This window comes from Ananas comosus, linkage group 2 (assembly GCF_001540865.1).
Source record: "Ananas comosus cultivar F153 linkage group 2, ASM154086v1, whole genome shotgun sequence".
In the NCBI taxonomy this organism is placed as follows: domain Eukaryota; kingdom Viridiplantae; phylum Streptophyta; class Magnoliopsida; order Poales; family Bromeliaceae; genus Ananas; species Ananas comosus.
The window spans coordinates 4,606,247-4,678,335 of NC_033622.1; the positions used below are offsets into that span (position 1 = coordinate 4,606,247).

General features: G+C 39.9%; 2 protein-coding genes and 1 long non-coding RNA gene across 30 annotated transcripts; 2 read left to right on the forward strand and 1 right to left on the reverse strand.

Annotated features, from left to right (window-relative positions):
• LOC109704321 lies at window positions 5,802-27,428 on the reverse strand. 23 transcript variants are annotated; one of them, XR_002214299.1, is made up of 17 exons: window positions 27,346-27,425; window positions 26,902-27,190; window positions 25,830-25,917; window positions 25,120-25,210; window positions 24,836-24,974; window positions 23,036-23,186; window positions 20,173-20,291; window positions 19,944-20,045; window positions 12,676-12,829; window positions 11,357-11,589; window positions 11,046-11,246; window positions 10,877-10,965; window positions 10,682-10,789; window positions 10,074-10,500; window positions 7,756-7,799; window positions 6,678-6,729; window positions 5,802-6,047 (listed from the first exon to the last, which is right to left on the reverse strand). XR_002214299.1 is itself a non-coding variant. In XM_020225074.1 (12 exons), coding segments are annotated over exons 2-8 (750 nt in total). In that variant the 5' UTR covers window positions 20,198-20,291; window positions 20,771-21,004; the 3' UTR covers window positions 5,802-6,047; window positions 6,678-6,729; window positions 7,756-7,799; window positions 10,074-10,500; window positions 10,682-10,788. The 23 variants fall into 23 exon arrangements, 1 of the variants encoding a protein (XP_020080663.1); XR_002214290.1 differs by having other exon boundaries at window positions 25,120-25,391; XR_002214306.1 differs by having other exon boundaries at window positions 24,836-25,391; window positions 26,902-27,187.
• LOC109704390 lies at window positions 34,379-37,937 on the forward strand. Of its 5 annotated transcripts, XR_002214357.1 has the most exons (5): window positions 34,379-34,669; window positions 35,357-35,542; window positions 35,962-36,966; window positions 37,064-37,144; window positions 37,590-37,937. It is a non-coding gene; the product is annotated as an uncharacterized LOC109704390 (long non-coding RNA). The 5 variants fall into 5 exon arrangements; XR_002214362.1 differs by lacking the exon at window positions 37,064-37,144 and having other exon boundaries at window positions 35,296-35,542; window positions 35,962-36,984; XR_002214350.1 differs by lacking the exon at window positions 37,064-37,144 and having other exon boundaries at window positions 35,962-36,984.
• LOC109705041 (ATP-dependent zinc metalloprotease FTSH 8, mitochondrial-like) lies at window positions 65,793-71,527 on the forward strand. Of its 2 annotated transcripts, none has more exons than XM_020225804.1 (8): window positions 65,793-66,026; window positions 66,111-66,321; window positions 66,438-66,512; window positions 67,361-67,491; window positions 68,328-68,813; window positions 69,373-70,140; window positions 70,279-70,506; window positions 70,827-71,527. In XM_020225804.1, the coding sequence occupies exons 1-8, from the start codon at window positions 65,967-65,969 to the stop codon at window positions 71,301-71,303; spliced, it is 2,436 nt and encodes an 811-aa protein (XP_020081393.1). In that variant the 5' UTR covers window positions 65,793-65,966; the 3' UTR covers window positions 71,304-71,527. The 2 variants fall into 2 exon arrangements, with proteins under 2 accessions (XP_020081393.1, XP_020081399.1); XM_020225810.1 differs by having other exon boundaries at window positions 67,367-67,491.

A 72,089-nucleotide genomic window follows, 5' to 3' on the forward strand; every position in this document is an offset into this window, starting at 1 on the left:
AAGCATACCAGCCCACTCCAATATATTATTGAAGATGATTAAACTTTTCTATGTAGATGTAACAAATCGTGGTTGAATTAAGGACCTTTTTGAAGAGATTTTTTTGGATTATGCAAATCATATAACTATTATAGGTTGCTTGAACCGACGCCTTACGTGGATAGAGGAAACTCTGTGATGAAAAGTGGATCTGTTGTGTGCCTGATTAAGCTTCCATATCAAGACACGACATAGTAGCCTGCCAATTTTAGCCTGCCAATTTGGATGTTGAGCAGCTTCAGGCGCCAGGTTGGTTTCATGGCGGTGGGAGAAAGGAGCTTTATCGTAGCATAGAGCTGGTTAGGCTAGAATAAATTATTGTGAGATCTTGTGGTCGTTGGACATATGCGTTCAGGGGCTAAGCAATGGGCCGTGTCGATGATGTTTTGTTGTTTAGAGCAGGATAATTGGCAATGGGTTGTTTGGGTGCAATTGTGTTTGATGATATATCTGCTCTTGGGCATTGAGGCAGAGAGCACGAGATACTTATAATGTGTGGTGTTCATGTGAAGTGGGTATATATAAGAGACTAGACTGATGATAGGACCCTTTACTAGCTAAAATTTGAGAAAGTGAAGCAGGACAGATAAGTTTTGCATGCAAAGACTTAGGCTCCGCCAGCCTTAACTACGGAAGCTGTAGTAGATGCATGGTCGGCCAAGATTATCTTGATTAGGTACAAATCATGTAGAAGTGTTAGATGGAACACAAAAGGATGAGGAGGCCTGAGGTAATGATGACTCATCAAAGATGATATGTCAAGAAATATAGATCTTATTAATGCTAGGATCAAAAAACCAATAAGCACATTGAGTAGGTGAATAACCAAGGGAAATGCAAGTTTTTGAACATTTCAAGCTTATGTTTGGTATACTGTTTTAAACATGGATAGGATAGACAATGAAAAAAATTAGTTTCGTGTAATTTAGAGAGTTGTTAAAAAGAGCTTCATAAGGAGATTTAAAACGAAGTATTTGATAGCTAAAGTGGTTACTTAGTATGTAGCGGTTGGAACGATCAAAGACATAGGACCAAACAGAAGCTGAGATGCTTGATGAAGTAATGTTAATCCTATTTCTACATTAAGTCCATGACGTCTTTCTGTGGACCCTTTATAGTCGGTGTATAGAATGGACTTATTGGGTGATCGAGTGATGCCATGAGATAATGCAAACTTCCTTTTTTTAAGCTAAATTTTTTTTAAAAAAAAAATTATATAAGTATCCACTTTTGCACTTTTCCTTCCCAAACTAGCAAAAACCTATATTTTTTCCCCTTAAAATTTCATAAATGATTTCAGGAAGGTACAACATTTATAGAGAGGGTAAAATGATCAAATTATCCTTACTTCTTCTATAAGAAAAAAACAAATTTTTTAATATATTTCTGTCATTATAAAGGACATTTTCGGCATAAATTATAAGAAATTGATGGAATAGCGATGGAACTCTGACGGAGCGGGAGCTAAATATAACAACTTACAAAGTTGAGAGAGTAAAATATAGATTTTTGAAAGATAGGGAGGAAAAGTGAAAAACAGGTATTTATAAGGGGGTTTTTCCGTAATTTAGCCTTTTTTAGCCCCTTTTTTTTTTATATTCATCACCCCTATCTAAATAAATTGGAACAATAGGCAAGTCAAAAATAATTTTCAACTAATTTTTTTAGGAAATTAAAAAATATATCAAATCTAATCTTTACGCAATAAAGCCAAACATATTTTTGTAAAATGGTCAACAAAAAATAACATAATAGCTAAACCAATCAATTGATCGCGTAGAAACTGGACTCCAAACATCAGTATAGAGAAGATCGAGAGGTCAACGACCAGACAATCTTGAGGTTCCAAATGGTAGTTAATTTATGACTTCGTCATTACAATGACACGAGTTGGATAGTAAGTTGAAGTAGACTTACAAAGAGTAGGAAGAGAACCAGTTTTCAGAATATGTTGAAGAATTTGAGAAGAGGGGTGACCAAGTGGCTCTGACGCCAATCAGTTTTAGGGACGCAAACACCTACCATGGTTCCCAGTTTATTATGAGACGCGCGCCAACAGAGAAAGGTATCTGGTAAACATCATTTTTATTCTGGCGTCGAGTTAGAATCACCCCCATGCTCAGGTCCTTCGCCAAAGAAATAATTAAGGAATAACTTAACTGATGTTTTATTAGACGTCTTACAAAATTTAGAAACAAAAGTTTTTGTTAGAATGAATGGAAACCATGCATAAAGCTTCGAATAAAGAGTAAGAAGTTGTAGGTGAGGAAAGTTTGGTGGAATTAATATGTTCTGTCTAAAAATCTGATTCATCGGCCGCATAGTTTAACTGAATAGTTGGATTCTGCAAGTCATCCATCACATGATGAGATGCAGCAGAATCCATGAACCACCCTCGTTCAGATGGACGAGAGGAAAGGGTATAGTTTCCAGCTGGTCACCATAACATTGCTTTGCTAAATGACCAACTTTTTCACAGATTTGTACACGACCATTGGTTTTCGATAGTATATCTGGCACTACAGCAAAATAACTAGCTCGAGAAGGATGGCCCCTATATGAGGCCTGTGTATGTTGGATTATTAAGGTGTGTTTAGTTCAGATTATCCTGTTAGAATTACAAACAATCCTATCAGAATTACTGCGTTTGATTCATCCAGTCTGTAATATAATCGGTAATACAGTATTACAAATAGTGCAGGATTACTACTAAAATATTATCCAGTGGAGCGGTGAATATCTCATATTACCGATAACGGATTATCTTGCATGTTATATAAAATTACAAGTTTACCCCAGCCAAACCATCAAACTCTTTCAATATGTCATTTTAAAAAAATTATTTTAAATTTTTAATTTTTAAATTTTAAATTTAGATTTTAAATTCAAAATTTTAAATTGTAAAGTTTTAAAGTTTAAAAATTTCACATTTATATTTTAAATTAAAATATTAAATTTTATATTTTTGTTCACATTTTAAATTTTAATTTTAAATTCAAAATTTAAATTATTTTAAAATAAAATTTAGTAAAAACCTTACATGTAAATAATAAAACATTTTGCCAAATATGAAAGGGCAACTTTATTGTCAGGATTACAGAATTTTATAAAATAAACCAAATATAGTTATACACTATAATTCAGAATTATTTTACTGTATTAAACTAACAACGATAATGCAATATTAACAGTAATCTAATTCAAAAATTTTAGATATCTGAACATGTCAAAATAACTTGTAATGCTATATAACGTGAACCAAACGTGCCCTAAGTTTTGCTAATCTTGTTGAGATGGTTGGTAGAGCGATATTAATGCGACTGCCAGTTTCATTTATCTTCAAGGACAGCTCAAAACTCAAAGAGTTTGCCATGTAATTCATCAAAGTTTTTGGACATCTCAAGAGCGCGGATTGCAGTGGATAATTCCTTGAATTTCGATACTATACCATTGAGCATGTGGAGGATTAACTCGTCCTCATCAATTGAAATACTACAAGAGCAAGTTCGTCAGCAATACCCTTCAGCATTTGGAGGTATTGGGCCATCGAACTACTGAATGTGCTTTACGATAGAGAGACACTCCTTGAGACTTGTAACTCACCAATATCTATGATCTCCTTTTCTGTTTGGAAAGAGAGATGGGTGATAGAATTTCTAGACATGTAAAATACGAAGCAAGTTAAATACATACCAAAATTCAGGATCAAAATAAAATAAAATAACTCACAGAGCGCCATAGAGAAGAAATTCTTGATCAATCTACGGAAGCAAGAAGTTCGGCTATGATCTGGAAATCACGAACCGAACTTGGGTAATTTGGTTTCTCCTTCTATCTTAGACACTTTGCCGTATGGTGTGGAACCGACGGTAATTCCTCACCAGAATGCGTATGAGAATGTGGCAGGACCAATACCCCTTTATATAGAGTGCAGATCGACTTCCCATCAAAGTCTGATTAGAATTCTATTTAAAATAGATAAAATAGGGATAAAATAAACCATATCATGTAGTTCAATATCTATTTAGATTGACCTTTATCTATAGTAAATCCTAATTTAAATATGATTAATTGGACCACAATTTATGAAAATCCTAACAATCTCCCACTTAGCTCACATTAGTCATATTCCATGAACGGATTTTCTATATTCCAACCTTTATTGTACATTATTGGAAACTTTATGGTCAAATACCTTAAAACTCACTTGATCTTTAGCTCAAACTAAAAAACTACAATGATAGAAACTATGACGGTCCACCGCTACATATTAAAATTTTTCTTCCATAATTACCATATCATCTTCAACTTATAATCGAGTACTTTATATGGCACAACTTTATGAATGAACTTAAAACTATATGTCCATTCGATAACAGACAAAACTTTATGCCTATTAAATGGTCCAACACAACTGCATTAAACTTTAACTTTGTTGAAAGAAAATAAGTATTACAATTTTATACATCGAAAGAACTAATCAAACCCATATTTTTAACATGATCTGTATATGACCCAGGTGCCAGCCCCTTGGTCATTAGGTCTGCAATCATATACTTGGTACTGATGTATTCAATTATAACATAACATTCATCTATCTTCTCTCTCACAACAAGATATTTGGTGTCCAAGTGTTTACACCCTGCTATAATCTTGCTATTATTGGCAAAGGAAACCGCAGTTGAACTATCACAGAAAACCTTTATTGGACGACTAACAGAGTCCACAATTCTTAAGTCTGTGATAAAATTCCTAAGTCAAATAGCCTGTGATGTGGTCTCGTAACATACAATGTACTCTGCAGCCATGGTCGAAGAAGCAGTAACACTTTGTTTGTTGTTCTTCCATGATATCGCTCCACCAGCAAGCAGAAAAATATATCCAGTCGTAGACTTTCTGGTATCTGGACATCCAGCAAAATCGAAGTCCGAGTACCTGATCAGCTCAAGTGATCTGATCTTCTGTATATCAATATATGATCCAAAGTTCCCTTCAAATACCTCATAACCTTCTTAGCAGCCTTCCAATGCTCCATACCTAGATTACTTTGATACCTACCAAGTAATCCAACGGCAAAAGCAATATCCGGACGTGTGCATGTCTCACTATTACAGGTACAAGATTTAGTGGCGACAAATGTCGCTACCATAGGCAAAATTGTCGCCTCGAAAAACATTTTGGCGGCGACAATTCATCGCCGTATGCTACCGCCTAAAACCCGTCGATAAAACTATTTGGTGACGACAAAATATCGCCGCTAAAAGTTAGATAATTAGCGGCGACATGCTGTCGCCACCAAAAATTAGAGAATTAGTAGCGACATGACGTCGCCGCGAAAAGTTAGATAATTTATGGCGACATTCTGTCGCCACGAAATAATTGGTGGCGACAATTTGTCGCCACTAAAAGTTAGATAATTAGCGGTACCAGTTATATGGTGGCACTATTGTCGCCACTATTCTGATCTAAAATTATTTATCTAAAATTATTTAAAAATAAAATAATTGGTAGTAATAGATATTATTGATTTAGTATAAATTGCTAAAAAATAACCTATAATTATAAAAATTTCTCATTCTTAAATTTTAATCTTTAATTTCAATTTAATCCTCTCAAAATAAAATTAAACCCAAACACTATGTCTCAAACACCTTAGAACCAATATAGATTAAATCTAATTGAATCAATATAAGTATTTAATCATAAAATTAATCCACACAAATAAGTAAGACTGAATCAAACTTCAAATGTTAAGAAGAGTATAAATAATCATATAAGGCAAATAAGTAACTTAAATTGTCTCACAAAAACCATGTTAGAGTATCATTGCATTGTCACCTAATACAATCACCCAACACAACCAAAAAACAAAACACAATAATAATGTTTTTGTCATTTCCACATGCTATCAAATATAAAGTTTTCAAAATATGTCTAAATTCTTAAACTTGATTCAATACATCGCCAAAATACGACCAAAATTTTTCTCGTCACCACATCTTATAAATCTGAAAATAAAAATAAAAAAAATTAGCTTTTCAATATTTGTTGATCCCTAAATTGATAACGGAAATAATATAAGAATAAAGAGGCCAAGTACGTAGATAATAATATTGGCTATGAACTATATAACAGACAGAAATCGATATTAATTCAGTTCATGTAACCAAATATTGAGCATTAAGAATAACAAAAAAACTGAGTAACTTTGAGACTTCATTTTCCCTAATAAGTATATGAAACTCTCACTAGATGTCGAGAAATCACACATCCTTAAGTCCATACATGTTTGTGTCGTGCATGAAAATACAAGCCGATTTTTCACAAACAGATTCAGCTTGTATAGGACTTGGTTACTTCACATGGTATAAAAGCAGCTGGACCACTCCACTTTTTAGTTTTGAAACCCCACCCTTCCATTCCTGATTCCACTACATAGGCATTTTATAAGTTGCGAGACCAGACCTAACAGGGACAATTATTACAATTAAAAATACATGGTCCTTCCATCTGCTAACAGTTTAAGCATTTAGAGTTAATTGTTTCAAACAATATGTGAATTTGCACACAAACACACACATTTTGCGTCGTACATTTGCATACAAACATGAATGGAATGAGAAATAAGCAATGCAAACCTAATGTTAGTTTCTGTATTTGAAATATTAGCAAGTCCTCCAACAATTAAACCTGCAACAGAAAAGTGACAATCTTATCATCTTTTCCACTATAAGCAACATTCAAGATTAAAGAAGAACCCTGGTTACTTGACAACAGTATTGCACAAATACAAAAAATGGAAAGCTACCTCAAGCAGGGTATCCTAAAAATCCTAAATTATGAAACTTAATCCAAATAATAACTATCTAAAAATCTAAATATGTACAAAAAAAAAAGTGCACGAAATGTAAAACTGGTACTCTCGGAGGGAAGTTAAATTAATGTCCAATCAAGTACAGCTTTTAGCTGCACTTCTTTTGACACGGAAATGCTTCGGTAAATATCAAGTATGCAGCCACTTCGGCTACCATATAATAATAAGAATAATAAAGAACAAGGCATACAAAGGGTCTGTCCCAGCTTCTTGTTTTTCGAAGTTCACAAAGTGGAATATAAGTAAAGAGCTGATTCATAAGTGGAGATGCCAATTTAGACCCCAAACTTTGAAAAATCATAGCAAAAGGGTTTATTATTTAGCTGAAAATTAAGGATAAATTTGGTATGTTTTCAACAAATTTGTTGATTTGATACCTCGACGAAATGCAGAAAAATTAACTAATCAGTTAATTTCTCAAAAAAAAATCAATAACAATTCGCCTGTCGCATTACTCATAGACAGATTGTCTTGAGAGATGCTAATCGGTTTCACCATTTTTAGGGCGGAATTTGCTCCTGTCGCGATTTTTGGTAGAGCATTTCATGAACCAAATTGGCCTACTAAGCAAGTAATATAACCTTTATTCGCGCAAACTAACTTCCACTGCGAGGTATGGCCTAATTCCTAACATACTAAGTGTTTAGTAGATACTAGTTTGTTGTTTCTTTCTCAAACTTTTGATGAGTCAAAGTTTCAGAATCAGAAAATTAGATGCTAAACAAATACTGATGTGGATCTATGCATTCCAGAAGGCAAATCAAATATGAACGAAACAAAACCAAAACAAGCATATCCTGGATCTATGCATTCCAGAAGGCAACAACAAGAAATAAGCTTACCAGGATGTAGACAATAAGCTTACCAGGATGTAGACATCTCGACCCTACATGAGAAACAAAAGAACAATTCTAATTAGTTGTTGCTTTTGTAAAAGTAAGCTTAGGGTTACATGCAAGTTAATGACAAATCAGCTACCATCTAAACGTGCGAACGATTATGTCAAGATCGCCACTATGTTAGTATGTTAACTTTTATCAAAATTGTAGCTCTAAGGGTGAAAATGAAGTCAGGGTTAAACTTTTTGTGACGAACTTGAATTCAAACTTTGTAGTGCAATTAACCCCGGTGTATAAGTACATCTCATACATCGCACTGTCAAAATCGTCAGATAGAGGCCTTAAAATCAGAATAGAGAATCCAAAATTTGCATTGCCAACTGTTCTGAAGTTCAGTGCTTCAAACTGTAACTCACAAATGAACTTGCTTAAATTAAACTTAGCTGAATGTTCAATGACAAACAGTGCAACAAACAGGCTCTCCTACAATACATTTCAGATTTGCAGCTTTTTTTGATCTGTTTGATAAATCCAAGATGAAATAGTTTTAGGGTCCCTAACACGGTAATAAAATAGTGATGAGTGATGAGAGTGGCGATTCCCACCCACCACCATTTTAAGGAGAGTTTCAAAGCAGTTTTGAACCTCTCAAATTCATCAAAGCATAAACATGGAAGCCCTTGAACACCAAACATCCAAACTAGGCCTTGTTCCTTGGTCACTTTGGAACAGTTCTACTCAAGAATAGATGCTCCGCAAGCAAACGAGTCTAAAGCTTTTACTACAACACGCAGCTATTTTTTAAAACTATAAAAACAAGTTTTAAATTAAATCTTTTATTTTTACTGCAGTAAAAAAAATGCTGTCCATGTTGTAGTGAAAAGCTACTACTTTAAAAGTCCAAACAGCTCTCATCAAATAACATTGACAAGCTTACTAAAGCAACGCAAAACCAAGTATCACAAGATGCCGCAGGTATGAAGCATCAAAATATCGGGACAATTCCAACTTGACAAAGTGGAGAAACCTAAAGAACTATTCTGTGGATATTCTCGATTGTTATCATTTTCTGCACACTGCTTAAATAATAGAGCTATGGGTGCTCTTTGACAAATTTTTCACACACATACCCATGCAAAAGAAAAAGGAAGTGTTTCACTTTTGTCCTTTCCGTTACTTACGGCTTGAGTAAAAGTCATTGCATGCAACTGCTGTGCATTACATACATATATGCACCACGATTCACTAGTCTAATTCCATATATCTCATGTTTTCAATTAAACCTTCAAATTTCTAAATTAAAAAAGTGCTGCAACCACAATGAACAATAGTAAGTGAAATATGAGATGAGTCGAGGGTTCAAAGATGTGCAGTGCAGGGTTTATATATGTGCAGTGCAGCATTTGAAAACCAAGAATACAATGAAACAACTTCAAAGATGTGCAGTGCAGGGTTTACCCAAAAATAATCTCTCTGAATGTCTCGTGCAAAAGCTAACATCCATCATAATGAAATAAGTCTAAGAAAAGTGTAAACAGTCATGCTTGAAACCATGAAGGTAATATAACAAAAGAATAAGAAAAAAAACACATTCCCCTGCAGCAGACACCACCTATGATCTTTGTTTAATCAGTATGTGGGTTAACATTCATAGTGAGCATAAGAGTAAAAAAAACTTGAACTGGTAAAGAGAACAACATAATGCAGCAGGAAACTGGTAATGTTTTGGAGCTGTGCAGTGTCACAAGATCATGAGCACACAATCAGGCAAAAAAAGATGACAGGTGTACTGCTCAGGAGAGATAAAAAGTTCATTTACTACGAAAAAAGTACAAGAGAAATCACCATGGGAGGAAGATTGAAGAGAAGTACACTTCAATTATTCAACAACAAGAAGGTTCTCAGATGCACCAAAGTGTTGAGCTTGTTTAGTTTGTTCAAAGCTGAATGGACACAGGTCCGACGAGAATGGCAGAGCACTAGAAAACAAATGAGATAGGAGTAGCACTTCAACTAGATGGATTACATCGCAAACAGGAATAGCTATTACCAATGCCTGAGTTACCAAAACAAAATCTAGCTACCAAACATTCAGTTTGAGGGCCACAAATGCATTTAATAACTTAACTGAAGTAGAAACTAAATAGCCAACCAAAATTACCGCATTAAACATATAAATGTAATCTAGGCATGCACTTCTTGCACAAGAGCAAACAACTGACTTGCATATCAAAAGATAATTGTCAACGCACCTGGAGTTTTACTTTGAAGCGCAAAAATATAAAAAGTAAAAGATAACATGAGATAGAATATATAGTTACCTTCAATTAAGAAATTCCACTAATGATTTTGAGTGGAAGGAGGGAATGATGTGGTCGGTGCTCCATATAATTGAACAATTATCTTTAATTGTTCATTAAATTCAGCTTTAAAGTGGGCCTTAATCTCCTCAATTTCTTTTTTAAACCTCTCCTCTCTCTCATCTTTTTCTCTTTGTAGGCTTGCTTCTCGCTCTTCATTCTCCTCTCTTGATTGCTTCAGCTCATTCTTCAATTCTTCTATTTGTCACTCAATAGCCTCTTTTGATGCTTTAGCTTCCAAATTCTTACTACTTGGTGGCTTAGGTCCACATCCTAAACCACGAAAATATCCCGAGCGTGCACCAAAAGCCTTTGTTAAATGTTCTTCCGTTGATAATGGAGGATCACCTAACTCTTCTTGTGATTTTCTTACATGCTCAAATTGTTTCTGCATTCAATGAGATACAAAAGTAATATGAAACATATTTGTATTTAGAGAAAAATGCTCGTCTTCACAAGTCTAATACATGTATAATTAAAACTGAATTTCTATTTAAGATTTCACAAGTCTAATACATGTATATATAGAAAATGTAGTAAAGTTGTGCTACAAAAAAATGTTGCTATACCATAGCATTTTGAGCCTTCTCAGAACACCAAGAATTATCAGTTCTTCGCTGGTGTGTAGCCTTCCAATATTCAGTTAAATCAGGATCAACCTCCGTTTCTGGATCCCTCTATCAATTTAAAATTAAAACCTTGATGTCATAAAATTAATATAATATAAAAAGATATCCATAAATTGAATTAATTGACAAAATCACCATATCATATAGGACAGTAGCAAATGATTTTCTTCCACAGATTGAGATGATTGTTTTGCTCGATTTGCTTTATTATGCGCCGACATTCTCTACAAAAAATTATGTAGGGTCATATTTGCATGAAAAAATAACTCTTGCAAGCTAATAACATGTATAATAAATTAATAACCTTAAATGGTACAGAACCAAAGTATTCAACTAAAGATGCCCAATCTGATTCTATAATATCATCTGGACAATTTTGAAGCCTTTCTTCATCTGTCAGAAATTGATTATAATGTAGATGCTTGCGATGTCTCCAATCTCTATACATATGATTGAAATTATACATCACTTCATCTCTAAAACCAGCAAGCCCATCATATTTTTCCTAAGAAACAGTAAATATATACAACTAATCAAAGCATTCATATAATATGATTAAACGAGCCAACAAAAAGTATATTTAATGGTTAAAAAAATTTAAAATGAATATCATACCATTAAATCATCCCACATCTTATCCTTATAAGGCATAGGTCCTTCAGCCCATTTGTAAACATTAAGTGGTGCATATTGTCGCCATACGACTCCCATTTCTGTAATAAATTCTGCCAGCTGAAGACCGCCCACAGCTCGACCCAAGCGTTTTGAAAATTCCACTTTGCCTTTCTTTTCCTCTTTTCTCTTTTTCGTATTTGGATTTGTAGTAGGTCCCCTTCCTTTCTTCTTGGCTGCAACATAATGTAGAGCAAGTTGAATAGAAGATAATAGAAGATATTGACATCTTCTGCATCACTTTCACTACTTGATTCATCTGACAATTCACCATGATGATGCCATTTAGTATAACTTTGAATAATCCCATTACAAAATAAATCATACTTCACTTCCGTTCGGCTTTTGAGTCTAACATTATAACATTTAGCACATGGACAACGAATTCTTTTCACATTTCCCAATCTTTTAAATGCAAAATCTAAGAATATGTCTATGCCCTTTTCATACTCATTACATGCTCGGTTCCTAAGACTCATCCAGCTTTTATCAATTCCCATCCTCCTACATTGAAATGATTAAACATAATATAAGATAATATGGTCAAACTAAAATTATTAAAATTGAACTATCCATTTCAAAATGCACTATAGTTCATATAAACTACTTTTCTACTTGATTCATAGCAAATAGACTTTAGAATATAGGGCTATGCAAAAAACCTATAGAATACCAAATATAGATGATGTAATCAAATACTAAAGTATTGACAAATTACTAATTCTTATTAATCGAAAGGTTGGTAATAAAACATTGGACATACAGGATGCTTGTTCTTCATTTAGCTTTTTGACAAACTACTAGTACATGTTAATTCCATATAAATAAATGTGTATCTTTTGATTGAAGTAAGCTATGACATTTCACAGTTCTTGACTCTGTGCAATGAACTTCTTTTTGAAATTATCACGAGATCATAGTGTAAGTTGCTTTGCTTCATAGACATTTCTAAAAATCAAATAAAGTACATAAGAAATGTCTTTTGAGATTTTTCAATTTTGTTTTATATTCAACTATTTTTTATTGAAGTTTAGTTGTATTTTTTAATACAAGATCTCATGACTAATTTTTTATACATCATTGAGTCTAAAAAAGAAATCGGCAAGTCACAATCATAGAGTACACCAAATTTGAGAAAAAATTACTAAGTACAGCTATGAAGTAGTTTCACATGCAAATAGACTTACAAAGCAAAAAGAAATTTGAGTAATAATATTTACTTAACATTGACATATGATTTTAAAATGGGAGTGAGCATTGACCTCGATAAACTCTCAGCAACTAAAACACTAAATACTTCGATTCCCCAGAAGAAATTTACCCCTTGATGCAGGCCTTGAGAAGCGATTAGCATCAATTTGGATCCATTAGTGAGTTGCTGCACGCTTAGACTCGAATTGTCGGCGAGAACTTTTCCTGCGGTGGAGATTAGGGTTTATCTTAACAATGAAGATAAAAAAATAAAGAAAAGTTTAACAAATTAAGTATGTGATAATGTTTTGCTATGATCTCTAGTGTACAAATAATAATAATAATAATAATCACTTAGGTGTGGAAATTAAATAAACTAGTGGCTCAGCCAAGACTCATCTCACACTTCCGGCTGGTGAACTGGCTCTGCCTCTGATACCAAATGTAACGACCCGACCCGTTAACAATAATAACTCGTTGGGCTCAAACCACCGGTCCAAAATGCTTAAGTCCAATTATTATTACTAAGATGGAGTTCTCTTATAAACCCAATGACAATCCTATTTCCATCCGACGTGGGACTATTAGGATGTCACAGGATTTGACCATTTCATTCGTGGCATGAAAATTGGAATCCAATTCCTATAAAACAAATAAACAACTATCGAAATTAATGAATCTAATTCCGATTCCATGGTCTAAAATAGGTAAACCAAACAAGCCCTCAGAATTTTGAAAGAGAATTTTTGTTAAGAGAGAGGTGTGATGAATGGAGAGGACAGGGAGATGTTTGTGAGAGAGAGCTTTGAGTTGTTTATTTTGGAATGGGTTAATCCCAGATTAAAAAACAAACTGGGTCGCAAGGGTATGTTTGGTTTAAAATACTTAAATGAGAATGAGAATAAGTCATTCTAATTGTTAGTGTTTGGATTGAGAGATTGACATTGTAACACACTGGATTTTTGAAAATTGCGAGGTTTGAGTGTTTGATCTGTGTTCTGAGTTTTTTTAGGTATTCTGGAGGGTCGTTGACTGTGTTCTGACCCATGACTCGCATCCCGAAGAGCGAGGGTGAAAACTTAGCACCAAAGTCTCCAAATTGTAGATTTTGGGCTGCTCTCGAGTTGAATTCTGCAGGGCAGAGTACCAGTACTGCATTGGTCCCGTACCGGTACTGGACCTGGTACCGGTACTGCATCGGGTTGGTACCGGTACCCAGTGCGTTTTCTCGCAAACCCGCCGGGTTTGCGGGTTTGCGCAGACTGCTGCTTGGTACCGGTACTCTTCCCCGTGTCACCGGTACGCAGTGCAGGTGCAGACTACACGTTGTTGGAGGATTTTTTGAGATTGTTACCTCTCTATATAACCCCCCACAGCTCTTAGATGGCTCCTTTGAGCCCTAATTCGTGGAGAACACAGGTGAGGACCCTCTCCCTTAGTTTTTCTCACATTTTTCTTGGTTTTAGCTTGTTTTGATCTCTCTTTTCCTCTCATCCTTACTTTATGTTGGGTTTCCACCATTGGAGAAGCATTGGAGCTTTGTTTAGAGCTTGTTGGAGGGGAGAACTTCAAATCTACCACCTTCCTAGCTAGGTTTGGGACTTCAAGAGAGTAAGCTTGATCTTCTCTTTAGTTCATGTTTTCGGATGATTTTTGTATATAAGCCTAGAAATGAGAAATCTAGAGTTTATTTGGAAATTTTTAATTTGTAGCTTTTGGAACTTAATTGATAGGTGTAGAACCTTCATTTGGGTTGGAATAGAAGTGTTCTAGCTTCCATTTGGGATTTAGGAGGGTTTTCTATCATTTAAGGTGAGTTTTGACCCTTCTCTTGGGTTGGTTAAAGATGAACACTTTGGGTGCTCGTTCGATGAACACTTTGGGTGCTCGTTCGTTTCGTCTAACCCTCTTAGAATTTTCTTTAGGGAGTTAGGAGACTAGAGGACACCTTCGTTCGCGCAAACGAAAAGGTCGCAAGGAGTTCTTGGTGGGTTTGACCTCACCGAAATTGGTGAACTCCCCCTATGCTATTTTACTTGTTGTAAAAATAAAAATTCATGCATATTCATGCTAGATAGAGCATATGTGAATTTTAGAATGCTTAAAATACATGTACTATGTTTCATGAAAAATCACCTCTATGTAGTAGAGATAGATTTGTGTATTGTACTCATGCATGTTAATAGCATTTTTTTATACGAGTTGGAATCATGTTTCATGAAATGAAAATGACTAGAATAATATGCTCTTGGACATAAAATTCATGTTTGACATAGTGGACAAAAATGCCATAAAGAAGCATTCAACCTAGTGAATGGTTAAACTTCTACATGATGACACAGTGATAAGCCTTTGGGTCACTAGCTTTTATACCATGTTTTAGACATGATGACATTGGACTTGAGACGGATGATTACGCTTGCTTGTCGTTGTGCCCATTCGCACATGCTTGTGAGGGTCGCTCCCCACAAGCCGGCACTCCGGAGATAGCCATCGCGACATATGCTCACCCTTGCGGGATTGGGCGCCGAAATGTGATGCCGTGGGGGAGGCTCATTCCTAGGATAGGAATGTTGGCTACCACGGGGCCATTAGGCACGGCGCAAGCTGGACTACCTTGTGTAGGTCCTATATGATTGGAACAATGTTAAACTAAAATGCAAAATGGACATTAGACTATTTGTAAATGTTGACATTCTACTAGTTGCATTGTGGACATCATGCTACTTATATATGTGTATGCTCATTCATGTTAGAATAACAATTATACTTGTGCAAATTCATGTGTCACGCCCCGAGACCGGCAGAGGCCCTCCCGGTAGCGTGCCCAGACCCGCCATATGTCTACACATATAAGGCGTCTACAAGAAAAGCGGAAGTAAAAGCAAGAGATGGAACAATTAAGAGAAATGAAATAACAAGCAATTAATGATATCAGAGCGAGTAAAGTTCTAAACATCTATACTCAAGGTAACAGAACATAACTAATACATAAAAGTAAACATAAGTTATACAGTATCAGCCTCTAATACAAAAATGGTGGTCTCTAGTACACTGGTAAAACTCTCAACCTCTCACAAAAAGAAAACACGAGAGGTAGACCACCTATCGAACGATCCCTCGGTAAGCGCGCTAGCCCGAGGCGATACCCTTTCCGCGATCCCTGGCCTCACCCGGAGTGGAAGGCTCTGAAAAACATCGAGAAAAAGAGGGCGTGAGAACTATAATTTATAGTCCCCAGTGGGCAATTACTGACCTCAGCTCCTGCTCCACTAGGCCCCAAAAATAAGGGTAAGCAACGATAATAATAGTAAGCGATAAAAAGGAGCATGTAATAAACTGCTGAAAGAGAGAGCATAAGTAAAATGCTATACTACTATATCCCTCATAAGCACAATGTCAAACTGTTGTACATCTACTCTCTCGTAAGGAAAAGCAACCAATGGCAATAGTTTACTGTTACAACCCTTTATTCATACATGATGTATAAGCTCTATCATGGCAACCAAGCATACTGTGATGAAATAGGTAACTGTCAAGTATACTACATGCCTAAACACTATGCTAAAAGCATATAAATGTAACTCAACTACTAAACCTATCTAGTAGTGATCATCCATTCTCAACACCGTATCGATTTTCATTTCCAATTAAGGACCTACCAAAGGTAGTCCAGCTTGTGCCGCCTAAGTGCCTGTGGTAGCCCGACATCCCTACTCTTGGAATGTGTCTGTCCTACTCGACCCCGTAGGCTTCTCAATATCGCACGAGCGAATAAAAATCGCATAGGCCAACTCCGGAGTGCCGGCTTGTGGGGAGCGACCCTCACAAGCATGTGCGAATGAGCACAAATGGCAAACAAGCAAGGTCACGGTCTCAAGTACCCAATCCTCATGTCTCTAACATGGTATAGTCACTAGTATCCCAAAGATCTAGTTCAAGTCATAATGTGAAGTCCGAACACACACTTGCTTGGTGCCTCTTTATGACACTTAAGCTCCACAACTAATCATGTTCCAATTAAGACATTAACATTAATGCTCACTATACCCCGGGCCCCAATGCCTCTTCATGACATTGGCCCAATCTCACATATCATCTAAGTCCCTAAGCCTCTCTAGGCTTTCAAAAATCCCTAATGTCACATCTGGTATATGGTTTGAATGCATGAAAGCAAGGTTCGTTTTCATAATAGGGATTACAATTTCAAATCGCAACTAGAATGCTAGGCCACACATGCATGCTCTCTACTATATAGAGGTCCCAAAATTTACTACACATAACCTATGCATGTTAAGCATTCTAAAATTCATAATAAATACATATAACAAGAATATGCATGCTTTTTCATTTAACGGCACAAAGTTGAGCACAAATGAGAATTTCTCATTGTGTGGCTAGGTCAAACCCACCGAACCGTCGCGTAGGGTCTCGATTCGCCGAACAAAGTTGTCCACGAGCCTCAAGATAACCTAAAAGTGATCAGCGAAGAGATACGAGGGCATTACGACCAACCATAAGAACAAACATCAATCTAGAAACAAATAGGGCCAAAACTAACCTCAAGAGTAGAAATCTCTCCCAAAGCTCCAAAAGAGAGCTAGAACCCTTCCAATCCTAGCCCAAGGAAGGTTCTAAACCAATCAATTTAACCCCAAAAGCCCTAGATCAAGAAGCCCCAAAAATCAACCCTAAATCTCATTTCTAGGGTTCCAACTACAAAAACCATCAAAACAAGGTCTAGAGGAGGGAAATGGGCAACAAACCTCCTTAGAAGCTCCAATCCTAGCTCCAAGGGTGAAGATCTCCTCCTATGCAAGCTCCAAGTCCAAGCCTTCAAGCACCAAGGAAGATGAGAGGGTGAGGAGGATGCTCCAAGTCCACTAGTAGCACCAAACTTCTTCTCCTCCCCTCCTTCTTCTCCTTCTCCTTCTTCTTCTTCTTCTCTATCAAGGGTGTAGAGAGGGTTGAGAGAGGAGAAATGAGGAGTAGAGAGGGTGGAGGGGTCATATAGACCCTCTAAAGTAACAAAATCCCAAAAGGCCCCTCAAAAATCCAATATTACATCAGCCCGAACTGGGCAGTTTTCGCCCAGAGGGACCGGTCTCTCCCCAGCAGGGACCGGTCTCTCGCTGCGAACCCGAAAAACCAGCGTTCGGGAACCGGTCTCTCCCTGCGCGGGACCGGTCTCTCACTGCGAAGACGCGTTCGGGAACCGGTCTCGCCTGCCAGGGACCGGTTGCCTCAGGCTGCCTCAACACTGCTCACTGGGGGAACCGGTCTCTCCTTCCAGGGACCGGTCCCCGAGAGTAAAAACTCTCAGGACTTGTCCAAAGTTCCAGATTTCGAACTTTTCGGGTCGGGAAACATTTTACAACCCTCCACCAAGTGTGGAAAAGCTCGAAATACATCCAAACACTCGAACCTCGCAATTTGCAAAGGTCCAGTGTGTTACATCATGCTAAGTAGTGGCATAGTAGTTTAGCAAGTTTTATTCATGCTTATTATACATGTTGTTCATTTCTTTTAAATGTTAGAACTTACTACTCATACCTCCATCGCCTTGTGGTGTATTTCGCTAAGGTCGGCGGCTTGCCCACTGGGAACTATTGATTAATAGTTCTCACGCCCTCTGTTTTGTTGTTTTTATTTCAGAGCCATCCGCACCAGGAGAGGCTCGGGATCCCGGAAAGGGGATCGCATCTAGCTAGATAGCGAGGAGATTTTACGCTAGTTGGTCATCTCTTTATTTTCGTATTTATGGTAGAGACTGAGAGTTTTTATACCTATGTGTAGAGGCCACCATTTGTGTATATCTAGCACCTTGTATTTGGAACTTGATGTATTTACTTTTTGGATTATGTTAGTTGTTTAGTTCTTCTACTTATCCACTTGTTATTAGAATATAGTTGTATTCATGCTCTGATATCCCTAATTGCTTGTTTATTATTGCTTTAATTATCCCATTGTTGTAGACGCCTTATATGTTGTAGGCATATGGCGGGTCTGAACACGCACCGGGCGGGCTTCCGCTGGGTCCCGGGACGTGACAGACATTTTAATTATTATTCCGGAGGATTTGAATTTCTCAAAAATGGCACCCACCTCCATGCCGAGAATCAACTTTGATTCTGGAATAATTGAGGAAAAAAAATTTTCCACTAATAATTATTTGAATTCAAATATAAATTATATAAATTCATTATTAGATTACATCATAATTTTGAATTTGAAATTGAAATATGAACTTAAAATTTAAATTTTAAGTTATAGTTTTAAATTTAAATTCTGACTTTGACCTTAAATTTGAATTATAAATTCAAATGTTAAGTACAAATTGTAAATTCAAATTTTCATTAAAAATTTAGATAACAAATTTAAATTATAATAAAAAATTAATTTTTTTGTATTTCAATTTTGACATAATTTTGACTCCGATTTCGATTCCTCTTATGAACCAAATAAATTATTATTTCTATCATTCCCTTTTTTATTCCTATCCATTTCCGTTCCTATTCCGATTTCGATTCCTTTTAAGGCAAACATGCCCTATATAGATTGGGTCCTTCCGATTTCAGAGTGGAATGAAAATTAAAATCTGATTCATGTAAAACAAACGACGACTATTGAAATCAACAAATCTCATTTCGATTTCAGTCTAAAATAAGTGAACCACATACCCTGAAAGCAAAATCAAAAGTATACAATAGTAATTTAGTTTCTTTGTATTATAGCTCTAATCACACGCATGTGACGAAGGAGAGCTACAGTTTGAGTTGACTGATTCTGGAGAGTGACGGTCGGTTATAAGCAAGAACTGAGGGGAAGGACGTAGAGCAAAACGAACTAGTACATTAGGGGTATTTGGGTCCAGCAAATTGAGAAATGGTTCGGTGGTGCAAAACCAAAAAAGGTAGCCACAACTGTAAAATATGAAAAAGGTAAAATTTTAGTACGAACATCTTTATTACAAGGGTTAGGTTACGGAGGTAAGTATTTGAGTAGTTTAATGACCATTATTATGTGTGCAAAACAATTCAAGAAAACAAGAAATTGATCTTCAACCAACTACTAGTTATCTACTAGACAGGATGCAACGAACGATGCTAAAATAGTGCTGAAGGGCCGGGGGTCCCGTTCAAAGCATTGGGGATTTTTTTTTTTTTTTAATTCCTATTTTGGTTCTACTGTGTAGGTGAAGTTGTACGGACACTGCTTCAACCAACTGTAAAGCCCACTACGAAGTAAAGAATTGAAGAGCTTTAGTTTCTACAACTACAGAATTAACAAAATTGTGAAAATGTTCTTATTTGTTGGATGACAGAAAAGAAAGGATTACCTCTTCCTAGTACAGCTTGCCACCAAAGAGTACGAGAGAATTAACCTTCATATAATCTCCAATGGCATGCCTATATATGCTTTCCTCTACAGAGCAGACCGCCTTTAAGAGAAATCCGCGTTTACATTTTTTTTTATTTGACATCGTATTTCAGACAATGTTAAGACGCTTAATAAGCCAATATGCACTTTGGGGATTAAGTAAATCATGAAGGACAAGAAAATGATACCGATTATTGAGAAGATTCTACGCATGGATTGACAGAATTAAATAAAATCTTCAGGTCGTAGATATCCTTCAAAACTCCTCCATATTTTAGTTTCCCATGCTCTAACTCGGCCTCTAAAACTGCATTCACAGTGAAAATTCATGAGTGCGGAAGATGAAACAAAAGCAAGGTTTATCAAAGTGATAAAACATAGCAGTAAAAGGGCCAACTTTAACGACATAATTTACAACAACATAAGGATCATACTTAAAACAAATTAGCCCAAATAAGTTGATAGAAGCTATTTCTTTTCCACAGAGAGACAGAAATTTTGCATATTTGATGAGTCACTACATCAGATTATTCTTTTTTCCTTAAGACATGTTCATCTTAAACATTTTCACACATGATGATGCTACCTTTTGTTTCCTCGGGCAATATAGCGGAGACTAGAAACACTTGGACTAAGACATCATAAGACAGCCAACTGTTCGAACTAAAGCTTAATAAAGCAGCCTAGAGAAATTAGATCAAATGCAAACAAAAAGAAAAAATGGACTACGATGCAAAATGCTAAATGAAAGTTTGATGCCACAAGATGCTTGAGTGGGGCCACAACCTGTGATTGTAGAAAACAACAGATTGGTCAACAAGTCCTTAAGGACTGATTGACCAGGGTTTGTGTGACAAATTTGTTGCAGTTTTTAAGCTGTAGCATTCAGTCATATGACAACAGACTGGCTAACAGGTCCTGCCAATTGGTTGACCACCTGTGCTCAACAAGGAATTGATTGCCTGATTCCAGAATCACAGTCCTTGCAAACTCAACTTGGCTCTGAAACTTCCTAGTCGAGAGAAACTACATGTGAACATAATAACGCAAGGCTACATTAAGTTTCTTAAACTATATTTGAAAAATAATTAAAACTATTTTCTTTCCTTTTCGAAATAATCGTAATTCTCTCTATCAAAAAAAGGGGAGAGAGAGAGAGAGAGAGAGAGAGAGATTAACAACTTATATAGGCATAAAAGGAAGTCAAGAAGGGAAAACCGATACAGAGCTGATGGTAAAAAACAAATAAACACACACAGAATATCAAACAAGTAAAGTTTAGAAGTGGAAGAAGTTAAAGTTTAACAAGCTCCTGAAACTACAATTGAAGATAGAGAAGAAATCATGATCGAACTCCCACATCTTTGCAGTCAAAGCTAAGTTTGATTGAAGAGCTGATTGAGAAACCAATCAAGGGCGTTCATCCAAGTTGAGGAAAGCTTGTTGCTAAAGGATGCTTCAAGATCAAATCTGGAGGAATATTAAGTTTCACATGTATTTCAGACACATTTCTTGCAGATTCATACAATGAGATCCATGTTTACCAAAAAATTCAAGGTGAAATAAAGATTGCCTTACGCACTGCCAGACCTACATTAGATTGTTCTAAAATTGGTCCTGAGCATTAATCATCATATCTTTAGACGAATATTGGCGTACAACATTGAGGAAGAGCGTCAAGAGAAATGGCATGATTCCAAGCACGAGTAATTGTCCCAGTGGAAGTAATAGAAATCAGAACTTGTTTGCAAAAGGAAATGACAAATTAATTGGCTGAGCCCTGAGAAACGTCAAGTGGTGCCATGTGACAGGTGTCTTAAACAATCTTGGATATGTGCTGTAGTTGACAGGGAATTGGCCAAGCTGCCTATCGATCTAGTGAACCACCCATGTCTTCAACAGACTAGAACAGCACAATGCATGCTGTGAGAAAGTTTAGATTACATATCCTAGACCCACTAAATTCAACAATTCCAACTCGATAGAATCAATACCCAGTCATGACAAGAGGCTCCATTCAATTTTTTTTATTGATAGACTTAAGAAATATTATAAATATAAAAATAGTGTAGTATACTGGACTTAAGCAAATTAGTAAGGTCCCACTATAAAATGTATCTGACACTATTTAGAAAGTTCTGGAGGTTTTCTATATGAGTTGGTTTAGTTTTGGCACAAAATAGGCACCAACTTCTGCAGAAACTTCAGTTTCTGTGGATTAACGAACACCCGGAAGTTTTGTGATCGCCCGGAAATGATATTGGAGCTCAGACTTGTGGTGTTCCGAGCACCCAGATTGTCCTGTGGACGCCCAAAACATTCAGATGGGGAAAGCAAATGCCTAAAGGTTGTTTCAGACGCTCAACCGAGAGCTCAGGTTACTGTTCTGCTTAAATATTCGAGCATCCAGAATCTCCTACGGGCTCCTAGAAACGAGCAGATGAATCTGCGGGCATCCGGAATCCCTAAGCCTGAGCGTTTGGTTTGACTTTCAGACGCCCAAAAGTGTTCCAGGTGCTCGAAATTTAATGCAGGCTGTGAGTGTGTTTTGGTGCAATTCCTTGGGTTTGGGGGTTTAAATGGAATTGTTACAACTCTATAAATACCCTCTCTATCACGCCTCGAGACCGCCAATTGGGCCCGCTCGGGCACGTGCAATAGATCCGCCCAACAGGTAAGGCTTTCCCTACTCGAACGAAACGGAATCATACGCCAATCTATACAATCTCATACATAATAGAGTACAATAAAACATCAGAGTGTAACACTACTAAATTAAATCATTGCAACTTAAACTTTATGTCACGCCCCAATTCCACAGCAGAAGCCTACTGGGACGTCAAAAGACCCATCGAACAGACAAAATTTCCCCCATCCGAACGAAGCGTCAACAAACCAAAATAGAAGCAAAGCAATTCTAATCTCAGATTCATCCATGAAACCATTTTCAGAGTCTACAACTACATCCATGATGTATCAGAGCACTATAAATAGTAGTAAAACCATATAAATCACTGTATATAAAATCCCAACTCCAGAATATAAATATACATGTGAAAGGCCTGAGCCTTGCAAGTGCTAATGTACAGTATAATCTGAAAGCTATCCAGCTGGGTGCTCCTCTACAACTGGAAGATACAGGTAGCAGTCGCTATCTATGGTGCGATCCCCTTACCTCGTACAACCACCGACTCAGCTGACCCTAAAAAGTAAACCACAAAATGGTGTGAGAACTACTAAACAGTAGTTCCTAGTGGGTACGGTCAGCGACAACCACGGTCCGCCCACTAGGTCTACCCAAGGCAAAGATAGAGATAGAGAAGGAACTGAATAATAAACATAATAGCTGAACGGAATTCGAATCACATCTATCATGCCTCTACACAATACTACCGTCACCATTCAGCTACAGTACCCAATAGAAATGTATAATGTAACCTAATCATATTTGTAACTAACCTTGTCATGCGTCAATTAGAATACTAATAATAAATGCAAGGTATCACCCACTAATACTCATGCAACCTAATCAATACATTATCATACAATTATAAACTAACCAACTCATAAAGTCACATATGTAATAAATAGGAGACAAGGTGACTAAAGTATGCATCAAGGCTAATACTAACAAATAACTGCAGTAATAATGCCTAATCGCAACGATCGAATCATAGGTTCGGTCAAGCCTGCGCCTGCCTACTGCCCGGACCGCACTCCCGCAGGTGTGCCGCTAACACGTAGGCTCTGCCCCCAGCCCGATCACCACTCCCGCAGGTGGGTTGTCATCCCAAGGGCAAATATCTCTACTATAGCTAGCCAGTGTCCGGAGCGGCACTCGAAGGGGAGCGACCTCTAACGAGTATCATAGCATATCTCTATCAAGCTCAATGTGGCTCTACAGACTGTAGTCTATGCAATGATTAAAAAAATCACAAGTAATCGTCTCGGCGCCCTCAGCACAATCATAGAGTATCTACTAACTCATATGTCAACATAGTACAGTCATATGCCTCGTAATGTCTAGAACCTATTTACTACTACCATGCTAATCTCATGGCACCAATTACATTTATTATAGCATGCATAATGCAATAGCCAATGTATGTCAATGACCAATGAACCCTTTTGGCATAACATCATATATGTCGTATATCACCTATAGAATCTTAATATTCTTTAGTAACTAAATCAATTGTCCGATAGCCCTTTAGCCATTTCCATATGTTCCATATCATAACCATGCAGCAATCACAATGCAAGTATCATAAATAACTTATCCACTATACATATAATATCAAACAGCCAGTCCCGACCTAAACTAGTACCTACAGCATAATACACAAGAAGGAATTTAATATGTTTAAGCCACTCGAATCCATTCTTTCTACTCAATTCCATACTATTACTATTCTCCCAACATACATAATTATGTACATATACATATGCATATAATGTCAAACTCATCCACAATACTATAACATAAACCCTATATTCATAATAGAACATCCATAATTATATAAGCATGCCTTCCTACTCTTTCTAGCCCGATCGATAAAATTAAACATAACTCATATGTAAGTAACCAAATGAGTTCAACACCCCATGTACTGGTACTAATTACAATGCTATATCATGTGTAACTTCTTCATACTTTAATTAATTATCCACCTACTGTCCATATATTTCATCATAGAAGCATAATTACATAAATTCTAAATCATTATCCATCTGTACTACTAACATTCAAAGACTATCACATAAGGCAACAAGAATAAATAGATTAATATTTAACCCGCATGCAAGCAGACATAGTAGGTAGTAGGCAGTTTTCGGCGACATGGAACCCACCTAGCTCGTGAATCCAAGGAATAGAAAATGATGGTTGAAATTCGCAAAGTGCTCCGCTGCGTCCCCTGTCCGTACGGCAGCCACAAAGCTCCCAAAATCACCGAAAGCTCCCTCGGTGAAAATTCCGCAAAATCGGCTCCTAAATCACGTATAGATCCATTTGCTAACCTCAATTTCACTAACAACCCATCAAAATTCCCTCTCCTAACAAGCACTATCAAAATCCCACCATAAAATTTATACATCAAAAATCTGACTCCAAAATATAATATTTTAAGACCAACCTCCAATCCGATGCGACAGAAAATCGTGCGCGCGTGCCGATCGCCTTCTCGGACCTCCTACAATCCTTCCTCTCTCACGTTTTCTCTCTCTCTAGAGCATACGGAGGAGGAGAAGACGGAGAGGATAAACATCCTCAGATGCATGGTCGGAATCCACAACTTAAGCCACAAAATGCTAAAAGGTCCCTAACAATTAAAGTTTTCTACCTTTGGCCAATTCTAAGCTGATACATCTAATTGGAACCCTTGTGAATATCCATTTGCACTCAAATCTGACGTACATATTCAATTAAAGTTAATCAGCACCAAAAACTCTAACAACTAAAATCTTTAACAGATTGCATTTAGGCTCCGTTTTCACTGCTCGGATATCCAAATGATACGAAACTTTAAATCTAACCTTAAAAAAATAGTGTCGACAAATTCCCAAATTTTTAGAAATTTGCGCCACTATCAATTTTTCAGCTGTAGTATAAGCCATATTCCTATAAAAAAATTTCAACTCTTCTTTTTTTATTCCAATTTCACCACAAATCATTTCAGAATTATTTTTTCCTCCTCTAAATCCAATAAAAATAGTATTTCATACTATTTTTATTTACACTTGCTTCTATATTAAAAATCCAGTATACTACACTTTAATAGTTTACAATATTTGTTTTGATCCAAATTGTTACAATTTTTTTTCTTTACCAAAAGCTGATACCCACCAGACATTGACTCGGTCTAACTATTTCGCAACACCCTTGCCACGGCCCCGCGCCCCTCCGGCAATAATGGGCCTTGAAAATCCACAAACTACAAAAGGTAAGAACTTGAATAAGTTTTCAATGGATGCAACCACCGAAAGTGGCACTCTACACTCAATCCAAAGGAGGCATTAATAGATAATGATAAAAAATAATATCTATTTGTACAATAGAAATGCAATAAACTAAATTGCAACTACAATGCCTCATATATATAATGAGATCCCACTATACCAACAGTTATATGTTTTCTCAAATTACCTCCTATCTCTAACCATCAATTTGATTGGTTCTATTAGACACTACATCTCATGGAGAGCCTAGAGAGATCATACTACTCTCTACTCGGTAGACACTCTAAACCTTATAGAGAGCCAAGGAAGATCGTACTACTCTCCAATCGGTAGAGACTCTAACATCATGGAGAGCCAAGAGAGATCGTACTACTCTCCTATCAGTAGACACTCTAAACCTCATGAAGAGCCGAGAGAGATCATACGACTCTGCAATTGGTAGGCACTTGCAGTCGAGGGAGACCGTCCCTCCAAGTACCACATATGGAAATGAGAGGATTGGCACTCCAATGCAATATGGGAGTCAAGGGTTGATCGGCCCTCCCAATGGGCACGAGGCAGTCGAGGGTAATCAGCACTCCCAATAGACACTTTCAGAAGGTCACGAAAACACTCATTAATACACCCTAAGTTCAAATGACATATAGGGTTATCAACCATGTCCAATACACGTAACTTATTCTCTAGTTCACATTTAATCTAGAGTTCACATGTCACTATGTTTCACCTTAAGTTTGACCCAAGTTTAAGTGCCACATGTTTAACGTCCATTCTAGGTTCATAATACACTTACATGCACATGTCCATTGTTCTAATTAGCATACAAAGGGCTAAACCCTAATTCTCTAGCATACAGCTAAAATTACATTTAGTTTAATTATTATCAATAATATATGCTAATAATCCAAGGAAACTAAGGACAAAGCGAAGATCAAACATTTTTCAGTGATATTCCCCACCTTCGTTTGTTCTTGCACAAAGAGATAGACTTGATCTCTTGAAACACCAAGAAAAATCCTAAAAATGGTTCTAGTGAAGTTAGAACCCTAAAATTTTCCATTGAGACAATCCTAAAACCAAACCCTAAAAATCTCAAGTCATCTCTTCTCTTTTTGCACGCCAAACATAAGAGAGAAGGACTTCTTCTTCCTAAAGCTTCCTCTTGAAAATCTCCACCTTTTCCAAGCTTTGAAGAAGATGGATCCGAGCTCCGAGCTCCAACAATGCCGGATCAATCATTCATCTCTTCTAGAGAGAGAACGAGAAGAGTGAGTGAGGAAGAAAGTGGTAAAGGCCGGCGGCGGAGATTGCGGCCAACCCAAGAGAGATGGAGAAAACTTAATAGTGTGAGAAATATAAAAAGAGAGGGAGAGAAAGAGAGAGAGAACTCAGATGAGGCTCACCACTTGACGAGGGTTACCGGCAGCGAAAAAAGGTACAGTGGTGGCTGTGGGAGTGAAAGGAGAGGGAAAGAGGGGAAGAGAGAAAACTAGAGTTTATATTAATTTTCTCTGTTCTTTCTTTTTCCATCTCTTAATGTAACAATTGCAGAGAAGTCCCTACAATATCTCTCTGTGCCAGTGCAGGCCTCTCTTAGTCCTCTACGCACAGGAGTTCTCCGTTGCAAAAAAAATTTTTACTTCTCATAATTGAAATGATAACTCCTTCACAAGTTACTCCGTTTTCCAATTTTGTAAGAATTGCATTTTAATTTACAGTTTCTTACTCAAAACTCTCCCACTTGTATATTTTGCACAGTAATATTTCCATCTCATACAATTCGGCACATAATATGTCACACTTTTTGGAAAAAAAAAAAAACAACCATTTCATCGGTTTCTCTCTCGACGTTTGTCCCCAAAACATACTTTATCTAGCGAAATTAAGAAAAACCCCTCTCATGACTTACAATTCTGTCAGACCTCTGAAGTGGCAATTTTGTTTTATTAAAAATTGTCCAATTTAGATAGAAAAGTCTTAACTTTTTTAAAATTTATATTTAAAACCTCGGTCTCTACAGGTACCCAACTTGAGTTTCGCAAAACACCAACGTTCGCCATGGGAACATCTATCAAGTATCAGGACTCAAGAGTTTCAGTACCAGTATTGAAAAAGGAATTGGCCCAAACTGCAGGTTGGTTTCGAAACTTTATTTTTCGTGCCGTTTTTGCTCCAAAATAGTCCACTGAAACTTTCCCAAAACCTCTCAAATGGCAGTTTTACACTGAACTTTAGCGATTTGCAAAGTTCAGTATACTACAAGATATCTCACCAACAAGGCATAGCTATCGAATGGCTTCGAACAGAACAACCATGGAGAACATGGTGGCGCAAGGTAAGGAGAAGCTGAAGGCTCATTCCAGCAGCAAGTTGGGTGGTGTTCGGGTGGGGAAAGGTAAGGAGAAGCTGAATGCTGATTCAAGCTGCAAGCTAGGTATTCGGGAGCCGGGGACCTCTGGGAACGCACTTTCCTCCATTAATGGAGTTAATGCAACCAACTACCTTCGACCTACCACCAACGTAGCCCACGACTGTGCCAAAAAAGCTCTTTGGGCGGACAAACGTGGCAGAGAGAGTAACTCTTCAAGCTCCAGTCGGAGGACCTATAAGGAGGCTCTGGTGAGAGGTCTGAACACAACCCACGGCTCCGCCATTATCCGCCCCAAGAAACCCACCTTTCTTCTAAGGCCAAAGCATCCTGTATACGCCAACCAGGATAAAAGATGTTTTAGATGCTTAGCCAAGGATCATTTCGTCGCCGTTTGCGGGGATCCAGTGAGGTGTCGTAAGTGCCTTAGATTAGGCCATCAAGCGCATCTATGCAAGGCGGATACCCACCATTGGAGCGGGTCGATTAGAGGACTCGACCTTCAAGCACAGAAGGTAAACGACAGTATGTTTTGGCCCTATCACCGGCTGGGTCGTGCCCCGGGTTGGGCTCCGGTGTCGAAGGTATTCGTTCCGTATACGGAAGAATACCTACGCCGAAGGGAGATGCGCCGAAACGCAGTCCTCGCGGACATCATTCAACCAGCGAATTTGGGGCCTGATCCAGCGAGCACTATCAAAACTGCGATGGCGAGGCGTTTCGGAGGATACACCGATGACTTCGCGGTCCACGGTATAGGGCTAGGGACTTCGTGATCTTTCTTCCGGAGTGGGTCTCTGCTGATGATCTCATAAGGAGGGAAGTATTACCCCTCAACGATTTCTGGATTCGGTGCTACCCTTGGGGGAGGTACTGGAACGCCAAGCCCCACCGATCGCGCTATTGGGCATGGATCCGATTGATTAACCTGCCTTTTGAGATCTGGACAATCCCCCGTGTTGCAGCCTTAGTCGGAGGGTTTGGCAGGTTCGTGAAGGCGGACGCCAACACTAGAGCTTTGACGGATCTTCGTGCCTACCGGTGCCAGATTATTCTTGATTCGATGTCCAATGTCCCGCAAAACCTGTCCGTTCTTCTCGGCGAGGAGCAGTTTTCTGTTATGGTGCATATTGACAGCTGGGAGATGATCGAAGACGGGGGAGAGGGAGGTGACCCTCCTTTGCCACCACAGGACGGGCTGGAGCAAGGTGAGATGGAGGACGATGGGTCAGACATCAGTGGAGGAAGCGGCGGTGTAGGTAAACAAGCGGGCGAGGAGGACGGGCAGGTGAACGGAGCAAGGGAAGTGGAGGAGGCGGAGGTACCCATTCAACTTCGAGAGGCCTCCAGCGGCACGGTGATCGCGAGGCCTCCCGCGGCACGGTGATCCGCGACGCCTCCCGTGGCACGGTGATCCGGTGGACGGTGCGGGCGACAGGAGGAGCGGCGAGGTCGGGAGAGCGGGGTTGCCGATCCTCGCTCCTCAGGGCGAAGCCGAGGGGCGGAGCAAGCCGAGTGCCGAGTTGGGTGGTAGTGCGAGATAGGCGGTGCCGGGGCGCGTCGTGTGACCCTGGCGCAGCGTCTAAGGTAGGAGAGGTGGGTAGAGCAAAACGGCCTTTGGGATTGGCGGTGGCACGGGCCGGTGGCTTCTCGGGTGGGAAGGCGGGCCACGGTGGTCGAGCAGCACGTGCATCGGGCGGTGTGCTGGTGGCGTACGAGCAGGGAGATGGGAGCGCAACGGGAAGCGGTGGCTTAGGAACCGAGGACTTGGATGCGCAACGTGCGAAGCTTGGAGGAGAGGTGGAGATTTTCGAAAATTGCATGAAGAAGGAGGCTAGCTGGATTGGGTATGGGAAAAGCAGACCTTCCATCTCCTTGACAGAGGTGGTCTATTGGGAGTTGCACAACTCTGGTCCCAAGAATGCGGGGCCCGAGGTATTAATTACTCAGGGACATTCCTCGAAATTGTACCCGAAGAGTCAACTCCTTAAGACCTCTATGAAGCCTTTAATTAGCCTAGTGGACACTTATGGGAGTGGGTGTGAGAAACTTTTAATTAGTGGGTGTGAGAAACTGTTAATTAGTGGAGGTGTGGTAGTAATGGGGTTGTGGGCCGTGTACATCGCACCTATACTTAGCCCAGGCCTTAGAATTCTTGTTTTCAGAGTAAAGAAATGCGGGTGGGCACACTTTCCAATTTCAATCGGGTCGTGGGACTTTCTTGAGGCCTCCTATGGGACCGGGTCGGAGTCTTGTGATCGAGACATAGGGGGGATAGCTTTAGCTGACATCACGGGGGCAGAGATAGAACATTCTTCTGGCTACCAGCAAGCTCCAGAGAGTATCAAGGTGGCGACGGAGTCCACGGTCATCAGTTGTGATTTGGCGGGTTCGGTTCCACCCCGGACCAATAAGCGACTCGCGAAATTCGGGAAGGCCTCTGCCCTGTACCGGGCAATAATGAGGAAAGCTAGCAAGCGTGAGGGAGGGGATGGGCGCGGGGCTAATTCTTCTGTCAAGAAGCTTCTCCGTATGGGCCGACTTTGCGGTGTCAGCCTGGAAGATTCTGAGGCGAAGGTTTTCGCCGACTTTCTGTGCAAGCAGGTGTAGGTGGAGTGGGATTCAATGTTTACGGGCACCATTTTGGGCTTTTGGGATGGGGTGTCTTTTTGCTTCTTATTATGATTTGTATGTGTAGTTGGAATGTAAGAGGGCTTAATAGCCTTCCTAAGCGTAATGCTGTTAGGGCGGTCATCTCTAAGTTTAACTATGGGGTAGTGTGCCTTCAAGAGTCTAAAGTGGACCATGTTTCGGGCTCTTTTCTGCGTAGCATAGCCGGATCTTTTCTAAACAAATGCGTTTATTTGGAATCGGATGGTGCCTCCGGGGGAATTATTACGTGTTGGAGCTCTCGTGTGTTCACTTGCCATGATGTACTTGTGAGAAATTACTCGATTACCGTACTCCTATCACACGTCAAGAGTGGGAAAAAATTTTATGTCACTAATGTGTACGGGCCTGCAACTTGGGACGGTAAAGAGGCATTCAACTCAGAATTGGCTCAGCTAAAATCGTGTTGCGAAGGAAAATGGGTTATCTGCGGAGATTTCAACAGTATTAGGAGACAGGAAGAGCGAAAAGGGAAGACCTAGTGTCACGCCTTGAGCCCGATCCCTTTTGGCCGGTTCGAGAGCGTCAAACAGACGCCGAACGGACAGAGCTTCCCCTGTCCGCCCAAGGCTCAACACTAGTATCAATAGAGTACAAATTTGCATAAGCGGAAGCATACACAATAGCTTGCACGAGAGCAAGCAATAGCCAAGGTGAAAGAATTAGCAATTCAATATACAAGTATTATGACTAAATTTAAATTACATACATGTATCCAACTATAATCAAGTTCTGTCACATTCTTGCATCATTTCTTTTTACATCTCATTTCTCCCAAAATATAACTTTTGACATTTAAAGTAAATATTCTTTACATCATTCATTAAAGCAAATTCATAATACTAAAATCATCAAATACAAAAGATGATAGTAAAGGGTGTGCAACTACAAAATGAAATCCATCTCGGGCGGTCTCTACCTAGGGCGCGATGCCCTTACCGCGATCATCTGCCGGCTCGCTCGGTCCCGGCTCTGTGGAAATAGTGGGGTGAGAACTACAACAAAGTTTCCAGTGGGTTCGGCAACCAACCACGCCGACTATCCCACTAGGTCTAATCAGGCATAATAGAAGAAAGAATAGATAATAACCAACTAACAAATGCAGCTAATATGCCTGAACGATAAATAAAACTATGCTCGATAGAATGCTCATGATGAATGCAAGATTAACTTTTCATTACCCAATCTCATGGCTAGCCCGTAGGTTTCGCCCTCACAAACTCACCAACCCAAATCCCTATTGTCGGGGAGATAACCGCTACGACCCGACGGGACCGCCCTCTGGGGAGATAACCGCTACGACCCAGTGATGACAACTCCGGAGCACATCGCCCGAGGGGGAGCTACCGCCCTCGAGTAAGGACTATTAGGTGAGTACGATCTGTAATATACCGAAAATTCTGAAAATAAAGATGTCGAACTTTAGTCAAATTGACCAAAGTGCGAGGACGGTACACTTCGGAAAGTCCGAAGGTGTTAAAATGATTAAAAGCGAGTTACGGGAGGTTTTCGAGAGCTATAGAATCAAAATCTGCATTCTGCAGTTTTGAGCTCTCGGGACCGGTCCCTGGTGGGAGAGGCCGGTCCCCGAACGCGTATGGAATGAGACAGCCGAAAAATCGGCTAAGTCCTGAGGAATCAGCTCTCGGGAATCGGTCCCTGCCTGAGAGACCGGTCCCCGAGAGACCGGTCCCCCAAGGAGAGACCGGATGCATCGCGCGCAGCAGCTCTGGCTGCGCTGGAGAGCTCTCGGAGACCGGTCCCTAGTCGGGGAGACCGGTCCCCGAGCCCGAAATCTGCCCAGTCCAGGCAGTTGAATAAGATGAAAGTTGAGGGGTTTATTTGCATTTTTGCAACCCATGGGTTATGTAGAGGGCTGAGAGAGCCTTTTCTCTCATTCTCTCCCTCACACACACTCTCTTCTCTCCCTCTCTCTCTCTAGAAGACAAGGGAGAAGAAGAAGAAAGAAAGAAAGGAAGGAAAAGAAGGAAAAGAATGTGAAGAAGAAGATCAAGAGGTGAAGCAACTTCATCTTCTTCCTCTCTAGTGCAAGAAAGGAAAGCTTATAAGGTGAGCTTTGAACCCTATTGTAATAAAACCCTAAAATGGGCTTTGAATAAACCTAGAAATGGTTTTAATGGATTGTTTAGAGTATTTGAAGCTTTTCTTTTGCTTCTTTTGAGATCAAGACCATAGAAATGGTGAAGCTTGAGGTGAGCTTCATCACCTCTCATGGTGAAACCCTAAGTAGGATTTTGATTTGTCTAAAGATGGTTCTAATGGACTTTTTAGAGTATAATGAAGCTATTTTTGCTTCTCTTTGAGATCAAACCCTAGGTTTGATATATGTATTGGAACTAGGGCACCAAATTGGGGCTTTTGCTCATGGAAATTTCTAAGTGCAATTGACCCTCTAGAAACCTAATTGGGGGTATTTCCGACGCGTTGGTGCGCTCGGAATAGCATTACGAAAAGTGTATAGAAAGATATAGGCAAAATGGCCTAAGTTGGCTTCGTTTCGCCGCAGGTGAAGGACGAGGAGTCTAGAAATCCCAAGAAAATCGTCGAAGCACCTAGAGAGACCTACAAGGTGCACTACAAGAAAAATGAATTTTGGCGGCCACTTTTCTGCGGCGACAAGCACTGTCGCCACCTATGTAGAAGATATGGTGGCGACAAATAAATGTCGCCGCCAATACATAAACAATGGTGGCGACAAATAAATGTCGCCGCCAATACATAAACAATGGTGACGACAAATAAATGTCGCCGCGAATACATAAACAATGGTGGCGACTTTTGTCACCGCGGAATATTTCCATACATCCCGCCTTTTTTTCCCTCCATTTTTTTACACCAACCAGCACCATTTTTTTTTGTTGGACTATTATGCCCTTACTTATTCTATATATTATATGTGTAAATAGTTGGACTATTTTGTCTTTTCACAAATTAAAAATATACAAATAATATGTACTGAGAAAAAATTCCTAAACCCCAAATCCCTAAATCCCTAAAGCCTCTGTCTCTCCCACCGCCCTCCAAATCCCTAAAGCCTCTGTCTCTCCCACCGCCCCTCAAAGGATCTTCCAAGGCGAGGCAGCACTACGCCACAAATTATTTTTGGTGGCACTATTTTGGTGGCTCTTTTAAAAAAAGCAAGTAAAAATTAATTATTAGTGGCACTTCTAAATAAATGCCTTTAAAAATTAATTATTGGTGGCATTTTTATATAACTGCCGTTAATATGATAATTAATGCTCTACTTAAATTTTTTTTAGAATTCAAACCATCAATGTCACAATAGAAAAAAACCGCCGGCTATTAGCTAAGCGCACGCGGTTTTTTTTTCGGTTTCGCGCCTAACAAAAAAAACCCTATTCAAAAGCCCATATTCTAGGTTAATTAATTATCTTGAGAAAACCCACTTCCCACCTCCATCCGCCGGAGGCTTCTTCCCCAAAACCTTTTTTCCCTATACTCCATCTCCATCGACGACGGCGAGAGATCCCCGCATCGCTCTGCGACACCTTCGCATTTCCCTCCCTCGCCCATCTTGATCTCGTGTTTAGCTCCCTCTTCGGCTCCATCCCTTCCGCGTTCACCGCCGCTTGCTGGAATATTTCCTTCCTCGTCGTCCGCCGCAATTGTCCGCCACAGTCGCTTCCGTTTTGGCATGGGAAGATAAGGTCCTTCGTCCCTTTGTTGATTATGATAGTTTTTTAGATTTTCATTGTTTGGTTTTTGAATGGGTTTAGATTTTTTTTTGGATTTTTGTTCAGAAAATTTATGAAACTTACAATTAATTATGACACATATTGGAAAACTAATCCTTTCAAGAAATTGGGAGTAATTTTAGCAGATTTTTTGTTAAATGGTTAATAATTACTTCAAATTTAATAGTTTTACACTATTTTATAGAGAATAAAACTGGATTAATTCATGTATTTAACAGAGTTATCAAATTTAACGAAGTTTTTAATTTAATTTACTACAGAATCTGAAAAAGAAAAAAATAAGTTTAGGTTTCTATTTCATAATGGCCTATAATTGAGAAGTCTTCATATATATTTTAATTTTTACTTACGATCTTGGGTGTTGGTATGTGGTTGGCATGTGGTGAGTTACATACCATACAAATCTCCCAAATGCTTTATTTTGAATGATTATATGAACTCCCGAATGCTGGGTGTTAAGAAAACTCCTTTTTGTGCAATGTCGATTGAATAAAAAATTTATTGGTCGATTAAATCAAGGATTTGAAGCTAAATGTCAAAATTTGATGAAGAACTCACATTTCATATTGCTAATGTAGGTAAAAGCTACACTCTTAAGACCACTTGGCCTTGCCATGTAATGTAATCTTCCTCTTGCAGAACCGGCTTGCTCCATTCCCATCATCGCAAAATGTAAACAAATTCAGATCACTAACCAAAGCTTCTCCCCCCGTCTTATTCTTTTTCATGGTATCGAACTTCACGGGCTCCGACTGCAAATTCCTCCATTTCCTTATCATTCTACTAGGCAAGAACAACACCTTCATGTCAACTATTTGGCAAAAGGTATGCATGCCTGTAATTTCCTAAATAAAATTGCACCAAGGATCCTTAACCCTTTAGCAGTTCCCTAGAATAAAATAACTATGAAATTATCTGACTTTCAATTAATAATGTCATGTGCTAAAAGCACTATGTAAACATAATATAAACATTGCACATTCATAATAGAGCCTATGCCAAATTCGAATGATAATTTCTAGTAAGTTCCTTCAATCTATGCTAATCTATTTCCATTTGATTGCTCAGGAGCAACTCTGTTTGAACAGGACTTTAGAACATGGACTTGTCTTTCACTATGCTTGATAGCTATTATAAACTTGATAACTTTTCATGCAATGACTTCTTATGTGATATATTCTAAAGCACAGATGCTTATGGTGTTTTAATTGCTGAAGGCTTGTTCACTTAATTATTTTATGCAGGTTTGTGTTGCTACCTTTGACTTGAGATCGGCTTAATTGCATCTTTCTCAGTACATTGAGACAAGTTGTTCATACCAAAATACAAGAACTCTGCTCCATTTTTATGATCCTATGGTAACAATTATTTCCCCAATCAAATTGGCACCGGATGGCATGATTGGAGTGTCCAAGCTGATTGATAAGCATTATTCATCTAATTTGATTTTCAAGGAGGGTTTCGCCTTCCAATTTGAGTTTATTTTGCATAATTTGAATCAAACTGATGCGGAATTTGATTGATGGTTCTTGAGCCGAAAATGGAATGCTATGATGGTGAGTTATTTTGGCAGATCTTGTAAGATCATAGCAATGCTTTGTTGTTTTTCTTGAACATTGTATGTTGCTTTTTTTTTTTAGTCCCATGTTTCGTACTAGCTGAGATCTTAATAATGAGAAAAGCTTTATAGGTGATCTTGGCTTGGGTTGCTTCACTATTTAGTGTTTGCATTTATGTTCTAATACTGCTCCTAATTGCAAAAGTTTGATGTTTTTAACCCCAGTAGTTAACATGTGGATTTCTTAAGATGATAATAACATAACATCTATCAGAAATTTGTTTAGTGAACACCTTCAGGTTATTCTGGGAGACAATTGATTTGTGCGCAGATATCAATGCTGTGACGAATCGTCGGCATGCTTGTTTTGTTGAGTGATTTGCGCAATCCGTGATATCGTCGTCATGCTTGTTCTATCATTAAGAAATCTTTTGGTCTGTTCTTCATGCTTCTCGTTCTGTTATCACCAAGGCAGGAATCCCTTTACAAATTCAGGGTTGCAATTGAGACTATTCCTCCAAATCAAGTGCTCCTGCTCCCTCATTACATGCTTTCAGGTTACTCACTCTGTTATTTATGGCTGATTAATTCTGCGCTCACTTTTTCTTTGTTTTATAGATTGATGAAACGTGCAGCGTGAGATAATTAACCATAGATCTTTAAGGCATTCGAATATATTAGGTTCAAAGAGGTACGATGAGATTTAAAGGTATTGTTTGCATGTTATCAAGAAGAGCTATGCTTATTCATTGATCTCCCTAATTTGTTATTCTTTTTTGCTTTCTTAGTCTATTTGCTTGTGAAACTACAACGGTTCCACCTATTTGCTTTTTTGGTCAGAGTTCTCACCACCATGTTATGGCAATTGGGTGAGGATAGCTCCAAATGCTTCCGAATTTTTCAGTTTTTTCCGGATCTATCAAACAATGAAAGCACGTGTGTTTGGACATAGTAATTTTAACTAAGCCTTGATTTCGAGCTCAAGCACAACCTGCCAAACTGACTGAACACTGTGTGAAACAGACGCTGTGGCTTCTGATCAAATACTCCATATAATTAGTTGTATCATAGTATATGCCAAGTAAGAACCGTTGTGAGAGAAGTTTTGTGTACTTCTTAAGCATTAGCTACAGGTAGTTTAAACATTTTAGTATGTAATGATGTTCAATGTTGAGATCTTGTTGATCTGAAACTTGTTGCCTTAGCAAAGTTGTTATCTACGTACTTGGCCTCTTTATTCTTATATTGTTTTCGTTATCAATTCAGGGATCAAGAAATGTTGAAAAACTAATTTTTTTAAATTTTTATTTGCAGATTTATAAGAGATGGTGACGAGAAATATTTTGGCAGGTCATTGGCGATGTATTGAATCAAGTTTAAGAATTTAGACATATTTTGAAAACTTTACATTTGATAGCATGTGGAAATGGCAAAAACTCTATTATTGTGTTTTGTTTTTTGGTTGTGTTGGGTGATTGTATTAGATGACAATGCAATGATACTCTAACATGGTTCTTGTTTTCTGGTTGTGTTGGGTGTTGTCCCAAATTTGTAGATGATTAGTTCTTTTCAACTTCTTTCTGTAAATTTTCTTGCGTGAGCATATAATCTCTGTTGTGAGAGACATAATTTGATACAAAATGTAGGATTTCTGTTTGTTGATCTGTGGTTTGTTTGGAAAGCTTTCTGTAATGGTATCCTAGGCTTGATTGACTATGGGACAGGTTTCTAAGATGTACTATGTTGTAAAGATTATTTATGCTCTTCTTAAATAATATCTATTACTACTAATTATTTTTTAAAAAAAATTAATTTTATATCAGAAAAATGGTGGCAATAATAGTCGCCACCATTAGTCATAATAATTATGTAAAGTTTTCGTGGCGACAATATGTCGCCGCTAATTATCTCTTTGTCGCGGCGACAATTTGTCGCCACCAAACTTTTGGCGGCAATCGTTTGTCGCCGCTAATTATCTAACTTTTGGTGGCGACTGTTTGTCGCCGCTAATTATCTAACTTTTGGCAGCGACACATTGTCGCCACCAAATAGTTTTACCGACGGGGTTTTAGGCGGCGGCATGTGGCGACAAATTGTCGCCGCCAAAACGTTTTTCGTGGCGACAATTTGGGCTATGGTGGCGACATTTGTCGCCACTAAATCTTGTACCTGTAGTAGTGGTGGGTGGTGCTTCTCAAACTTATTGAACTTCTCTCTATGCCTAATGTGTCATTCAATTGAGCATATGTTACACATTTGTTGCATACATTTTAGGGTAAAGTGATGATAGAAATGTGATGTTGCATGATTGTGAGTACAACTTGCCTAATGTGATGGTTGAGAACCTTATGAATGTAAAATCCCTATGTGTATGCATGAGAGAAAAGTGAACACCCAAAGTGAGCAAAAGAATAGAGTGACACTATGACATAGATCGAGTGGCATTTGAAAATGTAAAGTAAAGAGACACTAGAGTTAGTGTGATGCAAATAACTAACGTGATGTAAAGAATGATGAAAATGACAATGTGTAAGACTAAAGTAAAGCGGGGCAATAAGAACAAGAATTGTAACGAACAAGAATGCTAGAGTTAGCAAGAGTAGAGAAATGTAAAGAATGTGATTGCATGAGTTTGCAACGTAAAGTGATGTAAAGGACACTAGAGCTAGTGTAAAGTCAAGATTGAACTTATAATCCTTTGAGTTAAGGATATGATCATACTTGCTATGAGTTCCGTGCTCGAGGGCGGTCGCTCCCCCTCGGGCGATGCACTCCGGAGTTATGCATCACGGGTTGGAGTAAACCCGAAGGACGGTCCTAGCGGGTGAGTTCCTGCGATAATGGACTTAATGTGAAGCAAGTTAATGTGGCGATACCCCCAGGTTAGCCTTGAGATTAAAGAACAAAGAGCAAAGAACAAAGTGCAAAGAACAAAGAGCAAAGAACAAAGAGTAAAGTGCAAAGAACAAAGAACTTGCATAATCTGCATATGTTAATGTTGAGCATATTCCTTGTTTATTGTTCAGGCATATTAGCATCATGATGTAGATTGGTTACTTTATTTCAGCTTATCCTTTCTATTATGCCTGAGTTAGTCCTAGTGGGAAAGTCGGTGATGTTGAGGCCGACCCCACTGGGAACTTTGTTGTAGTTCTCACCCCACTATTTCCACAGAGCCGGGACCGAGCGAGCCGGCGAGCGACCGAGGTAAAGGTATCGTGCCTTAGTAAGAGGCCACCAAAGTTGGGTTTCATTTTGTAGTAAAGTACCCTATGATCATCTTTTGTACATGATGATAAATGATGTAAAGAAAAGAATGTAATGTGTATTTTGTGGTAAATGTGATGTAAGAAAGAAATGATGAAACGAAATGTAAGGAATTCGAAAAAAAAATTTACAAGTTGGATGTATGTATATGATCTAAATTGAATCATAGTACAAGCGAATGTTTAGTTTTCCTTTCTTTCACTAATGGCTATTGCTTACCCTCGTGTAAGCCGTTTGTGTATGTTTCCGCTAGTGCATTTCTGGTTTGAATTTGTACATGTGATGAGCCTTGGGCAGATAGGGGAAACTCTATCCGTTCGGCGTCTGTTTGACGTGCTCGGGCCGGCCCAAATTGGTATCGGTCCCGGGGCGTGACACGATCAATCCTTAACTTTAAGGATTTTAAGTTCGATCCATTCCTTGACTTCAAGGAGAACCATGTACATATGACCCTTAATTCTAAGGTGTTTATGTCATAATGTCACTACTTGTTCTTGTTCTTTGTCAATGATGTCACACTTGTTTTCTAAGTCCTCTAGACTCATCAATGTCACTTGCTAAATCTATGTCAATGTGCCACTTTTGTTTACTAACCCTTCTAGGTTCTTGTCATGATCATGCATTCATAGGGATTATCATTCTCACGAACTTACAAACATTTAACATGTATTTGAATTCACATCCTGCTGCAAGAAGCTTACAATTTAACCCTATTATGCATAATGCTTAATTATACTCATATGCTCAAATAAAAATGACACTTAGACATAAAGAGATTTCTGGTGTCCTTGGTATGCACCATCCACCTTAATGAGGTAGTGGATGAAGATTACGATGTCTCCCGAATGTTACGAACGCCGAACTTTGCGCCCTAAAACCCAAATAGTGCTAAATTAGCCCCTTTATACATGAACTATACTTAAACATTTTCGCATCCTCAAACGGAGTTGTTCCACGTGTTTAGGACACCCCCAATTAGGTTTCTACGGGTTCAATTTGTTTCCGAAAAATCCTAGGGCAAAAGCCCCAAATTTGAACCCTAACCAAGCCTTATATGGTTTGCTCTTGGATTGATCTCATTCCTAAGCTAAAAATGGCTTAGAATCAACCAAGAAGTTCTCTAATACCATCTCAAAGCCTTTCTACTCATCCCTAGGGCATCCACTTGGTGCCCTAGTGATCCACCATGGGAGCACCATGAAGAACTCAAGTTTCCATGTGTTCCATGCCTTTAGAGGGTTTCTAGGATAATTAGAGGATCAAAATCCCAAAATCCATGGTCTAAAACCAAACCCTAGAGTTCTATGAGCAAAAGGACTCACCCTTGCCACGAGCTTACCCAAGTCCACCTTGTTGGAGAGCCACAAGATCCTCTCCAAGCTCTTCTTCTTCTCCTCCTTGCTTCTTCTTCTTCTTTCCCAAACCCTAGCCCAAGCTTTTAGAGAGAGAAAGAGAGGAAATGAAAGGGAGAGGAGAGAAGAGGGGTTTTGCTGTGAAAATGGGAGAGGGATGGGCCAAATATCATGTTGTGACATTTGCAAATAGGCCCCTCAACTTAATTCTGTAGCAGACTTCACCCCTGCTGCCAGAGCCCCTGTGTACCAGTACACGGGTTTGTGTACCGGTACAGGCCTGCGCAGAAGTCCAAACCAGAGGGGGTCTCTCGGTTTCACAGCTTGTGTACCAGTACACGGGTCTCGTACCGGTACACCTTCGCGCAGACTAAAACTCGAGAGCAACCTGTGCTCGGGTCGCTTACTGTACCGGTACAGCCATCATGGCGTACCGGTACACAATGCTCCAGAATGTTGTTTTTGCATCGTTTCGACTCTACTTCGCGCCGTTCGATGCCAATACCATTCCAACACTTCTTAAACTCATTTTTGCCCTTCCAACCTTGTTGGAATGCCAAAATGGAACTCACCAATCCATTTCTCTCGACACTTTAACCAATTTGATTGAAATTCGATTATCGTTTTCGGGTTTCGATACGTTATATTCTCCACCCCTTATATTTAGTTTCGTCCGCGAAACTAGCTTACTTTAACTCAAATTCATACCTTAGTTCAGCTCGTCGAAGAGATGAGGGTAATGTTCCCTCATTGCGCTCTCGAGCTCCCAAGTAGCTTCCCGGTCGTCGTGATTACACCAACGAATTTTAACATACGGAATCTCGCGATTTCGTAGTTTTCTTACTTCTCGGTCGATGATGTATGCCGGGAACTCCTCATAGGTCATGTCCTCTTGAATCTCGGACGGTTCAAATGAGAGAACATGCTCGGGGTCGTGCACATACTTGCGGAGATTCGATATATGGAACACGTCGTGTACTCCCGCAAGCCTCGGTGGTAATGCTATCTTGTATGCCACCGCGCCGACCCGCTCCAACACCTCAAACGGTCCAAGGTATCGGGGACTTAGCTTCCCACGGATTCCAAACCGCTTAATCCCTCGCATTGGCGAAATCTTTAAAAACACGTGGTCTCCAACGGCAAATTCTATATCTTCCTCCGTTTGTCGGCATAGCTCTTTTGCCGAGATTGCACCGTAGCAAGTCGTTGGCGAGCAAGACGGACTTTCTCCTCCACCTCCCGCACTACATCGGGGCCAAGAGCCGCCCTTTCACCCACATCGCTCCAATGAATTGGAGAGTGACACTTCTTTTCATAAAGGGCCTCGAATGGCGCCATCGCGATACTTTCTTGATAGCTGTTATTGTACGTGAACTCCGCCATCGGAAGATGATCATGCCAATTGCCCTTATAATCCAGTACACACGCTCGAAGCATATCCTCAAGTATTTGTATTGTCCTCTCCGATTGACCGTCACTTTGAGGATGAAATGCCGTGCTAAAGTCGAGTCGCGTGCCCAAGGCCTCCTGTAGGCTCCTCCAAAAGTGAGAGGTGAACCTCGGGTCCCGATCCGACACGATAGACACGGGCACCCCATGAAGTCTCACAATCTCGTCAATATACACTTGAGCCAACTTGTCCCCCGACCAAGTAATATGAATCGGTAGAAAATGCGCCGACTTCGTCAACCGGTCTACAATCACCCAAATTGCATCGTGCCCACCTTGAGATCGAGGCAACCCGGTCATGAAGTCCATTGCAATATTTTCCCATTTCCAAACGCGTATAGGTAAACTTTGCAACTTTCCCGCCGGAAACCGTCGCTTCGCTTTTACTTGTTGGCAAGTAAGGCATTGCGCCACAAACTCCCCAATGTCTTTCTTCATGCCCGGCCACCAATAGTGCAACTTCAAATCTTGATACATTTTGGTGCCGCCCGGGTGTATACTATAAGGGGATTGGTGCGCCTCTTGCATGATCGCCCTGCGGATGTCCTTATTCTTAGGCACACACCAACGGTTTCTAAACCGGAGTTGCGACCGGCGATCGAATGCAAAGTCATCGGCATACGCTCTCAACTTCCCGCGCACCTTTTGGAGATATTCATTGTGCAAGCTTGCAACTCTTTAAATTCTCTCGAATAGCGTTGGGTTGACACACAACGGCCGCAAGTGCCGCCGGTACTCCGGGCTGCTACCACTCTCAACCTAAAGCCGTTGCTCTCCTTTTGTAGTACATGGTTGGGGTGGTAATTGACTTGCGAAGCAAATTTTTCTCCCGATTTTACTACTAAGTGCATGGCTACGACATTCGCCTTCCCGAGTATGTATAGAATAGTAACATCATTAGTCTTTCAGACAATTCTAACCACCGCTCTGTCGCATATTCAACTCCTTTTGGGTAAAACAAGTACTTAACTGTTTTGTATCCTGTATGATCTCAACAATGTTCCCCATATGTATGCGCCTCCATACTTTAGCGCGAGACAAATCAACCGCGCTAGTCAAGATCATGATCACGGGTTAGTTTTGTCATAAATCTTCATTGGCGTGAAAGCATAGCTATAACCGCCGTTTATTGTATCAACACACCGAGTTCCACTTACGAAGCCATCACTAATATAGCCACAAAGGTTCTCCCCGCAGTCTAGTAGAGCAAGCACCGTGGTCGGGTCACTTTCTTTTAACTCCTCGGAAGCTCCGCTCGCATTTCGGCGGCCTCCAAACTATTCACCCTTTGTGTGTAAGGTGGAGTAGTTATTTTAAGCAAAACCTCATGAACCGCCGGTTAGTGCCCGCTAGCCCTAGAAACTGCGGATCTCCGATACACTGTCTGGCGCTGAGCCAATCCTATAATTGCACTCCACTGTTCCCGATCCACGAGATACCATCGCTCGAAAAATTACATGACCCAAGGAAGAAATGACCTCGATTAGCAGACAAAGTCGCCATTTCGGTCAAACTTGGCATACTAACTTCTGCTTTTCTAGGGTATTGTCCACCGGTTTCTCAAGTGCTCTTGTGCTTCTTCTCGTGCGGTCCCGAGATATACAATACAGTGTCAATGAATACCACGACGCACCGTCCAATAAGCGGACGGAAGACTCTATTTCATTAAATCCGTGACGCCGACCGGGGCGTTAGTAAGCCCAAACGGCCATCACCGTGAACTACATAAATGGGCATACCGCGTACTGGGTCGCCATCTTGACATCTCGGAGCACGTGATCTTCAACTGATGAACCATTGTAGATCAATCTTTGAATATACCCTTTGATCCCTGCAGCTCTTATCGAATAAATCATCACTCCGGCAGCGGTTACATATTCTTCACGTGGACCTTGTTCAACTGCGGTAATCACGCAGAGCGAGTGTGCTGTCTTCTTCTTAACCGACAATGCCCGGAGCTCCAAAGGTGACACACTCGGCCTCACAAATAGTCTTTTGTCGAGCAAGTCTTGACCAAACTGTGCCTTAAGCTCTTTTAGCTCCGCCCGGTGCCATTCTATACGGGCGCCTTCGAGATTGGCGCCGCCGCTCCGGAGACCAAGTCAATAACAGAACTCGATCTCCGATCTGGGGGCAATCCCGATAACTCCGCCGCGAAATACATCGGAAATCCCCCCATACCATCCGAATGCCTCCTAAATCCAGGTGCTCTCTTGGGTCTACATACTGTCGCCAAGTTAGGCACACAACACCTTTTATACTTTTCCTCGCCGTGCCGCTGTACACGGTCGCGCGAAAGCTGAGCTTTTAGCTGCCTTATACACTGAGTCCTCTCGTTAGGTCATGAAAACGGTCGATCACCTTACTCTCACAACTCTATTCACGGCATAATACTTGATAGCAGTTGGTCCCAAGATCACGATCGAACCCCAACATCCGTTTCACACACAATAGATGCAATCGGCATGACCCAGTTACAACTATCTTGCACTTGGTCAGCGTGCACATTCTTCAGATAACATGAAAATTATGCTTTACCGAAATTACCGTCCAATAGTCATAATGGTGCACGGCATTCTTCAATGCATGAGTCCTAGCGAATGATGCATCTCTATGATAGTGAATGCGATGCACCGGGGGGGTGGCGAGAGAAAAGGCGTCTAGTCGGTGGTGGCTGGCTAGGAGTCGAGCGGATGAATACGCTGCCACGATGTCGTCGGGGGCAGGAATCGGGCTCCGTCGCTGCCACCTGAGTGGCAAAAACCCGCCCTCTGTGCCTCGAATGCTCGGCTGACGCCGATTGAAGACGAACGTCCAGCCGGACATAAGCCGTTGGTAACCCGCCTGCTGTTCGGGGTTAAGGAACTGATGCCGAGTTGTGGCGCAGATGAACCCCAGCTCGGGGCACTTCCTTCTCGCTGGCCGCACCTGAGCACTTTCTTCGCCTGCTCAAAAAACGAATAACAACACGCACCAATATTCGGATTACCGGCGGTCCGATGATCGCTCCAGAATGACACAAGGGAATGGCCCTGCCCTTCCTCGACTGCTCGCTTTTTTATACCGAGGGGGTTTCTGTTTCATCGTGGACTTGAGCCCCCGGGTACTGCCCGCTCGCCGTTCTTCCTTTGTCCCTTGACTCGCCATTGTCTCGCGGCTCCTCCGCATCGTGCGGTCGCTGTCGTGCCGCCTTACAGGGCTCGCAAGACTACCGCAGTCTTTCTGAGCGATTTGCACCCTCGTAAATCCTCGGCTTGGATCCTTCGTAGCAGCCCGGTCCGGTCATCTACCGAACAACCTCCGGGGACGTTAAGTCCGGATAAGGTGAGAAAACTCTTACTCGTAGTCTGCCACGGAGCGGTCCCATCCCTGTCGAACTTGCGGGAATTTCTTGCAACTTCGCATTCACGTATCGGGGAAGTAGTAGGCCAAACACGCCTCAAAATCTCCCCATCATTAGAGCGAAAGATCTCGGGAGATCGATCCGCCTAACATCGCTTCACCCACCTTCTCGCTTCTGCGAGGCAATGTGTGGCGAGCGTACACCTTCTCCTCCTCCAAGGTGTTAAGATCCTCAGAAGAGTGTCTCCATAGCATCGATCCATGACTCCACGATCGACGGCTCACCACTCACTTCGTAAGGTGGGGTTGGCGTTAATCTATTGAAACTGCAATGAGAGCTGCAAGTGCGCTCCGCCCGGCTCTCCGCCGCACTATGGCGATTTGAAGTCCCGACTGCCTGCCGGCACCATCTAACTGGCACGGCCAACTGCGGGCCACCCTCGGCAGCACTCGGGCACCACGTGAGGAGGCGCGGGTGCCACGGCCTCCCGGGCGCCGCCGTCCGCCGCCGCCGTTTGCCGCCAACGCCTCCTGAGAGCTTGGATCTGCTCCCCCTTGCGCGCTGAATGGACTTCCGCGTGCTGCCGCACTACCCAAATTAAGGCGCGGCATCTGCTCCCGAAGGCTCCCCGCCCGCCCTCGACCTGCCTCCGAGGTTGCACCGGGAGCCGCACATTAGCTCCTCGGCCAAGACCTCGCTGCGGTCGACCACGAGGCAACTTAGGTCTGTCCACGATGTGAGTCGCTTCCTCAAATGAAGCCATTCACGTTTAGTCTACTCAGACAAATATACCGATTATACCAATCCGCGCGAAAGCATACAAGTGCATTTATTTGTCCTTCCAAAGCATCATGTCGTCGGCCACCGATCACTAACACAAGGAAAAGAAAAAAATAACAACTTAATCGTTATCCCGTATACCACATTAGAGAAAAATTTACACTCAACCCAATCATAAGCTTTCGCATTACTTGGTTTCAACTCCCATCACGTTTCATAGATCCTAAGGTCTTTCCATTCCTCAAGGGTTCCTTCGTAGGGATCACATCCTATGCTTTCACCTTTTGGCTCTTGATACCATATTATCTGGTCACGCCGCCGAGGCCCGATTCCCTTTTGGCCGGTTCGAGGAGCGTCAAACAGACGCCGACAGACAGAGCTTCCCCTGTCCGGCCAAGGGCTAACACTAGTTATCAATAGAAGTACAAATTTGCATAAAGCGAAGCATACACATGGACTTGCACAGGGCAAGCAATAGCCAAGTGAAAGAATAGCAATTAAACATATTACAAAGTATTATGACTAAATTGAATATACATGTATCCAACTAGTAATCAAGTGTCTGTCACATTCTATGCATCATTTCTTTTATACATCTCATTTCTTCCCAAAATATAACTTTTGACATTTTAAAGTAATATTCTCTTTACATCACTTCATTAAAGCAAGTCATCATACTAAAATCATCAAATACAAAGATGATGTAGTAAAGGCCGTGTGGCAACTACAAAATCGAAAGTCCATCTCGGGTGGTTCTCTACTGACAGGCCATGCTTACACGCGATCGTCTGCGGCTCGCTGCACGTCCCGGCTCATGTGGAAATAGTGGGGATGAGAACTACAAACAAAGTTGCCCCCAGTGGATTCGCGCAACAACCAGCCAAACTATCCCCACTAGGTCTATCAGCATAATAGAAGAAAGATAGATAATAACCAACTAACAAATGCAGCTAATTATGCAGCTGAACGATAAATAAACTTGCTCGATAGAATGCTCATGAAATGCAAGATTACTTTTCTTACCCAATCTCATGGCTAAGCCGGTAGGTTTCGCCTCACAACTCACCAACCCAAATCCTTATTGTCAGGGGAATACCGCTCGACCCGGACGGGACGCCCTCTGCGGAGATAACCGCTACGACCCACGTGATGACAACTCCGGAACATTCCGCCCGAGGGGAGCTTACCGCCCTCGAGCAAATGGACTATTAGTGTGAGTACGATCAATCCTTAACTTTAAGGATTTTAAGTTCGATCCATTCCTTGACTTCAAGGAGACCAATTGTACATATGGCTTAATTCTAAGATGTTTATGTCATATGTCACTATTATTTCTTGATTCTTTGTTCAATTGGATGCCACACATTGTTTTCAAGTCCTCTAGATCATCAATGTCACTGCTAATCGTGAGTGTCAAGGTGCCACTTTTGATTTACTAACCACTTCTAGGTTCTTGTACGCATCATGCATTACATAAGGATTATTATTCTTCGACGATACGTATCAAAATTTACACATGCATTTGAATTCAACATCTGCTGCAACAGAGCTTAGCAAATTTAACCCTATATGCATTACATGTCAAATTTATACTCATAATGCTCAAATAAAAATGACACTTAGCAGTAAGAGAGGATGTTCTGGTGTCCTTGGTCTGCACCACCCCTTAATGAGGTAGTGGATGAAGATTCGATGTCTCTGAATGTACGAACAGCCGAACTTCTACTGCGCACTAAAACCCAATAGTGCTAAATTAGCCCGTTGTATACATGCACTTACTTAAACAGTTTTCGCATCCTCAAACGGAGTTGTTCACGTGTTTAGGACACCCCCAATTAGGTTTCTACGGAGTTCAATTGTTTCCGAAAATCCATAGGGCAAAACCCCAAATTTGAATCCTGAACCAAGCTTATATGGTTTGCCTTGGATTGATCGTCATTTCATAGCACTAAAAATGCTTAGAATAACAAAGAAGTTCTCTACGATAATCATCTCAAGCCTGTTCTACTCATCCCTAGGGATCCACTTTGGTGCACCTAGTGTCACCATAGGAGCACCATGAAGAACTCACAGTTTCCATGTGTTCCATGCCTTTTAGAGGGTTTCTAGGATAATTAGAGGATCAAAATCCCAATCCATGGTCTAAACCAAACCCTAGAGTTCTATGAGCAAAGGACCACCCTTGCACGAGCTCACCCAAGTCCACTTGTTGGAGAGTCACAAGATCCTCTCCAAGCCTTCTTCTTCTCCTCCTTGCTTCTTCTTCTTCTTTCCCAACCCTAGCCCAAGCTTTTAGAGAGAGAAAGAGAGCGGAAATGAGAGGGAGAGGAGAGGAGAGGGGTTTTGCTGTGAAAATGGGAGAGGGATAGGCCAAATATCATGTTGTGACATTTGCAAATGGGCCCCTCAACTTAATTCTGATAGCAGACTTTACCCTTTCTGCCAGAAACCCCTGTGTACCGGTACACGGGTTTTGTGTACCGGTACAGGCTGCGCAGAAGTCCAAACAAGAGCAAGGTCTCTCGGTTTCGCAGCTTGTGTACGTTACACGGGTCCATACCGTACACCTTCGCGCAGACTCAAACCGAAAGCAACCTGTGCTCGGGGTCGCTTGCTGTACCGGTACAGCCATCATGGCATACCGGTACAAATGCTCCATAATGCTATTTTTGCATCGTTTCGACTTACTTCGCGCCGTTCGATGCAATACCATTCCAACAACTTCTTAAACTCATTTTTGCCTTCCAACTTGTTGAGAATGCCAAAATGGAACTCACCAATCCATTTCTCTCGACACTTTAACCAATTTGGATTGAAATTCGATTATCGTTTTCGGGTTTCGATACGTTACACCTAGAGTGCTCAAGCTACGAATTGCTTCAATGAGCTTATAAGGGAACTTGAAGTAATCGACCCACCAATGTTGAATCAATCCTTCCACTTGGTCAAATATGCAAAAAAACCCTACCCTCGCGAGGCTTGATCGTTTCCTAGTCTCAACGGAGTGGACCAGGATTTCCTTTGTCCAGAGTTGAAGCGCTCCCTCGTGTTACATCTTGATCACTGTCCCATTCTCTTATCAGTCGAGAAAATATCAAGAGGAGGATTAAAATTGTTTAGATTCGAGGAAGCTTGGCTAAATCACGAGGGATTTATCGACAATTACCTGGATGGTGCGAAGGAACAGGCCCCGGGAACTTTAGCGGGCTTCCCTTTCACAGCGAAAACTAAGACATTGTCGACAAAGAATTTAAGGAGAATGGTGCAGGCAAGAGTTCTATAGCATCAGAGGAATGAAAGATGAGTTATGATGCAAATACTCGAGATCGACAAAGCCGAGGCAAGACATCTTTCAGGGAAAGAGCACGAGTAAGGGAAGAGCTAAAAGCAAATTAGGAGGAATTCTGAACAATGAAGCTACTTCGTGCAGCGAACTCGGGCTAATCAGCATTGGTTAAGGAAGAAGATCGGACACTAAGTTATTCCATAGTATAGCCAATGGGAGATGAAGAGCCAATGAAATCGGCGTGGTTTGATAATGGAAGGCGTTTATCAGAGCTGAGGAGGAAAAAAAGGATTATTTTTTTCGTAAATTTAAGAAGCTATTCACGCCGGAAGAATCAACCCCAACCTCTTTTGGGACTGGAGCGGCCTCTTTTCCTCTGGTAGGTTTGCGGAGGATAAACTTAGGAGGCGAAATGAAACATTTAGCATTGACGAAATAAAGCACGCAGTCTTCCAACTGGGGAGTGATAAAGCGCCGGGCCCGGAGATGGATATTCAATAAGGTTCTAACCAAACCTTTTGGATACTGTAAAGGATGATCTATTCAACCTTTTCCAGGATTTGTACGAGGGAAGGCTGTCTACCCCCTCATCGACTATAGCTATATTTGCTTGATACCTAAGAGGTTAGGAGCAGAGAGAGCAATGGTGACTTTCGACCTATTAGCCTGTTAACGGTATCCAGAAGATCGTGTCGAAGGTGCTAGCAATCGGCTAGTAGTGTTCTGAATGACTTAATTTCCCATCACAATCAGCTTTTGTGAAGGGGAGGAACCATCACCGACGCGTATGCTACAGTATCGGAACTTATAGGGTGGGGGTGTAAGAAGGGAATGAGGGGGTCGGCATAAAAGGGGATTTCGAAAAGGCCTATGATAGGCGTTCATTGGCCGTTTCTCTTCAGTATACTACGGTGGTGGTGGGTTCGACAATAAATGGTGCGGATGGATGGAACAATGCGTGTGGTTAATGCGAAAGTAGCTATATGGTCAACGGGGGAGCCGACAATTGGTATTAAAACTAAGAAGGAGTGCCGTCAAGGAGACCACTATCGCCCTTCCTGTTCTTATTGGTGGCGGAGTGTCTAGCAAAATGACCAACGTGGCACAGCTAACAAACCTCCTTAAAGGGATTGGCATTCGATGAAAGCTAACTACTCTCATACTCGTGGACGATACTTCCTCTTCTATGAGGCGAGCGAAGAAATATATAAAAATCATAGACTGATGTGGAGCCTCTTCGTAAGTGCTCCGGGAATGAAAATTAATAGAGAGAAATCGAACTCTACTATATAGGGCAGTATGAGGGCAGGGCGGCAGACTAGCAAATCTATTGGAGTGTAAAGTCGGGACCCTGCCAACCACTTACCTTGGCTTTCCCTCTCCCCTAGACGCCCCACAAAGCGGTATGGACAGAATCATGTAGAAAAAATTCAGCGCAGAATTGAGGGATGGCAAGCAACCTTCTCTCAAGAGGAGGTGACTCATACTAGTCAACGCTGTCCTTACCAACCTACCCCTTTACTTCTATCTGTGTTTAGGCGCCTAAGTGGGTGATCAAGGTATTGAAGCTTACGCAGAGACTTTTTTCTGGAATGGCGTAAGCAACTCTCTAGGCAAGGGATGTTTGGTGGCTTGGAAGAGGTCTGTTTAAGCTAAAATACAAGGGGTTGGCATTTGGATATAGCCCTATTATGAACCGGGCACTCCTAATCAAATGGTGGTGGAGATTCCATACTGAACCACAGTTACAGTGGATCAAGATTATCGAGCATGTATTACCGAAGAAGAAGACCGTTTGAGGGAGGGAAAAAGCTTCAGCCCTACTCATACTGTGATGGAAAGCAGTCGTTAAACCGGTGTCTTGTTTCATTGGGGCATTTCCTACTCTGCTAGGTAATGGAAACTCTATTGATTTTTTGGACGGACAGAGTGTGGGCGGACACCTGCTTACACTTAGTTTTCCGGAGATCTACGCGCTGACGGAACACAATTTAATAAAGGTCAAGGATTGCTTTACAGTCAGGGCTAGAACTGGACTAGGATGTTGACTGAAGAGCTGATTATAAGTCGCGGTTTGGAGCAAAAACTCTCGATACTCAAGGATAGGGTTACTGGATACTATGTTATGTAACGCAAGGACCGGATACGATACGTTGGAGATGGTCGACAACGATTATTCTCGGTCAATCGGTCTATACCATGTTGAACGACAGGGGTATGAGGATGGACGTGCTAACAAAATTTGGAATTCTACGTATACTCTCAAGGTTGAAGTGTTCTGTTGGCTAGTACTCAAGAAGAGGCTCTTAACAGCTGATAACCTCGCGAAGAGAGGTTGTCTGGGTGATACGACATGTTATGCTATGCATGTCACACGATGAGACCGTGAACCATGTGCTCGCGCAATGTGTCTTCACTTAGTTTATCTTGGTGATGGGTGCTGAGAATATTCAAGCTACGGAGATAGGAGATGATGTTATTATATCTGGGCGATAGGTGGATGGTGAGAAAAGATGGCAGGATACGAGGCATAGCCTCCTTGAATTGGCTACGTGTTGTGGACTATGTGGAAGGCTAGGAACGATATGATCTTTCGAAACATCAACTAGATCCCCTCGTGGCGTGTTACAGATTTAGGAGTGCCTGAAATCTTGGGAGCTGTGTGCACAAAACTGCTAGACGTCTACACATAGCGATTTTTTTTTTTTTTTTTCTTCTTCGCGCCCCTCCTTCGAGGCTCTGGCTGCCTCACCCATGTAGCCTAATTCATATTTTCAATGAATGAAGCAGGTAGCATGCTACATTTTCTCAAAAAACAAGGCATAGCTATCTAGAGAACAATAAACTATGTTGCCAAGAAACAATGTATACTTAGTCCATGGCTTCACGGTAAGGTCAATCTTTGTGAAGAAAGCCTTTATAAAGGAAAAGGAAGTATGAACCCTAGATATTCAAATCATAAGCAATTAGATGTTCCTTTTTGTGCAGTTTGATTTAGTACGTCACTTCGTTTTATCCAATTTCTAAATCGAAGATCATTAGCTAAAACAAAGAGTACAATGTAACCTGACAATTGAGAACAGAAATGAACACACAATGAGAGAAGAGAAGGTAAAAAGGGATGCCTGAAAGACTTGACAATTATTCAAATAATAATAAAATACATGGAAAACTTGACCATGAACATGAATGGAAAATATTCTTAAAGGACGTCAAATTTAACTGATATAACAAAAATGAAAAATAGGAGTGCTACCGGCATTAAAAGTGTGAATCTGTTGAAGAACTTCAGCAACATATTCTTCTGTAGAATTTTGTGTTGTACTTATCTTCATTGTCAAATTTTGTCTTTCAGCTTCAAGAGCATCGTTTTGCTGTGATAATAGAAACTCCTTATCTTCCTCAGTAATGATAATTTGAAATTGATCACATTCCTGTATGAACTTTTCCCTGTTTAAGATAGGCTGTTAGCTGATGGAATATGATTTACTATGTTACGAAGGTAATCTAATGTAGTTTGTGTTACATATTAAGATACAAAACTATAAAATGCGCACTTTTAATTTCATTTAATTTCAGAGTTCAACCGAGACCAAATTCTAAGACAGCTGCTACTAAGGTCGTGTGAGCTGACAACAATTTAGACAAAATCAAGAATTGGCAACTCAGGGAAGCCCTCCTCGCATCTGGCGGGCCCAGCGGGACCCACTTCTCTCTTTTTTTTTTTGCCTTGTCTTTTTCCTTTTCTTCCTTGGAGGGTTGTGGGACCGCATACATTTTTATTAAGAATTATTTACATCATTGGTTCCCAACCTTTGTACTATTTTTTATTTTTGTCTCTAATATTTTTTTTGCAATCAAATTTCCGACCTCTTGATTTCATTGCGATTACATTCCAGCAGTTAAAAGAGGTGTTAAATTAAACGAAATTGCCATGCTACTTAGATTTTTTTTTGCATGTCAATTTTGGTGCCTAAACTTTATATATTTTTCACTTTAGTCCTCAAAAATAAAAATTTAAATTTTGAATTTAAACTCAAAATTAATAATAAAATTAAAATTTACTTTATAAATACGCTAATTGGAACCTAATGAAGGCCTTCCCTTATTTTGGGGGGTTGTGGGGCCCACAAATTTTTTTAGAATATTTTTAGGATTAATTGCATAGTGCTCCCCAAACATTCCACCATTTTTTATTTTGGTTCCTTTTTTTTTTGCAATTAAGTTTTCAAACCTCTTAATTTATTGCGATAAAATAGCAACCGCTAAAAAATATTTAGAATTAACGAAATTATCATGCCATTGCTTATTTAACTTCTTTTGCATGCCAATTTTGATTCTTAAATTTTGCATGATTTTCACTTTAGTCCCCAAAACATATATGAATTGGCAATCCTAAAGAAAGCCTCTCCTTATTTTGGAGGGTTGTGGAGCCCACAATTCTTTTAAGGATTAAATTATATAATAATATAATAATAATATTAGAATATTTATTTGGTAGTTGAATCTTTTTGCGGTGTAAAAAATATCAATTTTGATTTCGAATGCCTTTTGATTAGTTTTATTTTTTGTGCTTCTAATAATTACCTACTGATTTCTTCAGTAATGTAAAATTTAGGAATCGAATACTTTATTAGTTGTATATGTGACGATAAAAGTTAATGAGAGCACAACGAAGACGTTGCCGCCAAGAATACCAAAGATAGTACTTTTCACTCCAATTAACTTTTTAATATTTTTTTATTTCTAAAATCTACCTTGATGATAATACAAAAATATTATTCATCTTTCTTAATACTGTAATGAGCTTTTTTTTTATTTTAAACTGATTTTATTCATTTTACTTATTAGATTTAAATGTTTTAAGAAAGAAATATATTTTAATTTCATTCTTTAATTTTTAATTTTTCAATACTGAGATCAATGATATTTAAAAATATTAATGCATGATAGGAAAAAAAGTTAATGTTAATAGTTATAATAATTTACTATTGTATTGTCTTCCCGCCGTATCGCGCGGGGCTCCTTAACTAGTGGATAATTATTCTTTATAAACGCCTTTTTGAAATAACCCTTAAAAATTACTCTTTTTTTATTTAGCATCTCCTTAATTTTTATTTATTTTATTTTAAGTAAAATTTTCAATAAATAAATTAGGACTATATGCGAAGTGTTCGCATCCTCCATTCTATGATGATATAGTGTTTTAGAAATGTAAGACCCCGGGTAGTCTTATATATAAAATATAATAGGAAAAAACTCTTAACCCAGCTTAAGCATTTTGGGTGGTGGCTAGGCCTAAGAGATTAAGAGAGTTAAGCGTGCTAGGACTCGAGTAGTCCTAGGATGGGTGACCCCTTGGGAAGCTGGGGCGTCACAGATGATATCAGAGCCAATTACCAACCGAAAGTGTGAGATCAGTCTCGGCTGAGCCATGATTGGAAAGCAGGAAGTAGGGGTGGAAACGAGCCGAGCTCGAGCGAGCTTACCTCTGCTCAAGCTTGGCTTGAAATTAATTTCGAGTCTAAATTTAGGCTCAAGCTTGGCTTGAAATTAATTTGAGCCGAGCTTGAGCGAGCCTAACTTTGAGTCGAGTGAGCCCGAGCCCTAAACGAGCTGCTTAAAATTCTTAACATCGTGCAATCTCTAGTTTAATTTTTATAAAATATTATCTAAAGTTTGATATAAAAAATATCTAATAGTTTACGTACGAAATGAATGCATGAAATACGATATTATAATACTAAAAAATTTAGGAAAAACCACTCTGTGGGGAAGTGAAAAAGAGAGAAAGAGAGCAATTAGAGTAGGATTTTGCTGGTTTGATTTTGTGGGCCCAATAATCTAAATTCTATATACATATAATTAAAATACATAATATATATTTTTTATATATTAAAATATATAGTATATATAATTATATTTAGAGAGAGTTTGGCTACTATATATACTTTTATGAGTATAAACTCCTTTATACTCATAAGTTTTTGATCCGTTAGATCTATCCTTTTGCCCATTTCCATCCGTTAAATCATACTATTCAACGAACCGCCCACTGAATCTTAGGAGACCACTATCATTCTAATCACACATTCAACGGCTGAAAATTTATGGTATCATTTGGTTCGAGGATAAGGAAAAAGTGGCTATTCCAGGGATAGGTATAAATTGAGGTATAAGCAGGGATTACATCAATTTTGCGTTTGGATGAAAATTGGGTTATTCCTGGGAATAAAAAAAATAGCATTTGGTTAGGTAAGATGGAATAAGAAAGATAGTGGGTTTTATAGAAAAAAATAATCATATTATCCTCTTATTATATTTGAATTTAAATTTTTAAAATTTTAAATATATATTTTTAAATTAAAAATTTTAACTTTGAAATTTCAAATTTTGAAATTTAAAATCTCAAATTTTAAATTCAAAATTTTAAATTTTAAATTTTAAACTTTAAATTTAAGATCAAATTTAAATTTGAAAAATATAAAATATAAAATTTTAAATTTCAAAATTAAAATATAAAAATTTAATTTTAAAATTTAAAATTTAAAATTATAAACTTTAATTTTGAGATTATAAATTATAAATTTTAACAATTTAAATTTTTAATTTTTAAAATTTTAAAATAAGAATAGGGGTGGGAACAATTAATAAAAACTATTTATTATAATAAATTTATAAATTTTTTTAAAATTCTACTTAAACTTAAATTTAATAAAAAGAATTTATTATAATATTTAAATATAATTTACTATAAATTTTATTATAATATTTAAATATAAATAATAATTATTAATATAGTACAATTAATAATTTTATAATAAAAATAATGTATTATAATATATAAATTTTAAAAAATTAAATTTTTAATTTTTAAATTTTTAAAATAAGAATAGGGGTGGGAACAATTAATAAAAATAATTTATTATAATAAATTTATAAATTTTTTTAAAATTCTACTTAAACTTAAATTTAATAAAAAGAATTTATTATAATATTTAAATATAATTTACTATAAATTTTATTATAATATTTAAATATAAATAATAATTATTAATATAGTACAATTAATAATTTTATAATAAAAATAATGTATTATAATATATAACATATTATATTTATATAATTTAGTTTTAATTCAATTTATAATTTTAATTAAGTTTGAAATTAAGCATTGGAATAGTGCTATTCCACCAAAATGGTGGAATAGCAAATCCCTTGCTATTCCGGGATAACTGGGAATAGCAAGGTTTGACCGGGATAAAATATCCCAGCCAAATTTCACCCTGTTTGGCGGAATAGCGGGGATAACTTTCGTTATCCCCGCTTATTCCCCCAACCAAACGAGGCCTATAAGTATAAAAAGATCTATACTTATCAGAGTATAGTAACCCGAGCCAATATATATATAGAATTAGGCTACTATACTATTAATAGTACAAATCGCTTGCTATTAGGTTTTCGGCCCTTGGATGAAGGGATATGCGGTCAAAATGATGGTAACCCCCTAGGGTTGAGTGGGTGGCTAGTTGAATAGTATGATCTAACGAATGAAAATCGCCAAAGGGATAGATCTAACAGCAGAAAATTCGATTGCACCAAATGCTTGGTACTATCGATAATATAATAGCCGAACTCTATATATATATATATATATATATATATATATATTATATAGGCAGATCTAACGGAGAAAACTCAATAGTACAAAGCGCTTAGTATTATGGATAGTATAAATAGTATAGTAGCGACGTATACATATATAGACGAGAGTCTGTGCTACTATATTATCAATAGTACTAAATATTCTGGTGCTATCGAATTTTTGTCTGTTAGATCATATTTTTCAACTAAATCCACTCACTCAACCCTAGATAATCCTATCATTCCTAATCGCACAGATCCCTTCATCACAAAAGATGAAAACCTAATAGTTAGTGGTCTGGTATTATTAATAGTATAGACTAGCACATATATATATATATATATATAAAGTCCGCAGAGAATAAATATATATATATATTATATATATATATATATATATATATATATATATAATATATATATTTATATTATATATAGAGCTTAGGCTACTATATATCATAGTACGAGCTCCCGGTACTATAAGTGTTCGTTTCGATCTTAGGCGCGTTCAGCATCATGATCCACACCGTCTAAAACTGATCTATAGGTATTTAAAGTTTTCTAGAAATAATTTTTATATGTTTTTGACATTTAGTTTACCTTTATGATACAACACTATTTCAAAATTGTCATTTTGCAATGGCTATTATTAGCGTTTTGGAGTTTAACGGTATAGAGGAATCTAAATTTCTTCAAATTTTGATAGAAATACTTTAAACTATATAGATTAAGTTAACATTCTTGATCTTAGATTTAAAAGTCCTATACTCAAATTTTAAAGATTATTCAATTTTCACCGTCCATTTTGATATAATTTATTAACTAAGTAAACGATATCGAAAAAAACTAAATTTTATTCCTAAGACTTCATACACTATATCATATTTAACGGTGTGGATCGTTGATTTGAACGTCTAAGATCGAAAACAAACACTATAGTACCGGAGCTCGATACTATAGATATATAGTAGCCTAATTCATATATATATATATATATATATATAATATATATATATATATACTATATATATATATATATATAATTGAGCTCCTATACTTTTAAAAAGTACAAGTTATTGGTGCTGTATAAATTTTAGCCATTGGATTAAGAGATATGCCGGTTAGGGAGATATGGGCCCCCTAGGTTGAGTGGGTGGTTGGTTGAATAGTATAATCTATGGTTGAAATGATGCCGAGGAGTAGATCTAACGGTAAAAACTTAAAAGCACCAATGCTTGGTACTTTTAACAAGCACATAGCTGACTCTCTCTCTCTCTATCTATTATATATACGTAGATTGACTGGGCTCGATTAGTAGGCAAAATCCATTATTGAGCTACCAGTTTTTAGCCTTTGATCAATTTTTTAATTGTATATCTAACCATTGAGAGTACATACTTACTATAACCCATGTGGGACCACTCACTCAACTTATGACTAATATCATCCCGACCTACAATTTTTCAATCCAAGGTTAAAAAGCATGTGATAGAAAAAGAGCGTTTTTACTATAATAGATCCAGACATAATTATATAATAATTATATATTATATATATATATATATAGTAATATATATATAGTGGGGCTACTGTGCTATTAGGAGCACAGCAGCCCTTGTGCTCCTAAGTTCTTAACCGTCCATCAAATTTGATGGGTGGTTAGGGTGAATGGGAGAAGAGAAATTGAAGAGAAATTCAAAAAGAAGATAAATTGAGAAACCCAATTGACAAATGAGTCGATGTGTTGCCTGGACCCAAGGTCTACAGATATACAACATATGCAAGCCTGCTCTACATGTCTAACAACGACTACCATCATGCAAGCAACAAGTATAGATGAACGAACGATAGCAAAAGCAACCGACATGTAGAGACTACAATACTGATATAGAATAACAAAAAAAAATTGAAACGATCTCACCGACTACCAGCTCGAAGCACCTACCTGTCACTACCAAGTCGGGAACCTAGGTGCGCAACAAGTCAATCGGACCTACGAAGATCCACCGGGTCAGTATCCAACCCACTAATCCAAAATACCGAACTCACGAACCCCACACAAATCCCCGAAATCGGTTTCCTAAAATCGATCACCGTAACTCGTTGAAAGTCCCGAAAATCACCTCGGGATGCTGTCGGGACCCACTAAGTGTCCCGAAACTCACCGACTCGTGCCACGAGTCACCCGCTGCCACAAAACACATCGATTTGGATGTCTTGGTAGTAAACAAAAGATTACACCATTAAACAATTATCGTCGGATAATTGTTCGGATCCGGGTTCCCGGAAATGTCAATTTCGACACCGAAACCCTCTGTCGCTCACCCGTCATCTTCGAACCCATGATATGACGATGGTGACAAGCCGACAAGGCTCAGTGACAACTCTTAGGGCAAACAAACACCGTCGGATGATATTCGAACCGAAACGGCGTTCTGCCGGTGAATTTGGCCGAAAAATGCACTGAAATCGACTTTCGATTTCCACGAAGGCTATCGGACCTTGGACAATCAGTCCAGAGGTCACCACATACACTTACGTACTACCCACAGTAGCCACAAGATGCACAATTGCATAAAAGTCCCTACATTTATATAAAATCCTATCATTTTATGTAAATCAGGTGATTTTGTGGCTCATTAACGCAAACCGAGGACTTCCGAGGTCCGCCGAGAGACGTACTGACAGGTCTCGACATTTCGGAGGTCGTGCTCACGATACGGAGCACAATGGCTCACTGTGGGAGGCACGGGGAGCAGCCTGAACATTCAGCAAATAGCGCGCACTCGGGGAAAACTGCGTCGAAAATACAATTTCGGTGTCCGCTGATCCAAAGTGAGGTGAGCACTGTGATCAGAATTGACAAGCGATCACCGTGCTCACCTCCGGAGGCATCGGAACAGCCTTGGATCGCCAAAAAAGCAAGCACAAACCAAAACACCAGCCAAAACAGCATTGCGAAGACTTACTGGAGCAGTGGGAGCTAGGGCACGGCCGACGGCGGCTCTGCGGCGGGCGTGCCAGCGGCCGACGGGTGCGGTCGACGTGGGGAGGCTGGTGCTCACGCCGGCCGGCGGCGGCGGCGGCGGAGCAACCTAAGCCCACACGGGCTAGGGCTCGGGTCCAAGAGTGATGGCGGCCACGGCGGCCGGCAGAGCTCCCAGGGGCGACAGCGGTGGATCATCGGGGCTCAGGGCGGTGGCGACGGACCGCCTGAGGTCAGAGAGATGCCGTGGGGTTGGCCTAAGGCAGCGGCGGCGCTGAGGAGAAGCCGCAAGTAGACCTCAGCCCGAGCAGACTTGGGGCGGCCGCTAGCTATCGGGAGCGACGGTGGCGGCCCGCAGGGACGGCGGCAATGCACGGGGCGGCTCGGGGCGGTGGCGACGGACCGCCTTAGGGCAGAGGGATGCCGTGGGGGTAGCCCAAGGCAGTGGCGGTGCGCGGGCTAGGAGCTACAATGCCCTCAGCCCAAGCTTGCTTAGGCAAGCCTCGATGGGGTTAGGGCGATGCCGGTAGAGAGCAAGGAGGCAATGCAACCTCGAACCTCCTCTCCAACCCGAGAGGAAGAGAGAGAGAGATATGGAAATGGAGGAAAGGTGGCTGCGGCTGTGGTTGGCCGGCTGGGGCTTAGTCGAAGGCGGCCATGGGCGCGCGGCACACGAGGTTAAGGGAAAAAGGCGGCTGGGAGTCAGCTGGGGGCTAGGGTTAGGGTTTGCATGGTGCCAAACCCTAGAAAACTATATATACAAAAGCTCGTTTTGCGCAAAAGTCCTCCAAACATGAGTATTTTGAGCCGAGTCCCTAACAGCGTGAGTAAAACGGGCAAACACTCCACATCCGATTTCACGCAAAATGGTATATAAAATGTTGAGCTTTTCACAAAATTACTGTTTTGCCATTAATGACCCATCCTCGATCAATGCGCGATATCAGGAGATCCGTTCGTCAGATTTGTGCACGGATTGCATTAGTACGATCAGCACGACAGAGACATCAAACCCACGATTTCGTTTCGCCTGGTTTGATCGCAGATTTGCGATCGAACCCATCCTCTCTCCAGATGGCAAAACTACACAAAAATACATAAAATATATGTATCTCCAGTTTTATCGAAATCCATGTGTCAAACCTGAAATCTGTCAGCGCCATTGGTTCCAGGATAGTCGAACTACTGAAAACGAGCTATTGGATCACTATGAATGGAGTTAGATACACACCAGAAGGCATCTCTACGCCTTGGCCTCTCCGGAAATCCGGATTACTATTCACTTTAAAAAGTAAAAGTTATGTAACTTCTCCATTCAAGCTCGTTTTCTCCCGAAACTTGATGAGTGCTTTTGTAATTAAAATACACACAAAAACATCGTCAACAGAGAGTTTAGCTACACTGCCAAAATCCCACTCCTTACATTATATTTTATATATAAGACTACCTGGGGTCTCACAATTTTTCCTCCTTAATGTAATACACTAAACTTTTGCAAATTGCGGAGTTCGAGTGTGTGGGATGCAACATGAAACTATCCTACATGTTCTAAAAGGCTTGGACAAGTTTTTGCACAAGTTAGAGAGTGATTGGATGGCTAAAAGCAAGAAAGTGCATTGCTGTGGCCTTTCTCTCGAAATTTTGCATTGTGTACCGGTACAACATTAATGCTGTACCGGTACAGCAAGCAGCAGCAGTAGCTGCGTGGCAGCAGGGCCTTTTTGGTCTTTTGGGCACTTGGTCTTATCCCCTTAGGCTTCAGCTCGACCCAGAAGCTGCCTAAGGGTGCTGGAAGCTCAGAGAGAAGTGAGGCAAGTCGTTCTCTCTCTAGGAATTTTCTCCATCGACATAAAAGTCGCCGTTTTGCGCCGTTTTCGCGCCGCGCTCGTTGCTCGCTGATTGGAGGACTCAAGGGAAGTCTTTGGCACGTGGGGAGAAGGAGTTTTGCTGTGTTTTCTGTGAGGTTACTACCAGGGGAAGCTGAATCTCAGCTTTAGAGAGGTAATCAACTCGATTTCTCTCTAGTTTACGGTTTAGTATTGAATTTCGACGCCTTTTAGTTTTGTTGCTTCCAACTGAGCTAGAAGTTGTTTACAGCAGTAAAGAGAGGTTATTTTGACTGTGAAATTACCTACTTTAGCTCAAAGAAAAGTTGTTTTAAAGCTTGATGAAGATAATTAGTGAATTATGACTCTAATTCCAAGCTATATGCGGATTAATTGAGCGAATTGATGCAGTTTGGACTTGTTCCTTCGCAGCAGATTTTTGAACCACTTGGGACTAATTTGGTGACCAGGAAGACTAGTTTGGAAGGTGTTCCAACTAAGGGTGAGCTGAAATTTCAGTGAGAAAACTGAATTTGCAAGATTCCGACTATATCTATTAGTATCTGACGATCTTGATGCCGTTTTGATATTATTCGCAGCGAGAGAGTATTTGACCCTTGGACCGCCTTCGATTGGCATTGGAGGGCCTTTTGGAAGCTTAACTTGAGGTATTAAACTAGCCCAAAACAGGGATTCAAGCTACTACCTTGTATTAAGTGCACAGTGTACCGAAATTGGACATTTCGGATGTAGATTTGATACGGTTTTGATGTATTATTTTCAGCAGGAGTGGGGCTCGTGGGGCTGATTTTGGGACCCTTGTAAACTGATTTGGAGCCTAGTATTAGGTGGGTTTGACCTAACCAGAGCAAGTGAAGTTTCCTTATGTTCTATATGTTACTATAGAATTGGTATAGTTGTGCGCTTTCGTAATAATTGTGATTGGTAAAGTATTTGGAACATGTCTGTAAGGGAAGTGAATTCTCGAAATCCGGGGATTAGACTTCGTTGGGAATCGACTGATTGTCGAGTGTGTAAGCTCCGGAAAGTCCGAAGGTGGTTATAATGCATAAAGTGCATCGAGGAAATGTCCGTGAGAGTACCAGTGCAAAAGCAGCACTGGAGCTGTAGCACACTGGACCTTTGCAAATTGCGAGGTTCGAGTGTTCNTGTAATTTATTGTAATAATTGTTTTTTTTTTTGGGTTTGAATTAATGAAACATTTACTTGAAATATTAGTTATCTAAATTTAATCATTTCGCGTGAAATTTTACAAAAAAGAAAATCTGAATTCATAAAATGATAGATTTTAATGTTTAACAATTTGGATGGTAATTTGTAAATTGGATAAAATTTAGCTTCGTTTTAAAAGGGAGAAACTCCGTACGGTTATTTACTGACGTGGTGAACCAGGTCCATGAGAATCACCATAGTTCCCCCCTGTTCCCACTTTCAGGACCCACCAGATGCGACAGCGACAGTCCAATCCCCTCTCTGCCGTACACGTGTCACCCCTCATCTCCACCAATCACCGACTCCACCGCCCAAAAACAGAATCCAATGAAATTATACTCCAAATATAAATAAATAAATAAATCCCCTCTAATATTTCTTTTAGTATTTATACAAAAATCCACCCCCAAAATTATTGCGGTGGACTTTTTAAATCCCCGAACCGCCCCGACACTTTTCCCGCTCTTTTCCACGCGGTTCCCGCGCTCTCTCAAATTTTCCTACCCAATGGGGGGCTGCCACGTCGACTGGCCGGGATCGTTGTGGCTTCCCCAATAAGCCACAACACCACAACCCTCAATCCTCTTCATTTTCACTTTATAAATCTCTCTCCCTCTCTCATGCCTCTTCCCTCCCAAAACCCATTTGAAAAAAAAAAAGAAAAAAGGAAACACATTTTGGGCTCTTACACTGAACAATGGAGAGAGAGGAGGAGAGAGTGTGCGAAGGGTGGGAGACGCCGAAGAGGGTGGAATGCCGGATCTCGGCGGTGCTCCCGTGCCCGCCGCCGCCGAAGAAGAAGAAGCCGCCGAGGGCTCTTTGGAAGCGGCGGGAGCCGCCGAGGAACGGCTACTTCCAACCGCCGGATTTGGAGACGCTTTTCGCGCTGGCGCCTCGGAGAGAGGCGTGCGCGTGACGCAACAACGGCACGGCGCAGCACGGCACGGCGCAGAGCAATCGATTTTGTAGATAACTCCATGTTGTACTCTATAATTTTGATTTGGAAGTAGCTGTAGTTGTTAGAGACTAGGGATACTATATATGTCTTAATGTGCTCTTCGTGTAACAGTGGAAGTGAGTTTTTGCTAAATGTTAGCCCATTTCTCGGCTTTATTTTTGCCTTCGTTTTGATATAGTTGGAGGTTTAGAGAAGCAATGGTTTGGTTTTAAGTGGTTCTATTGGATGAAGGTGAGACCTTTATCATGGGTTTTGGATCAGAGAAGAGTATTGCAATGTTGTGGTAAATTTTGTCTAGCTTTTGGAAACATGTTTTTGGTTTATGAAAAAGCCGAAGCAACATTTGTAAGTGGTTTTGGATTGGACCAAAAGCCAAAACAACAGTGTGTACTTCACAAAAGCACTTGAGACACTTCTACAGTCCCACATATAAGATTGATTAAATTATCCTCAGTTATCCTAGCTAATAATCATAGGGATAACGCCTAAAACACAAATTATTTTCACTGTGGCGCGAAAGAATTTGTTGAAGCTTGAAGGAAACACTGCATATGACTATATTTGTAGACTCGATCAAATTATTTTTTTTATCATACTTTTTTATTGTACGTAATTCGATCTCTCCGTAATTCCTAACGAAGTTTTAAAAATTTTGGTCGACCGTCCAACTAATCATTTTTTTTGTTGATTTGTTTCGATTTGGGAACGAGACGAATCTTGGTTCGGATAGCATAAATTTGGCCCAAAATTAATGTTCCTGGAGAGGCCCAAGCCCGTTAAACAATGGACCAGGCTAATGGAGTACAGAGCTTATTTACACTGTTTTCGACTTGTAAGTTTACTCTTGAACTGGGCTTAAAAGTTTCTGTTGGGCCCATTTAGCAATTTATGGGCCTGCTTGGAAAGATTGCTGAGCTTTCCTGCGAAGAACTTGGGCCAAACTAAAATTTGGGCTGGGCCAAAATTCTCTTGACCATAGCTTTACACTAAAAAATCAATTAGATCCTACAACAAGCATGTAAGAGTAAAAACATTAGTATTAGTATCACCATGATAACCAGAGGATCTAATGCAGTTCCAATCTTACTAAAGTTCATTATGGTTAATATCAGTTGCATCTATCCAAACGCAAATTTTCAAAAACTCGCACAGAATTTGGCTAAAAATAACAAAAAAGAAGAAAAGGTCTGATAATAATAAGTGCTATTATTGCCAAGACCACCCTTTAACGAAGTGTGTAATTAATCGGGTTGGGTCCGAGTTCGACCCGACCCAATTGGGCCCGGGGAAGTACACGGCCTAACACATCGCACCTCACGTGAGTCACGTGACTTCCTCCGCTCATTTCGTGGTAACGAAGAAACAAAACTGGGGGCTCGATATCCCTTGAACCGTCCCCTGACTCGCCCGGCCCCCTCTCCTCCACCCTCTTCAACCGAATACCATCGACGCGTCGCCTCCCCCATCACCAACCCGGCAATCCCCCTCTTCTCCTCCTCACGTAAACCCTAACCCTAATCTCCTCGTCCCGAACCTCTCTCTCCTCTCTCCTCGAGCTCACCTCGCTATGAGCTTCTCCACTCTCGGGCGCTCCCTCTTGCGATCCGCTCGCTCCCGCTCCCAAACCGTAAGCAACTCGCCCGACCTCTTCGTTAGATCGCTCGTTCGTGGGATTTGTAATGTGTTTTTGGTGTTCTTTTGTGCGGTTTAGGGCGCTCTTTTGGGTCGATTCGTCGGGAACCCGGTGCGAGCTCCCTGCTCGGGGTGCGACGATGGTGGATTAGGGTTCATTAGGAGTTATTTGACTTCGGTTGGAGCGAATAAGGTAGTTGGCGCGAGGAATCAACTCGGGGAGTGGAGGTTTATTCTTGCCAATCCTAGTTTTAGGCGATTGTTTTGCAGCGATTCTCCAAATAAGAAGAGTAAGTTTTTCCATTGGCAAAGTTATGTTTTTGAAGTTGTTTATGGTATTACCATTTTGGTCAAGTATCTATTTTGTATGAAATATCCTGATTTTTTTGTCTTTGTGGTTATGTAGATTATGAGAATTACTATCCAAAGGATAAGAAGGAGATTCCGAAGGCGAATGAGAATAACAGATCTGATTCAAAGAGTATGTGATGCTTTTTTATGTCCTTAAGTATCTGCTCTCTAAGAAGCCTCCATAGTCTTCCATAAGTAGTATATCGTGGCAATTAGTATTTACTACGGGATCATCCTTTTTTTTTTAAAAAAAATGCTAATATTTTCTTTTCTTAGTAAAGAAAAAATTGCTTATATTTTCACATAGAGCGATAACAAGAGGACAAGAGAATTGAGACCAGCAATCACCGAGTGCCTGTTTGGCATGGCTTCTCAAACGACTTTCCTAGTTTGAGAAGTAATTTGATGCATTTGACAAAACAAAAGTTCTTGAGATTTTGCTGTGGCTGGATATAAAACAAGTTTCTTCTTGCTAAAAGCAGGATCTTCAGTATGTGGCTTCTTCTTTAACTGCATAGGGACGCTAGGGATATTATGAAATTACTGCAGGCTTCTGCCTCCAAAAAGCAGCAGCTCTAGTTTGTACTCCTTTTCTGCTTCAACAGAAATCTTTTTAGGGGGATGCTGATGAAATTACTGTTATCGAATAATACTGATACAAAAGCTTTAGTTGAGCTAGGCATGTAACTGAAGTCGTACCTATGAGCCTGTCTTGTGATTAATCTCTCAATCACCTCAAGAACTGTTGTACTGAACACATTATCTTGCAAACTACTGATGTTACTGTCTAGGGATTGTCAAATGTAAATGCACTTGTACAACGATCGCATGCTTAGACGATGTTTTGTTTTTTTTACTTGATTGAGCATGTTTGTGAAATATACTTTGCCAAATTTTAAATTGAGGATATATTTAAATTCACTTTTTGCCTTTGGTTATCCGTTAACTTCATATTGATTTATTTTTCATTTCCAAAAGATTCAGGTACAGACGACCAAGGAAACTTCCAGGAGAATTTCATAAAGCAGTTGCAAAATTACCTTGCTCCTCTCATATTTGTTGCTTTGTTGCTTTCGTCTTTCTCTGCTGGTTCATCTGAGCAGAAGGAGGTAGGATCAGTTCTTATTACCATTGCATTTGCTCCAATTTTAAAACGTGTAAATATAATTTTTTTTTCGTATCATGCTGACTTAATGCTTAAGTTATATGTTTATTGACATATTTTTTTACGTTTAGCTGTACTCTTGCATATTTCTGAGTTGGTACAAATGTACGTTTGTATACAATATGAGTTGTTGATTTGTGTGTGTTGATACAAATGTGTGGACACAATCTTTCCTCATCAGAAATGGCTAGCATAAATCTGCCAACTCTTATTATGCATACTGGATACTTTTTAAAGCATCTGATCAGGGAGGATCTTCATTAGTTAGTTCACTTTCCACCACTTCGTCTAACAGAAACATTATAAGCTGGGGTGTTGTGCTAATATAAATGTAGGTTGGGTAAGTGGAACAAGAAGGGAGAAGGTATTATGCTTTTAGTTAATAAGTGGAGCTTGAGTGTTGTTTTTCTTTTTCTTTTTTTTTTCTTTTTCTTTTTTGCAAGAGTAGATTTTGATGAAGTTACGTGATTTATGCTCTCAAGGTGTTTGCTTTACCATTGTCGAGTTTGCTATGCTGTTTTTTACCTATAAGTTGCTTGGTAGCATAAATTCGGTCATCAAGATGCAAGAGTTACTACACATGACTTCTTGGTAGTATTTTGTTTCTTGCATGCTTTCCTTCAAGAGTCATGGGCTTCATATCAGCTGGTGTAGATTGGACATATTTGTTAAAAAAAAAAATTGCACAATTATCTTACTGTTATTGCCTGTTTTTCACTTCTTTAGATTATTGAATGGACAATATCTAAAGCCAGATTGTTTGCTTCCTATTTTTTGCAGATCAGCTTTCAGGAGTTCAAAAATAAACTGTTGGAACCTGGTTTAGTTGATCATATTGTTGTATCTAATAAATCAGTCGCAAAAGTATATGTCAGAACTTCGCCACGGACTAACACTCAGACTCAAGACAATGATATTCAGGCTACCACAGCAGATGTTCCTGCTAGACATTCTCCCAGCCGGTTTAAGTACTACTTCAATATTGGAAGTGTAGAATCTTTTGAGGAAAAGTTGGAGGAAGCTCAAGAAGCTCTAGGGATTGATCCACATGACTATATTCCTGTAACTTACCTCTCTGAAGTAAACTGGTATCAAGAACTGCTGAGATTTGCCCCAACAGCCATCCTTGTCGGACTTATCTACTTAACGGGGAGAAGATTACAAGGTGGGTTTAGTATAGGTGGTGGTTCTGGGAAGGGGAATCGTGGAATATTCAACATTGGAAAGGCTCAAGTGACAAAGATGGATAAGAACTCCAAGAATAAGGTTAGACTAGAAATGCTTTATTTTCTTTATTGGTAGCTTTTTTACTTTTTGCTTAGATTTTCCGTTAAATGGAAAAGATAGTTGGTTTTGTTATTTTTTTTTAGTTTAGAAAGCTTATCACATGTAAAGATTTAAGTGCCGTGGCACGGAGTTGTGCCGGAAGCTTGCCGGCACGGTGCGGCACGGGCACTGTGCCATACCGATACATGCCGGTCACAAAAAATATATCTGTGCCGACACGTAATGGCATGAAATATTTATTTTCTTTATCCTTATGTATTTTTATCAAATCTTTTGAACTTTATTAAGAAAAATACTTACTAATTTCAATAATAGAGGGTTTTGAGTTGTGCCATCGGCATGGGGGGCTGTATCGTGTTGATATCTTGCTAGCACGATACGGCACGGTGGATATCGCCCATGCCGATGGGCACTTTAATCTTTGATCACATGTGATAACTGTTTAATACCGGCTCTTACATATTATCCAGGAAAATGAGAGACTATAAACTCAACTTGTATTCATCTTTATAATAATATTTTTCATATTGTGAACCAGGTTTATTTTAAAGATGTTGCTGGCTGTGATGAAGCCAAACAAGAAATCATGGAGTTTGTGCACTTCCTTAAAAACCCTAAGAAATACGAGGATTTAGGAGCCAAAATTCCCAAAGGTGCTCTCCTTGTTGGTCCTCCCGGCACTGGAAAGACCCTTCTGGCAAAAGCAACGGCAGGAGAATCCGGCGTGCCCTTCCTGTCTATTTCTGGTTCAGACTTCATGGAAATGTTTGTTGGTGTGGGCCCTTCCAGGGTTAGAAACTTATTCCAAGAAGCTAGACAATGTGCACCCAGCATTATTTTTATCGACGAAATTGATGCCATTGGTCGAGCAAGAGGTCGTGGAGGTTTCTCTGGTGCAAATGATGAAAGAGAAAGCACTCTGAACCAGTTGCTAGTAGAAATGGATGGATTTGGAACGACTGCTGGCGTTGTTGTACTTGCTGGTACAAATAGACCTGATATCTTGGATAAAGCTTTGCTTCGGCCGGGTCGGTTTGATCGCCAAATTACTATTGATAAGCCTGACATCAAAGGACGTGAACAGATATTCCGTATTTATCTTAAAAAGATTAAGTTGGATAATGACCCCTCGTTTTATTCTCAAAGATTAGCTGCTCTCACGCCTGGATTTGCTGGAGCTGATATTGCTAATGTTTGTAACGAAGCTGCACTGATTGCTGCTAGGAATGAGGAAACCCAGGTCACAATGCAGCATTTTGAGTCTGCGATTGATAGGGTTATTGGTGGTTTGGAGAAGAAGAATAAGGTACCTCTTTTTTTTTTTCTTTCTTTTCAGTAAATTCAATTCAGTTTTCAGTCTTCTTATCCGCAGTCCATGTGCACATACTTCTGATGATTTTCTTGTTCCCCTGTTAAATCATATGTTGTTTATTATTTTTTCCAGGTTATCAGCAAGCTTGAACGCCGGACCGTTGCATACCATGAATCAGGCCATGCGGTTGCTGGATGGTTTTTAGAGCATGCAGAGCCCCTACTTAAAGTAACAATAGTACCTCGCGGAACTGCAGCTTTGGGCTTCGCTCAATATGTCCCGAATGAAAACCTTCTTATGACCAAAGAACAGCTCTTCGATGTGACGTGTATGACACTGGGAGGCCGTGCATCTGAAGAGGTAAACTGATTAATTGCCTTTGGTCGAATGATTGGGGAACATTTTTTCTTCTTGAGTGCTGTTTCCTTGGTAATTTTTGTTGGATGTTTGGATTGTTATTAGGTGCTCATCTGTGAGGATCCTCATTATGATTTACAATTATCTTATTGCTTTCTATGAATCACAGATACGTCCTTATAAAGTCTCTTGTAGTTTAGTACGCACGTTAAAATATCTCTCCAGTATCCATTTTTTGTAGGGCTTAGTTGTGATTACTTTTGGTTGCAAAGTAACTGAAGCATAAAATTGTAGTGAAATCTCAATGGCACATCTTTTTCCAGGTTTTGATAGGCAAGATCTCCACCGGTGCGCAGAACGACCTGGAAAAAGTAACCAAGATGACCTACGCGCAGGTCGCGGTCTATGGGTTCAGCGACAAGGTTGGGCTCCTCTCCTTCCCTCAAAGAGAAGACGGCTTCGAGATGATGAAACCCTACAGCAGCAAGACTGGGGCCATCATCGACAGCGAGGTGAGGGAGTGGGTCGCCAAGGCCTACGAACGAACTGTCGAGCTAATAAAAGAACACAAGGACCATGTTATCCAGGTCGCGGAGCTACTGCTCGAGAAGGAAGTCCTACACCAGGACGACTTGGTCCGTATTTTAGGGGAACGACCGTTCAAATCGAATGAACCCACTAACTATGATCGGTTCAAGCTAGGGTTTATGGAAGAGAAGGGACAAGAAGCTTCGCAGGGTGCTAATGTTGCGGATGATGATGGAACCCCGTCACTCGATGGGGAGGTCGTGCCGACTTGAGCGGAGGGTGTTCGTTTGTGTTTGTATATTATTTAAGATTTTTTTTTTTTTTTCAGATTATTGTTAATCTTTGCAGCTTAACAAATTGTATAAATGAAATTAATGTAACTGATCCCATTTTGTGGGTGGTATGATGATCAGAGACTACTTTACTGCTTGTCGGCACCCATAATCTGAGTTTGCTGTCTTCAGGTTCAAATCAAATAAGTTTGCTGCTTCTCTAATATTGGCCGAGTGAAGCAAATAGGAGAAAATTTGCAACCAACGAGGAACTTATTTCGTCTTCTTGATGATTCTTTCTTTGATGACGAAGTGGCCGCAATTTGCAGGTCATTAATCCTTTTCTCAGAATTCTGAGAAATTATTTGCTTGATGCCATCTGAACGGTTGAAGAAATTCCTTGTGATATTACATGTTGAATGCTGAGGAACGCTTTCGATGTACGTTGATAAGTTTTTATGGTACAATTTTGGATTATTCTTTTATGCAACTGGTTCCCTTCTCAAATGCAATATAGGATTACTATACTATTAATAACATCAGGTCATTGATACTACTAGGGTTTTAACACTTGGATGAAGGGACGTGCGGATGATTCTCTTAAATTGAGTAGGTGGTTGATTGATTAATATGATCTAACGGATAGAAATGATCAAAGAAGTAAATTTAACGGTGAAAAATTTGATAGTACTAAGTATTTGATGTTATTGATAGTATAGTAGTCTGACTTGTGTTACCACATGCAAAAGACCATTTCCTATCCACTTCAGACCTACACCAACACAA

Excerpts from the sequence above, each read along its gene's own strand:
- LOC109704321 (XM_020225074.1), bottom strand. The coding sequence starts at position 20,197 with ATGCGTAGAATCTTCTCAATAATCG. Across the intron at positions 12,830-20,172 it reads TAGAATCTTCTCAATAATCG|GAAAAGTTCTCGCCGACAAT; the intron begins GTATCATTTTCT and ends TCTCCACCGCAG. Across the intron at positions 10,966-11,045 it reads TTGGTTCTGTACCATTTAAG|AGAATGTCGGCGCATAATAA; the intron begins GTTATTAATTTA and ends AATTTTTTGTAG.
- LOC109705041 (XM_020225804.1), top strand. The coding sequence starts at position 65,967 with ATGAGCTTCTCCACTCTCGGGCGCTCCCTCTTGCGATCCGCTCGCTCC. Across the intron at positions 67,492-68,327 it reads GTTCATCTGAGCAGAAGGAG|ATCAGCTTTCAGGAGTTCAA; the intron begins GTAGGATCAGTT and ends TATTTTTTGCAG. Across the intron at positions 70,507-70,826 it reads GAGGCCGTGCATCTGAAGAG|GTTTTGATAGGCAAGATCTC; the intron begins GTAAACTGATTA and ends ATCTTTTTCCAG.